The sequence below is a fragment of the Camellia sinensis genome, chromosome 9 (genome assembly GCF_055761805.1).
Source record: "Camellia sinensis isolate YWXY chromosome 9, ASM5576180v1, whole genome shotgun sequence".
Classification (NCBI taxonomy): Eukaryota; Viridiplantae; Streptophyta; class Magnoliopsida; order Ericales; family Theaceae; genus Camellia; species Camellia sinensis.
Window position 1 is genome coordinate 9,812,693 of NC_138969.1, and position 72,089 is coordinate 9,884,781.

A 72,089-nucleotide genomic window follows, 5' to 3' on the forward strand; every position below is an offset into this window, starting at 1 on the left:
TGGTTTCAGAAGTGGTGGCAACGGTTGGAGAGCTACGAAGGGTATAATGTTCAGCAGTTTGTTGTTTTCTTGCAGTTTTTCTTTGGAGTTCATTAGCAACAACAACTTCATCCTTAAGCATTTGCTATTGCCTCTTCTTCTCAGCCCTTTGGAATACAATAAGCTCTTTGGAATGTTCTGCTTGTACTGCTTTAGCAGATGCTTCGTGAGTGGGGTCTCCAGTGAAATCAGAAAGAGAGATAGTCATTTTCCTCATTCTTTTTAAGTGTGTCTCTTGCTCTTTTTCCGTCTTTTCTTTTTCTGCTTCCTTTTCTTCTACATGAACCTTAGGTACCTCCTCTTCAGGGTCAAGCAAGAACTTTCTTTTCCTTTGTTGTTGCTGTTTGCTCTTGAGAAGATTTAAAGCTTGAACCTTTTGGGAAGAATCTCCCTGTGAGGCACCCGCACCACCTATATCAAAGAAAGAACCATAAGTGAGGGCAAGAGCATCATAAATGAGGAGAAGAGAAAAGAACCAGGAGTACATACTTTTCTTCAATGCAGCTCGAGTAACTCTACAAGGAGGCGAGGCAGGAGGAACAGACTTTGTAGGGGCAGGCGCAAGAGCTGAAGTAACATGAGCAGTGGAGGAAATAACAGCTCCAGTCTCTTTGGACTTGGCTTGAGGTACATCCAGTACCATTAATAGGTCCTAAAGAGGAATGGCCAAGTGCACCTTCATATTGGTCATCCACCAGTTCTGGCACCTTTTCAGTATGTTGCTTTGAGGTATGAAAGGTAAATACTCAAAGTCAATTAAATCTTGGATTAATTTGGAAGTTGCTTCTTCCAATCTAGATCTTCAAATCTTCAAATCCCTGCTGGTAACGCTTAAATTGGTCTGATTGCAGAGAGGTATAGGAACCCCTTGTGAGAGTCCAAATTGCCTAGCAAATTGGGCAGGACAATAGGGCTTAGAGATGCACTTGCAAGCTCTGGGGTTCATAGTCCCAATGAATAATTCCCTGGGAATCAGAATAGAGGCCCACATGTTTTTGTGCTGGGGTGTAGAACAGGACCTATCACTCAAAAAGGTTTTCAACCAGGATGGACCAATATTGGTAGTTTCGAAGGGACGGAAGTTGTGAGAAGAAGGGGAAGCTGGGAGCTAGTGGAAGAAAGAAAAGTAAAAAACAAAGTTGGAAGGATAAAATGAAACATTGGCTAACTTCATACCATGAGTGGTAGGGTTTGGTTCCAAAAACCTTAGGCATTTAGACTGTAAATCGGTGAAGTATGCAAAAACCAAAGTTGAAGTATCCAAAATGGGCCTCCCTGATTGGCATCCAAGGGTTTTTCACAAAAAATGGAACAAGCTCTATAAACATAACCTAGAACGTATGGAGCTAAGGCTACATTTCTTTATAAAACAAGGGCTTTGGCAAGAGGGGCAAACTCAGGCATGATCCTCAAAGAAGAGGTGCAGAAGAGGAATTTGCAAAGCCAATACAATATAAAAGAGCAAAATTCTCTATCAGTCACAGGGCCCTCTTTTTTGTTCTCAACCTTGACAAAGTCACTATAGGATGAGTTCAGAGAGGAGAGGGAAAAAGGGGTTTTGAGATCAGGATAATCTGGACCAATGGGGGTACCAGTAGGGGATAATCCTAACAGATGGCAAATGTCAAGGACAATAGGAGCCATCATCCCACATCTGAATTAAAAGAAATTGAAAGCAGAATTCTAAAAACAAAGGGCAGCTATTAAAAAAGGGTCCTCTGAAGTGGTGAACCTAGATAATTGAAGGGCATCGAAGAGGCAGAGCTTTTGAAGATCCAGTGTCCTATCAGGGACGACCCGATCATACCATTCCTCCCACTCTGGTCTCACTGTGGGCCAGCAGCGATGGGGTTGGTTCATCCTCCAGCTTCCCCAATCAAGACCACCTTTATAAAGGAGACAATGATCTTCCAGACGTGGATATAGAGCTGGAAGCTCAGTGGGAATCTCCTTAAAAATGGGCCCAAGCACATATTCTTGTTGCTCATGGCGACAGGGAATGAAGATGCGTCCGTCGATGGCTCTTTTCTCATCAGTCTTGTATTTCTTACACTCTTTATCAATGATCATTTTCAAGGCTACGGATGGACTCGCACGCTCCACAACCAGTATTTTCAAGGAAGAAAAAGCCATTAAGAGGAGTTTTTTTTAGAAGACGAAGTTGGGAAAGAGAGTAAATGGAAAGGGAAAGGGAAAGCCAATAGAAGATGAAGGGTTTGTGTGTTAAGCGACCAAGTGAATTGGGAGCACAGAATAAGAGGGTTTTTAAATCTTTCTGTCTGAAAAACACCCAGTCGTTTTATGTGGGCAGAATTCATAAAGTAGTACTAAAGATACGGATGCGAAAAGTTTCCCTCGATGTTGATAATTATGGAGGGAAACGTATCTCAAATACTAATATTAGCTTCGAAATAAAATGTATGGCTTCGAAGCCAAGTTTTGGCACCAAAATCAAGTGACAAACAACTTCAAAAGCAGGAAGTTGACTTCAAAGCACATTCCACACCTAAGGGTGTAGGAATGCCCAGGCATTTGTTTACTTCAAAAGGATTAAAGACCTACTTTTAGGTTTCTTGATGAGAGTAAAGTCCTTCGAAGCAAAATTTGAAATACCTTACGGTTAGAGTTTGTTTGTTCTAGGTTTCAAACCAATAGTTGGTTTAGTAGTATACAGAAGGAAACCAATTGTTGGTTTAGTAGTATACAGAAGGAATCACTTTTTTAGAATAAAACAGTGCAGTCCTTAAAAGAGGTTTCCATATTTTGGAAAATATAGACTGTTTGTTTGAAGCAAAATTAGTTGATTTGAAACTGCTTGATTGTATTAACCATATGTTGGAGAATTGGGTATGATCAAATCAAGTTTCAAATGGCAAAATTGGTGAATTCGAAGCTCTGATTCTGAAAGGAGACCTAAGGCAAAGGTTGTCAATTATACTCCATATGTTAGAAAAGTTCAAATTGGGTTTCTAGTATTTCATTGGGTATGATTGAATTAAGTTTCGAAGGACAAAATTGGTGAATTTAAAGCCCTAATTTTGTTTGTTTTTGACAAATGGAGTAAAATCAGACCATGCCAAATAAAGAGAAAACATCTTAGTTTTATTAAGACAAAAGCAATTACATCAGAAGCCTTTCTTGGCTACATATTCAAGTTCATAAAAATAAGGAATAGAGTAAATGACAAGGTCATAGAATTTGTTCCAACTATGGTCAATAAACTTTTGTTCCTTTTTAATTCTATCTTCTATCTTCTATAGGCTAGGCTACTGAAGTTGATATGCTCTTATTTGATAAAAAAAAAATTTCGACCTTTATTTCAAACTCTGTTTTTTTCAACCCTTGTTCTATCTCATCCATGTCTAAGTCATCCGAGTATGCAAAATCTTTATTCTTGAAATCATTATATTCGTCGATAAGGTTCTCTGCTTCATACTGGGCATGAACTCGACGGGCTAAGATTTGGTCCAAAGATCGAGTAGTGGCCATAGAAATTTGATGCCAATGAAGAAACAGTGAGAGTAGGTCTAAAAACATCTGGAGCTCTTCTTAGGCGATGGAGTTGAGGACATGACCCCGGGTCATAATATCACAAGCCCATCGAAAGTTCTTAAGAGGAACATCATCCTTGAGAACATTGAAGGGCAAATGAAAAAAGGCCGCAAGCAGAAGTTGGGCTTGATATCACTGAAATATAGTAGAGGGAAATGAAGGGCTATAGGAGGGGAAAAACTGGTCCTCAAAGAGAGTAAGTCTCAGTTCCTCCATCCAGTGAGGGTTTTGTGGAAGAGGAGGTGCAAGAGCTTCCATTTCGAAAGAATGAGGGAATTGGGGGTTGCTAATGCAATCAAGCTAGTCAAAAGAGCAAAGTTTTGCCTTCTGAGCTAAGAACGACGAGCTATAGCCTTGTGTCTCTTCTGAACGACGAGTGGTTTGTACTATCTTCGTAGGCATGGAGGATGTGTACCATGCTACAAGTAAGTTGTCTTCCAAACGGCGTTAGCGGTCGATGGGTACATATGGGTAAACCACCGAACTCCGAGCAAAGGGAGATAAAGTTAGAGGATCAACAAATTCGACAAAATGATGATTGATTCGCTCTCTTAACTTGGACTCCTCAAGTTCTGGCCAACTTCTCCAACTAGAAGCCTCAGAAGAAGAAGAAGCTGCAGCCTCATCCTACGCAGAAGGTTTTGGGTCAGAAAAAGAGCTTCCAATATCCATGTTTACAAAATTTTAGGTTAAAGAATTGTGGACAATAGGTTCGTAATCCAAAGGTTGATAGTTTACAAAAGCTTCCATGACTTGAATATAGGAAGGTGGGTAAAGGTAGCTAATCAATGCATGAAGGTTCTTTCGAGGGCGAACAACATTATCAATCAACTCTTCATATACTTGATCGAGGTAAGAAAAGGTTTGTTTGGCCATGAAAGTTGTACCAGTCTTTTTGAATATTGAGATAGTGGGAATGTTCAAAAGATAGAAGAAAATTTAATGCAAATGTTTCATTGATGAATGATGGTTGCATTTCTGAAAAAATGCAAAGCCCATGCACGTTCTAAGACGTGGATAAAATACCTTGATCCACTAATATCACCAAGTATTTGGTATATTAGTGCGGGGGGTAATGTTGGCTACATATTTTGTATAGGCTAATCACAGTTTAACATGTGGCAGGATGAGGGCAATACGGGACGACAATTCAAATCTTCAATCGTAATCACACACGTGACAGTTAGTATTGGTTATTATGGATCTGCATAGTACTGGATCAGCAAAGAGATGCAAGATGACGTGGCTTTAACAGTTACTCATATATTTAAATTCAAAATCAGGGGGAAAGCCTAACTGTAAACATGGCGTAGTGGAGCTAACTGTGAGAAAACATGATCAGCGATCATGGAGGGATGATTCGACGGTTAGAAGCTCATTTCGACGGTTATCATTGAGAAATATAAATAGCAGAGAAGGCCCCAGAAAGGAGCCCCGGAATTCAGATCCAGAAACCAGTTTTATTTACTTTATTTTCCTTCCAGTTTTTATATTTCTTGTTCTTTACGTTTCTGTACTTCAAATTCCTGTACTGCACTTCATTCATAAAAGTAGTTTCAAGTAGCTTGTTGCTGTAAACTTCTACGAGGCTGAATTAAATCATTGTAAGTCTTTCATTTTTACTTAATGAAATGCTACAATTGTTCTTCATTTAATTATTGTTTGCTAAATTCTCCTAAACAAAGCCACTAGTAAAAGTCCTCTTCGTTGAAGCTGAAAGAACTGAAACACAATCGTCTGATAATTGGTTGGAAATTAATCTTCTGTAAGGACTAATTGATCCTTGCTGGCACGTTTAAAATTACAATACTAACCTTCGAAAGCCAAAAAAGCCAATATCTCCAGAATTTTACAAGGACAAGACTGCCTGTTACCTGGCAGAAGTTCGTGAGTTTTTTTAACTTGGAACTTTCGGTCAATTTAGTGTTCCTGAATTAAAAATTGGTAGGGAAAGAATACAGCAAAGGCGATTCAAGATATGCAGCAAGGGATTCTGGAGTTGTCGTTGTCGAAGGAATAACTGCTGTTTTAGAGAGCCTGGCTGGCTTCTAGCAGTATAAGTTATAACACATGCATAAGATTCATTCAGATAATGTGTGAATAGATTCTCATCCCCTCTATGGCACAATCTTACAGTGGCATGATTTGTTTATTCCTTGCAGGTAGGCTATTGCCACGAGAAAGTCATACAGCTATATTCTTCAAGTGGTTATTTCTCTTGGGCAACTCTATGGAACCGTTGTCCATTACATAACTTCTTACTTGGAAGGCGATAACTTTGCTGTAAGCTTATATTACTATTATGTCTATTTCATGATTGCAAATGCTTCCGGGGTTGTCATACCAACACTGATAGTTATAAGGTGCTGGAAGAAGATATGTGCAGCATTCCTGGTCCAAGATAAGACGAAGACCAAAATTCTCTGATGAGGAATTCTTTGACTGCTATTTCAAAATTTGGATTTTGTTGAGTAGAGGGAAGATTTTTGGATAATTTGAGATTTTGTTGATTTATGTTTTTTGTTTGATTTTTTCACAAGTGGGAAATCCAAAGACATCAACTTTTGTCTTAGAAACTATGTAGTATTTTTTGAGTTCGGATCCCCTCCTTAAGAAGCCTACTTCATCTCCTACTTCCAACGGCCGAGATCAGCCGTTGCACATCCAACGGCCATAAAAAATATATATATATATATATATATTAAAACAAATTCAATTTTTGTATTCCCGCCCAAACGTATATCTAGGTTTAGCTATCATTCTCACCCAGGTCCTTTCGAGCTCAGCCCCTTTTTCCTCCACCGAACCTCTCTTTCACCAGCGACCACCCTCACCGGCGACCCATCCCCGACGATGGCAAGAAGCTCGTCAAACCCAACCGGCCAATGCCTTTCATTGGTTCTTCTTACACAGGCAAGCTCTCTCTCTCTCTCTCTCTCTCTCTCTCTCTCTCTCTCTCTCTCTCTCTCTCTCACAGGAATGAGTTTTTGATATGCAATGCTTCATGATCTGAACCTGGTTCAACCTGTTTTTGATTTTCTCTGCCCTTTTTTCTTGTTTGAAATTTCAATGATAGATAGTTGAAACGGGGGATTGGAACAGTGGATTAGAAGCAAAAAAAGAACAGTGGCATTTTCAAAATATGTAACGGAAAGATTTAAGGTGAACAACCCTCATTGTCTGTTCTACAAGAAATGCCAGGAACATGTTTCAGCCAAACAGGAAATTCCATGTTTTCAAATAGAGCACAAAATAGAGATTCATTCATTCAATATATAATATAAATATAAAAGTACATTTAAAATAAAACAGATTACTAAATACATCCATACATATACATCATACAATAGAGGTTTTCTTCTCTCTTTTTTTTTTTTTTTTTAAATCAAACCCACTAATTTTTTATTTTGTTTTTTAAATGATGTAATAAGTTCAAAACAACATTCATTTGGCAATTAATTCTTAAAACAACTCGGGTTTAATTTTAAAAAAAATGCAACAAATATTAAATGAATATTGTAAGTAATACCCAAAATTCCATTCAGCACAAATATAGGGGCCAATCCTGAGATGAAAATAAAGGCCAGCTTGTTGCACCAGTTTGATGAACTTAACCAAAGCTTGGTTGGTTCAATTGAATATGATTGTCTATGATCTAAATCAAGTGTTTGATTCAATAATATTAATCCAAGTTAATAGTGTCTTTGTTCTTGGTGCCAAAATAATTAAACTGATTCATAAACATTTATTTTTCCTGCTTGTTTTTTAGGTGAAACGCACTACAAATTTTGGTCATAGCAGCTGATAAATTTCATTGTTGCTATTGCTGTCCATGTGTTGCTGATAAATTTCATGTGTGTTGCTGCCCATGTAATGCTGCTGTCCATGTGTTGCTGCCAGTGTTGCTGGCCCTGGCCATATTTTGCTGCTGTCCATTTTTTGCTTAAGTGCTGCTGCTGAAACAGTTTTTTATTGTTGCTTAAGTGCTGCTGTTGAATTTTTTTTTTATCTTGTTTTATTATGTTGCTTAAGTTCTTAGTTTTTGTGTGAACATGTATGAGGTTGGATAATATTTGTTCTTCTTTTTTATGTTGATTAATATTTGAACATGTATGAGGTTAGATAATATTTGTTCTTCTTTGTTATGTTGGTTGGTATGGAATCTAGTTAAAGCTGTGCAGAAGTTGCTGAAATTGGCCTGAAATTAGTGTGTTATGGAACTGTTGCTTACTATAGTTTTTGCTCTTGTTTTTATATGTTCTTTACGGATGGTTTTGAATAGTTTTTTGATATAACTAGTTTGATATAACTAGCTTAAACAATTTGTGTGTTGGAGCTTTGCATCATGTGATTGTTTGGATGATGGGTCTATATTAATGAGATAAGTTTTGTATTGACCAAGTCCATCAGATGAATTTCAGAGTGGTATAAGCTCATCAAATATATTGACAGTCTTGTTTCATAAAGTATATTAACCTTGCCATACCCATCTATTCAGTGTATATGCTACTGCCCATCTGCTCAAAATACTGCTGCCATCTAAAATCAAAACCATGCATATCATAGAAGCATAATATACACATAGAAGCATTCCATTCTGCTGTTACCATACTCATGCTGCTGCTGCCATCTACTGAAAATGCTGCTGCTAGACTCATAGAAGCATAATATACACTTAACCATGCATATCATACAATTCAAAACCATCATTTACCATCTAAAATCATGTAAACTCATAGAAGCATTCCATCACTACATTCATGAAAACCATCTACAATCAGGTAAACGCATTCCATCTATTCAATCAAACCCAAAATTCATGAACACCATTTAAAATTTATTCCATAAATATAAAGGCAAAATGCTACAAACGCCAACAATACATCCGTTCAGTTTCACAAAATCCATAATAACATTCGTAACATTTTTAAATTAGGGCTAGTAGTTGTTTAACCCAATGAGGAAGGAAATGTTGTAAAGAACTTGAACTTGAAGTAATTGCAATAGTTCCACTTATTCAACCCAATGAGAAAGGAAATCTTTACTTTACTTTGTATAACTTCCACTTGTCAAGGAAAAAAATATGACGTTTAATATTGAAAATGGAAGTCTCTCATAAGCATAAGTTCAAAATACAAATTCAACATACTAATGTAAAAACAAATAACATGATATCTAAGCTTTGTAACAAATTTAACTTAAAACTAAATCAATATAAATTAATAATCAAGGAATAACTAGAGGAGCCCAAGCTGTGGATTTTAATTGCAGGGCATTAATAGAAGCAAAATGAATGCTCATCAAGGTAAGGAAACTAATAAAGAAAATTGGGTATGGGCAATGAATGACTCATGTTTTGGCATTGTAATCTTACAGATAGTGGTTGCATTGTACATGATATTAGCAAAAATTAGATCCTTGAAAAACATGTTACTCTTCCTTTATATCTGCTGAAGCAAGTTAACCTTAAGCCATGGCTGGTTTTTTTACAACATAAACTAGATCCTTATATAGAGACATATACGCATACCAAAACCAATGTACATCAATCTAGAAGTCAATTATTAACAAAAACAAATAGGATTTCAAGTACCTACCTCACTGTCAGTTGCAACAACAATTTAGGGATTGTGTTTGCATCATGTTTTTCGTTTTCAGTTTTTATTTTTTGAGTTACGAAAGATACAATAAAAAGTTTGAAAACACAATTGCCACCAAAATTGAATCGATTTTCTTGTGATCCTGAGTTTCCAAAAACTGATAAAACATTTTAAAAATAGTTTCTTGAAAACAACTGTCTGAAGAAATTTTCTGAAAAACACTTCCACCAAATACATCATCCTTCACTTTCGTCTTGAGAGAAGAAAAGTCTTCAACAGCGATACCAAATAAGACCATGATACCACAGAAAAAGCCACCAGTTTGATATAATTTTTACCTGTTCGAATCCCAAATCAAAGCCCTAATTTTGAAATTTCAAATCTCTCTCTCTCTCTCTCTCTCTCTCTCTTTTTCTGTGTGCATTTGAATTTGTTCAAATGCACACAGAAAAAGAGAGAGAGAGAGAGAGAGAGCTTGCCCGTGTAAGGAGAACCAAGGAAAGGTGTTCGCCGGTTGGGTTTCAGGAGCTTCTCGCCGTCGTCAGCGGTGGGTCGCCGAAGAGGGTGGGTTCGGTGGAGGAGAAAGGAGCTGAGCCCAAAGGGGGCTAAGTGAGAATGATATTCAAAAAGCTATATAACATGTATATAAGTTTGGGCGGGAATACAAATATTGAATTTGTTTTAATTTTTAATTTTTTTTTTAACTGTTGGATTTGATCAACCGTTACAAGGAGGAAATGAAGGAGGATCCTCAAGGAAAGGATCTGAACTCGTAGGCTCTGTTTGGTTGTTAATTCAAATCAATTTTCAACACGTGAGCTCGTGCATGATGTTTGGATACGACGTTCAAAAGTTGATTCCGCGTGTTAATTCAAATTACATTTTGAAAATCTGTTTGGCAGCTTGTATCTCCCTTTCAACGTTTCTGCCTTCTTTATCGTCTCTGTAACTTTCACGTGAACCTCATCTACATCAGTCCTTCAGATTCATCACGAATGGCTTCTCTGTTTCAAACATCCGTACTTCAGATTCATCACAGCTGGGTTTCAGAAGTCAGACTCATTTTATAAATAATGAATCCACCCAACCCGCTCTATACTGGTATCATATTTCACAAATCGACTGAGTTACGATTTGTGCGTTACGGACGATTCTTATTACAGGCAACCAAACAACGACGACTGCGAGGTGAAATTACTCACAAATTTATTTACATATTTTGCTATAGGAAAATTATTTGAGAAATTCATCTTAATTTATTTTTAATTTTTTTCAGGTCAAATTTATCAAATTTATTGTCAAATCCAACGAGCAAATAGTGGCACATTCAATCAGTATACACATTCCATCACCGCCGATAACTATTCAACTCCCACTAATCTGGTAAATAAATCCTTCATCCGTCATCTGTTATCTGAAAATGATTTCAGACGAGTCGATAAATGATTTCATTCTTCATCCTTCATTCTGAATTGTTTCAACTTTTTTGTTCTTCAAGAATAGTCAATAAATCAATTTTCATCTGTTATGTATAAATGATTTCGGAGAAGTTGAAATCAGTTCCTAAATGGTTTATGAGAATTTGTAGAGGCGTATTTTCCATTTTAGATCGGTTGTTATTTTAAATTATGAACTGTTTGAACCTTTCATCGATCAGAACCTGAAACGACAGTGCGTGGGACACCCGGCCGGTCGTCCCCAGGGTCATCCGGCCGGTCAACCACCCGGTCCTTCCATCTCTTCCGGTTTTGTCTTCCGCTTTTCCATTTCTTCCTTAATGGTTTTAACCTATCGGTTCTCCCCTCAGCTGTTTGAACCTACCGGGCTTTTTTACTGATTTTTTTTCCTTAATTTTTCTTTTACTAATTTGTTTCCTACTATTTAAACACAATGTTAACTGATTTTTTTTTTATTATTTGTGGTTATATTTCTGCTATCTGAATGTTTTTTTTTTTGTGGTTATATTTCTGCTATTTAAATTCAATTAGTCTGCTACGTACTTTTTTCCTCGAAATAAAATCATCTATTCTTCTTCCTTTATCTGTGTTCTCCTTCAAATCATTTTGTGCTATTATTCTTGTATATCCATTGCAGACTACTTTAAAATACTCTGTTATGCTTGTATATCCATCCCAAACTAGTTTAAATATAATTTGTATGTTTATAGTTGGATGGAAATAATTTCGATGACAATAAGAACACCAAATGTGGACGCCCAGAATTAAAACGAAATTAATAAATATGTTGAGAGATGAGGTTAGAAACAATCAAACAACGGACCGTACTACTTCGTGGACAATTAAGCATTGGAATCATTATGCAAATCAGTTGCATTATATATATGGATTTCGGTATACGGGTGTCAAGGTGCGCCAAAAATATCAACGATTGAAAGCTGATTACCAGACATTTAAGCGACTGCAGGCACAGGCTGGTCTGGGATGGGATCTTATTATAGGCGCTGTTGTTGCACCCGATGAATTTTGGGATAAGGTTTTCCATTAATCTATACTATTTTCTAATTTTATTTTAAACATTTCATGATATATACAGTGCTTAATTCTTGTTTTGTAATTGTTGTAGGCTAACAGAAATGTGAAGAAGTTTAGGACAAAAGGGTTTGAATATTTTCAAGAAATGGCAGAAATTGTTGAAAATTCTTGTGCCACAGGGGCCCTGTCTCGTGCATCCACACAAGGACCCATTTACTCAGAAGAAGAAGATGACATGTTAAATAAATTTTGAAACGCTGATGCTGGTGGGAGTAACGCTGGTGGGAGTAATGCTGCTGAGGCCATTCCTGTTGACTTATTCCGGGATGAGTATATGGATCCAGTAAATGGCCAAAGTCACAAAAGGGGCCCTGCAACCAGCCGGACTGACAGTGGTCGTTCCAAAAAGTCACGGTCAAGTGAGTTTGATGACGTATGCGCAGCTTTCACATCCTATGTACAAGCCAAAATAGGACATTCACGTGCACGAGAAAATGAGACTGAGGCTGTAAGTGCAAGTGGTGATGATTATTCCCTTGATGCATGTCAAGATGCATTACTTGAGCTTGGGGACATACCACCATTGCAGTACGTTAGGGAACTGACACTGTTCAAGGATAAAGAATGGCGAAGGTTTTTTATGCGCACTCCTACCCATTTGCGCCTAGCCATGATCCTCGCTTTGCAGTGAACTGAGAAGTTCTGTTTTGCTTGTGTTAGCAAATCTTCTTGGCTGAACTGTTTGATGATTTCATTATTCCTGATTTGGTTTTTATTATTTTTTTTTCATTCCATCATATCCTCTTTCCTTTTCTATGTTCGTATTTTTTTTTTAAACTTTTAAGTGTTTTCTGTTATATTAAAACTATGTTCTGTTATTATAATATGACCATGTGTTAAATAAATTTTGTTCTCCTCTGAATTTTACTGTTTCACCAATAACACTAACTGTTACAGCATGAATAACATATTTTATAATTATGCTTTTACTGTGATGTAGACAAAGACATATGTCATCCGATAGAGAAAACAATACAATGGAGCTCTCATCAGAGGAGGATGAGATTGTTGATGATTTTATGGATTTTTTTATGATTGCTTTAATGCATGACCATATCAATGCGTCAAGTAGTTGCCGACCGCAGCGAACGTGTCCATTCAGAGGTGATGATTACATCTTCGGCCTATTAAATGGCCATCCAGAAACAATGATGAACGTTATGCGAATGGATGCACAAACATTCATTTTATTGAAAGACACTTTACTCCATAATGGCTTTATCGATACTGAACATATGCATATCAGTGTGGAGGAATCGCTTGGAGTTTTTTTATACACTTTTGCACAAAATGATCGCCATCGAATAATGGCAGATAGATTTCAACACTCTACGGAAACAATTTGTCGGCACATAAAAATTGTTATGCGGGCATTGTGCAAGCTTTCATCATCGGTTATCAAACCACGTAACCTAGAGAACATACTGGGAAAAATTTTAAATGACAGGAGGTTTTTTCCTTGGTTCAAGGTACGAACAGTATGACTGTCCTGTAAGTTTGTTCATATCAATAAGTGTTAATAAATATTATTTTTTTTAATTATGAAAGTAATATCAAAGTTTGTTTCGCTATTAATATCAAACAAATATCTGTCAATTAGGATTGTGTCGGTGCTATCGATGGCACATTGGTGGATGCATGGGTCCCTGCTTCAAGACAAAATACATTCCGCGGTCGGAAAGCAACGGTATCACAAAATGTACTCGCAGCTTGCGACTTCGATATGTTGTTCACATTTATTAATTCTGGATGGGAAGGTAGCGCTCACGTCAACGCTATTCTGGTTGACTCTATTACACGAGCTGATCTACAGTTCCCACACCCACCCAATGGTGACTGTCCCTGAATAACATACGGTACACTTTTTTCCTTGTCTGTTTTTATACATATCAATTGACAGAACTGTGTATTCATTATTTACATGTAGGCAAGTACTATTTAGTTGATGCTGGTTTCATGAACATGCCTGGATTTCTCGCCCCATTTCGGTCTCAACAGTATCACTTGCAAGAGTTTCGTGGCCATCGCTATGCAGGACCTAAGGAATTGTTTAACCATCGACATTCGTCATTACACAATGTCATAGAAAGAACATTTGGTGTTTTGAAGAAGCGCTTCCCAATATTACGGTCCATGCCAAATTACAAGTCTACACAACAAGGGCCTCTCGTGATTGCATGTTGTGTAGTGCACAATTGGATCCGTTTGCATGCAGCTATGGATCCATTCTTTATGGAAGCTGATTATGAAATGGCCGCAGAAGCAGACGGGCTTGTTGGAGACCAAGCTAACTACGTTGACATGTCACAACATGGGTTAACGTCCCAATCGAACGTTAGGGATGCAATTGCTACTGCTATGTGGCAAAATCATGTTCACCATGTAAAGAAAAGGGATGTGAACAAGGCAAGTGAATATTGTACTGACTACTGGTTGTAAATGCATAATTATTTTACTAATTTCAGTCATTATGACACCGTTACTACATAACTTCGCCCAACCATCATTTCTGTGATTTACTGACTTATGCAGGTGGGTGGTGGTGGGTGGTAGATGGGTGCTGGGTGGTGATGGGTGCTGGGTGGTGGTGGCAGATGGGTGGTGCTGGCTGGTGAGTGGTGCTGGCTGGTGAGTGGTTAGCGGTGGTAGGTGGTGGTGATGATAAGTTCACCATTTAAAAGTGTAACAAATAAATAATAATAATAATAATAATAATAATAATAAACAAAATAAAATAAAATAAAAAAGTAAATTATATTTTATTGTTTTATATCACCCGATTTTATAGCAAAATATTATTTTATATGAAGAATGTGTAAAAATTCGCCGGGTACATCTTCAAGTAAGGGTGTATAATTTGTGTAAACGCTGGGGTATTCTTTTTAATTTTCTGTACAGAAGTTTATATTAACTTTTTTTTTCCTTTTCATTAAAAAAACGAATGTTTATTATTAAATATTATTAAATTGTAACTTGTTTTATTTAATTTCAAAACATTAATTTAATTTTATAAATTAATTGATGCAGACAAATTATTTAATAATTGTGTAATTTTTATTCATTTGATTCAAATGAAGGATTTCGTAGACATTTATGAAGTACTATTTATTAATTTTTGTACAAATAATTTTTTCAATGCATAATCTTTTTGCACAGATTGTTATAACATTATAACTATGTAATTAAATGATTCCAAAAAGCACCCCTCGTTGTTATTCATTATGTGAATAGAAAAGTTTATAACAAAATAACAAAAGTAAAACAATCACAACAAAACTCACCAAATAAATAACCAAAACAAAAAAAAAAGGGGAAAAAAATATAACCACCATATCTGTAAACCATTTTACTTGATTTTTAAACAAGTTAAGCATCCTTGTCAGGTGGTGTTGGAGGTGGAGGGAAATGCTGATGGTACAGCTGAGTGACTCGATGGTCAATCAGATCAATGCGGTTCCTTGTCAGTTCAGCATGTCTCTCTGAGTCTACACGAAACTCACCAAATTGATGAATTAGTGAGTTCTGAGCGGTGGCAATTTCATCGAACCGAGTACCCAATGGATTGAGCTGATTAGCCATGTTGTTGTTCCCATTGTAAGCGCTGATTGTACCGTTCTTGTTCCAAGGCTAAATAATCAGTCCAGTAATGGAGTTGTTCATTTGGTGGCATGGCATTGTCATTGGGTTCTTCCTCATCAGGTATTGGTTCATTTTCAAGATTAATAGAGCCCATCAAGGTGTCAGCACCACCAGCTCGGGTAAGTGTATACTCAAAAATTGGTGAAGTGATTCTGAACCATCATTCACCTTCAAGGTTCACATCATGGGCTTTGAAAATTATGGTTAACAAAGCTCCAAAAGGTAGTGACCGGCCACTCAGAGTATCCAATTTTGCAAGCATCATTTCTTTTAGTAATATAAAGCACAAATCTAATTTTTGTCCAATTTCAAAACAATATAACAAGTAAACTTGAAAACATGAAACACTATTATAATGTCCTTTTTTGGGAGTGATATTTTCAACTATCCATCGATAGAGAATACGAATGTGAGGTTTTAAATGGCTGACTTGTAAATTAGTGCCGCTAAATCGGTTGTCACAAATTGTGGTATAAATCTGAGTGACATCATCAACAATTTTTTCTAATGCGGCCTCATTTTGAAAATAACATTGTAAATCTCCTGTTTTGACTCCAATAATTTGCGCAAAACGATGGAGAGAGAGTGTGATTCTTTTCCCCTTAACATAAGAGGTAAGACTGAACGGTTCATTTTGTTGGTCACCCAGTGTCAAGTGAATATAAAATAATCGTAGAAGACGGGGATATATCTTATTTGGTAAATTATTTAATGGTAACCATCTCATTGTATCTAATTTACCAAGTAAGAGTGAATCATATTGAGAATGTAATTTTACGTTTCTCCCCGTAACAATTGGTCGAGTAATGAAATGTTCATAGGCTTGTTCATGATGATATGTTGCAAAATCATTAGTTGGATAGCCATCATGTTGTTGCTGTGGTGGTGGTACAGGGTTTGAGAATTCACCAAGTTCGGGCCTGGTTCGTTTTGTTCTTGGCATGATTGTTCTTAGCATGATGACTGTAAAAGTGAAAGAAAATTGTATATTAAAACATATGAGAGGTAAGAAAAATATATCAACCATTAGTACATTTTTGTGCATACAAACTTATTTTTATGTAAAAATAAATATAAAAAAATTTGGTGACAAAATTTAATTAGGCAGATATCATAGAAACAGATTTTTATACCAAAAAAAATCATAGAGAATGATATTTCTCATTTATATTGGGTTTGTTTCATACAGTTTATTATAACTTAGAAATTGATAATTAGAAAAATAAATGATAGTGTGACAAAATTAGAACAAAAATCAGAAAATATAACAAATGAAAATGAAACAGATATGAAACAAAGCCAACAGATACGGAGGTGGAATGGTAACTAGGCCGGGATGACCGGCCGGTAGACCGGCGGGATGACCGCCCGGTTGTCCTCCTCTTCCCCTCCCTCACTCCCTCTGAAGCTAATGTCTGAAGCTAATATCTGAAGCTAATATGAAGATGAACTGGCATCAAAACTAACCTGTAAATTATGGAAGTGGAGAAGGAGGACCTAATGAGATGGTGGATATGCTCTATTTCTCTAATTTTTGTTTTCTGATGTAACTGGAGAATGTGTTTCTGAGATGGTGAAGTTGGTGTGGTAAACGGAATGAGATTCAGATTTAATAGAAAGGGTGAGGTTCAAAAGGTTCCTGTTGTATTTTTTTTTATTTACTTTTTATTTGTTAAATATTATTTGTTTTTAATATTATTAGTTTTTTAATGATATCACATCCATGTACTGAATACATAGCTGCAGTCTCTCCTTTTCTTTACCTCAGTGTTGAACACACAGCTATGAAACAATAGGGGGTAGGTAGTAAGTAAGTGAAATTACTATCTTATCCTTTATATTTTGTTCTATGTAAACACTTTCCATTTAAGTCAATAGGGGTATAATAGTTATTTCCTATGTCAATCCCCACAATTATATGAGCTCAACAGGTACAATAATGCATTGCATTTCTGTTACCACATCTGGACAAAATTTATAACATGTAATAAATGGAAAAGAAATTGAGAATGTTTTGTAAGATTTACGTTATGATTTGTATTTTAAAATATTAAATTTAGTGTATTTATTCCTTCTTTATTAATATGTATTTTCAAAAGTTGTTGACTTTAACAAAATGTTAGAAAAAAATTAAAAACGTGTTTTACAAATGAATTGATAGAAAAATTAATTTGCAGCAAATAATTGACATAGGTTTATTTTAAAATGAAAAAATTATTTCGAAAAAACAATTATTCAAACAAATTACAAAAAAAAAATAATTGACAAAAAAAATCAATTTTTAATTTCATTATTTTAAAAATAGTTTGGTTGTTATTGTTGATAAAAAATATGGATATCGATATATGAGTTGTGTGTTTGATCATAATTATTGGTTGAATTAAGTTTTGAAACTATTTTCAAAACACATCACCAAACAAATTTTCACCTTTCACATATCACATCAAACTTTCAAAACTTAATTCAAAATATATCTTCAAAACACAATTCAACACTCTATTTAAAAATCATAACCAAATAAATTTTCTACACTCAAATCATAATTTTACAACCCACAAATTCAAAATATAATTTATACTCTCAAATTATATTTATAAGACACAACCAAACGCGGGCGTATTTTTTCACCGGCAAGTTGGAAATCCAAAGGCATCAACTTTTGTCTTGGAAACTATGTAGTAATTTTTCACCTGAAATTTACTTTTTTTGAATTGGTGTATGATTAGCTTCATTCGGTGATGTTTCATCCTTCTTTGTGTTTTGGTGGGTCAAGCATTCTAATCTATGAGTGCAATAGAGGAGACTGAAGAAATTCTGTTTTCTACTATTACTTCACCCTTTTTATTAGGGTGTGGTTCACTTTTTTTGGGTTTGGTTTTCAAATACATTAAAATTAAATCATTATCTTTGGTTTCATAAAGCTTGAAATTAAATTGAATCATAAAATTTTATAATCAAACTAAATTGAATCATGAAAATATTAGGGATACCAAATTTTTTATCAAATAAATGACGTCACACATATATGAAACATTTAGTCATTTATTTGATAAAAAAATTATGACTTATAGCTTTTTCGATTTGATTTGGAATCACAAGTTTGTAAAACTTGTCATCATTTATAATATGATCATAAATGTTCAAAAATGTAAAAAAAAAAATTTAAAAAAAAAATATGCCATTATTTTAACAACAAAGTTTTATCATTATATAAAAGCACACTTGTAAGATAAGGGAATTAAAAATTTATAAATATAAATAAGATACTAATAAAATATTCCAGAGTCTATAATAAATAACAAATTATTATTAGTTTTTGGATCAAATTAATTTGTGATTTTTTTAATTTTTTTTTCTCACATGTACTCCAGCTAAACGAAACTAAAATAATGTTAAGAATTTTAAATAAATTATCAAAAAATCTACACAATTACATAGCATGCACATAATATGAATTATTATTTTTTTGAAAAAAATTACTAGAACTCTTGTTATATATTTTTACACATAAAAGAATTACTCCTCATAATTTTACAAATATTTTTAGTCATATAATCTGAATTGTATTTATTTATTATTTTTTGTGTGTGTGTGTGTGTGTGTGTGTGGGGGGGGGGGGGGGGGTGTGGGTGTGGAGTCTCCAAATATTTTTGACGAAGCTAAAATCTGATTAGGAAAATAGATGGAGGAATTACATTCCAGTGGAAGTGAATTTTTGTTTAACACAAACATGGTTGTACTCCATCGTAAAATTATGGAAAATATTTTGTAACTCGAAACATTTTTTCCCGAATGATCCGATTTTTGGAAACGACGTCGTTTTGATTTTGATTTTTTTTTTCTTCTTCTTTCCCTTCCACTTCTCGTTTCTCTCTCAAAGGTTGAACCAAACACAGAGAGAAAGAGAGAAGGAAGAAGAGAGGAAGATGAGGAGGAAGAGAAGAAAACGATGATGGTGATGGCGAAGGAGAAAGATGTTGATGGCAATGATGATGTGTTGATGGTGATGATGTTGCTGTTGATGAAGATGTTCGTCGATGATGATGTGTTGATGGTGGTGATATTGTTGATGAAGATGTTGCTGTTGATTATTATTATTTCAATTTTTTTTTTTTGAAAATCAACATAAAAAAAAAAAAAATAGATCTGATCTGTTCATCATCATCTTCTTAATGGACAGAGACCACAAGTTTAAAATTATGAAGAGTAAACAGGTTAGATCAGATCACATAAACAGATTAGATCTGTTTCATAATTTTAATTCATAATTTTTATTTTAACTTCATCTCACATAAAACAGATCAGATCTGTTTAACATAAATTTGTTCAACATAATTTTTTTTTTCCTAAATCAGATCTATTCATCATCTTGCTTCAATTTTGTGGTGAGTTTGGTAATTTTTAGAAAGAGAAAATAGAGGAAGAAGATGAAGAAGGTTTTGGTTCTGTTTGTTAGAGTGAGTTCTCAAATGTTGAGAGAAAAGAGAGGAATGGCGGAAGATGAAAAAAAAAAAAATGAAAACGTCATTTTTCATATTGGAGCCATTCGGAGTAGCTAAGTTTCGAGCTACCCAGCAGAACCGTTTATTTATACTTTATATTTTTTTGAATTTTTTTTTAATAAAAAAATTAATGTTCTTAACATTATCTTTTTTTTCTGTCCCAAATGTTGTAATTCTTCAAAAATAGATTGACGTGGTGCCATGTATGTACTCCACATAAGTCGGATTAGAGAGTCGGCCCACATGGTCGGATCGGATGGTACATCATTTCCTTTTCTACATCGGTCCTGTAACATTCACGTCTCCTCCCGTAATACTCTCTCTCTCTCTCTCTCTCTCTCTCTCTAAATTGCACGAGATCCGGTGAGAGATCCGGCAAACGTAACGAAGAGGGAGGTTCGTATTGACGGAATCTAAACACCATTCTTCTCACCAAATCGCAATTCAATTCGATCCAAATTGATCTGTTAAGTTTCTGATCTCTTTTCCTAATCCACTCGATTCGTTAACAGTTACTGTGTTTTTTGAATTCAAATTTCTCACTTTTGACTTCAATTGCTTGCAGGTTCTAAGCATACGTACATACATTCTTCTATGTTTGGAGGAGGTCTTGTGACAGTCCCTGTCAACAGTCCTCATCTTCGCAAGTCTGGAAGCAGACCTGTTGTCTCTGATCTTGGTACCAACAATTCTACTTTTTTTTGCATTTTTTATATCCATTTTTTGTGGGTTACCATTTTTTTTTTTTTTTTGGTGGGTATATATTTGTTTGTGCAAAGTAATGGCAAAGTTGTAAGTTTTGTAGTTTACAAAATGGTCTTGAAAGATTTGGGCAAGCATTTGAGCCTCCTTGATTTGGGTAAAAAATATGTAAAACCCAATTTGATATAAGCACCTAATTGTTGTGGTACATTTGATATTGGTACCAAAAGTCTAGTTTTTTGAAATTATTTGAATTAATTGTTTTAACGTTTTTTTTTTCCTTGGTGGGTATATATGTATGTGTTTATATGCTTTTATAAGCTTAAGCACCTAATTGTTGTGGAATATCTGTTAGGTACAAGTGAGCTGGGAAATAGTGCTGACGAAGGGTTCTCGCATTTATTAGACGCCAATGAAATGAAGGGTGTGAGCACTCCTTTGGGCACCGCTGCCACGATATTGCCGTCTCCTATTTTGCTATGGAGATTTAAGGTTCCATATACTTTTCTTTTACTATATTTTTATTTTTATTTTTTTCTTCGCGCGTGACATTTAATTCTGTTGAACTTACCTATCTAAAGTAGTCCTAAGCTGAAAGTGGATAATCTATAAGAAAAATATAGAAGTATCCTCCTCTTGCTTTAGGGCAATTAATCTTTTTTATTTTAGGAAAATGTTTCGTAGCTCGAAACATTTGCCCCGAATGGCTCGATTTCGAAGCAGAGGGGAAGAGAGAAGCAGAGGGAGAGGAAGAGAAAGAGAGAAGCAGAGGGGAAGAGAGAGAGAGAGAGAGAGAGAGAGAGAGAAGACGATCGTCGCCCAGCCACCGATCGTCGCCCCGCCCAGCCGCCGATCCGCCGATCGTCGCCCAACCCAGCCCCGCCGCAGCCTCCGACCGCCGTCGCCCCGCCTCCGCCTCCTCCTCTCCCGAATATTATGCCCCCTTCAGTCCTCCTCCTCCCTCCCTTCTTCCTCCCCCCTCCCGTCTTCGTTCTTCTTCTGCAAAAAAATAAAAATCGAGCCATTCGGGCTCCCCGTTTTCGAGCTACGTAACGCGATCGTTTATTTTAATGCTGATTTAAGCTATTTTATTGTTTAAGCTTTAAATAGAAACTACAAAAACCATTTGGCACGAAATCAAAAAATAAAAGTCCATAAGTAGCCCGTTTAAGTTGTAGGTCTTAATCTTGCATGGTTTCATGTTTTTGCTCTAATGCTTTTATAGTTCACGCCTCAAGTGTCTTGATAGTGGCATCAATTAGTTTTCTTGGATTTGCTTATAATAGATATAGGGATGGAATGTGATAGACAAAAACAATATGTGGTGGTGGGTAGAGGACTATCCCATGTCAGTTTAAGTTTTTCTTTCCCCTAACATTTTCATTTATGGTGATCATATCACTCTTCCTTACCAGTACACTTGCATCTACAAATCTTCATTGTATATGACCAAACCATTTTAGTTTAGTCTCTATTTAACTTATCTTTAATTGGTGCTACTCTTAACATTTCATTAACATATAATCATTTCAAATTCTATCTTTTCTAGTTTTACCACACATTCATCTATGCATCCTTATCTACACCCATTTTATGAACGTGTTTATTTGTTGCCTAACATTTTGTCTCATAAAACATCATTGGCCATATAACTATTCTATAAAATTTTGCTTTGATTCTATGGATCACATAATTTCCTACCTCTCCATTCTTATCAATAATTGAACTCAGGTAGTGAAAATGTTCTCTCTTTGTTAGCTCATAGTTTTCAATCTTCACTTCTCTATTATATGATATCTATTTCCTTTGGATCCGATGGCACTTTGACTGGTGCGCCTGGAAATTTGATTGTTAAATGGGCTTTTGAAACTCGATTTGTTGTAACTAGAGGTATTGTCTCGGCCGTACTAAAGTCACATTCCACATATTCAACTTTAGTTCTACTAATTTTCCTTGGTTCTACTAATTTTACATTCCATATATTCAGATATATTGACTTTTCTTTTGCTTTGATCATCTCTTGTGTTTGTTTTATATCCGAGCTTGCACCACATTGAAGTTGTTCTTATTTGGAGCTTTGCATGCTATGTGATATTTTGACTTATAATTATATGCAGGTACTGTTGTTTATCATCTGGGGTTTCTGCTGTTGCAAGGTCAGTTACATTTTTTAATTTTTTTTCATTTCCTATCACGACTTCAGTTTTACAATTTATGAGGATTTTGGTTTTTGGTTTTGCTTCCTTTATTATTATTTTTATTTCATGTCTGTTCCGTTATTCATAAGTTTCAGATTGGATGGGATTCTGTAATGAGAATGAGTGTGGACTTGCGGGATTTATTTCTATATGAGGCATTTTTGTATTATAATCCTCTTCTTCTTGTGGTTAGTGGATTTTATCTAATTTTTTTTATTTTCTTGTTGAATAGGTTTTTGATTTATTTTTTCTTTCCTTGTATCAACACATTTTCTTTTTGCTATGGTGATGCAGACTATGATGGTTTGGTTTTGGGGAGTAAATTTATGGGTCTTTTCCCTATCCAATGTCAATTATCCTAAAATTTTTGACCTTGATCAAAATCATCTTACTCACAGAGAAATATGGAAGGTACTTATATTTACAGCTAGTGGATTGACTTGCCAGTCGTGCAATACTTGTATTATATGAAGTTCTACTCTCTCTCTCTCTGATAGATGTATATATATATCCTTTTTTTTGTGGCTTTCTGTCAATTTAGCTGTTAAACCAATTGTGAGGTCAATTTTGGTAGTTCTCCGCTATTTTGAACTTTTTTTTTTTTTCCATCTCTTGCCACTTAGTTCAGATTGTAAAAATATTGTGCCTGGAATTTTGTTAAACCTCGGACTTTCTGCCTGATTTTCTCCTTAAAAACTTCCTATTTCATCTCTGGAAATTGTCTTGAACTGTAGTTTCCAACATCTAGACTCATCTTCCTTCTAATTTGCATCAAGGTTTGCTATCATATTGGCTCTCCATGTATTTTGATTATCCCTTTTTTTCATAGTAGTGTTGTGTCACTGCATATTAAGTCTGACAAACTGTTGACAAGTAAAGTAGTTGGACTTTTCTTCTAATTAGCAAGATACTGTTTTTGAAACAACGGATGCTAGTCTTTTTTTCCTTTCTTCTTTTTGTTTTTAACCTTCTCTCTGGACTTTTGCTTTGCAGGGTTGGTCATATATGATAGTTTTATCAAGGATTCAAATTTGTGACCTCCTTTCTGTGCTGAACCTTTAACTCCTTTAATGGCTTTTGGTTCTTTTCTTTTCATTGTGAAATACATTTTTTTTTCTTATGGGGGTAAAAAGGAAGAAACATTATATCTATGTATATATTGTTTTTTCTTTTTCCCCATCAACAGACAAGGTCAATTTCAGGAAAATTATAATATTTTGTTTCTAGAAAGTGCATATTATGTATATATATTGCTTAAAAGTTCTTTCTGTGATATGTATATGCTGCCAGGCTTCTTCATAGATTACATTTAATATTGCAGTGTGCCACCTGGATGACAATCGTTGTCCCAACTAGCATGACAGCATATCTGTATCTTTATTCTCACGGAGAAGTTTCATTGGCTGCATTCCAACCAGTGTAATAGATGCCTCCTCTTCTCATTAATTGCTGTGAATGCTTATGCTCATTAAAACTCAATATTTAAACCTTGTTATGTGTTTTCTTTAACTGTAACTTCCCATTAATTGCAGTACATTTTTTTTATTTGCATTATGAGATTGTTCAAGTTTTATTTCTAATAGTAACCAGATTTGCTTACATGCTTTGGTCAGCACAACAGACAAAAATCATGCTAAAGCTCAATTACCTAATCAACATGACATCCATGTTCATCAATCGACCAACTTTCTTTTTGCTACTCTTGTTCCTCGCCTATATAATCCATGGTGATTTATCTTGCTTCTTATAATGTTATGTTTGTTTGTGAACATGGTGAATATCTCATAGGAATGGCAACGGGGCGGGGCGGGGCCGGGGATCACACTCCCCGTCCCCGATCCCCAATGGTGGAAATACCCCCGTCCCCGGCCCCGATCCCCGACGGGGAACCCATAACCACCCCCGTCCCCGTCCCCGTCCCCTAACAGGGATTGGGTTTCCCCGACCCCGTAATTCCCCGACCAATTGATCACATGTTCATCAACAAACAGAGAGAGAGAGAGAGATTTTTTCAACAACAGATCAACAAACAAAATTTTTTTTAACAACACATATTACAAACACAAGAACAAAAAAAAAAAAAAAAAATCTGTATGTATACATTACAGATCTGTTCAACACACTGTGTTACACACACACACACAACAGATATATTGTTCATCAACAGATATAATATAAATAACTTGGAAAAAAAAAAATTTGTGCATCAATGAACAACAGATATGTATATATATAGAGAGAGAGAGGGAGCTTCATCACGATCTGTCCTGGTCATGGTCGTGGCTGCAGATCGGTGGTGGTGGTGGCGGCTTCAGATCGGTGGTGACGGAGGAGCAGGAACGTCGTTCGTTGTGTGATAGAGAGAGCGGCAGTGAGGGAGGATGATCAGCGGCGAGGTACGAGCAGCGGCGATGGACGATCGGCGGTTACGGACGAGAACTGAGCTATGTACGGCGATGGACGATCGGCGGTGGCGGTGGCGGTGGCAGTGGCGGTGGCGGTGACGATCGGCGGTACGAGCAGCGGCGAAACCCTAGCTCTTGGCAACGGCATAGAGAGAGAGAGAGAGAGAAGCGTATTTTGTTTTGTGTTGTGTGTGAGAGAACTGAGCAGTGTTTCAACACAAAACCCTACACGCGCATATATATACGGAAGGGCAAATTAGTAATTTTACATCGGGGATTATTCGGGGCGGGGATCGGGGTCGGGCCGGGTCCAGGACTGAAACACGTATCCCGTCCCCGGCCCGAAAATCACCAGGGATACATTTTTTAATACCGTCCCCGGCCCGTCGGGGATATTTTTCGGGGAATCACCACTTAATTCGGGGCCGGGGGGTCGGGTCCCTGTCGGGCCGGGTTCCGATTGCCATCTCTAATATCTCAGTGTATAAAAGTAGGAACCTCGGTGAGGAATTTGGTTGCATTGTACATTTGGAAAGGATGTGAATGTGTACTGTTGTTGTTTTGGTCAACTAGATGGATTAAATCATCCTAGGAGTTCCCAGCATCAATTTTGGTATTCTTACCGGTACTTGGCAGGATAGCAGTGTTTGAATCATGCCCACCCGTATCTCCTCCAAACAAAAAAAAAAAAAAAAGAAGAAGAAGAAGAAGAAGAAAGAAAAAAGATGAACTTTATTGGTTTTTACCTATAAAGTGTGTCAATGGAAATTTTATTGGTTTTTGGTGTTTCTGAACAATTTCAAAACCCATTATATTTTTATATTTCAGTAAAAGTTACTGTTGGTTAGGTGTTGTTTTTAGTAATAATGGGTATGAATCCCACTGGAAATTGAATTAATTTAGCATGATGATGAGTTTGCACCATGATAATTTTTTGTTGACAAAAGCTTGGGCTAAGCAAGCCCTTCGTGTAAATTATGCCCCGAAGTCTAGGTCTAAAATTTGATGACTGCACCCAGCAGCCTGCATTGGTTGGACTAATTCTGTGCAATTGGCCTTTTATAAATAATAGTGAGGATATTATAATGTCTACCATTTTCAACAGTTCTATATCATCTTGTTCTGAATTTTCTTTAGGTATGAAATATATGACATTAAACATGGCACAAATATTATTTTATTGGCAAATTTTAGCCAGTATTATTAATTATCCAACTATTGTAGGAGGTGATAAATCTATTGATCATTTATTCTTGCATTGTCCTATGCCATTATGGAATAAGTTGTTTTAGCTAGTGGAGATGGACTGGGTGGCTCTTAGATCATGTCTTCCAATGTTCTTAATTGACTATAGGGGCTTTGGGTCTAATAAAAAGATTTGTGTTCTTTGGAGATGTATATATTGTGTTTTGCTTTGGGTTCTTTGGTTAGAAAGGAACACAAGGGCTTTTGAGGATAAGTGTGCAGATTTTGGAGGGATATTGGACAAAATTGTCTATTTGGCTTCTTTGGGGGGATTTCTTTTTTATCTTATTTCTAGAGATTGGTGTTGTGAGGACCCATCCCACATCATTTGGAGAAGGGTTTGTGAAGTGCTATATATGTGGGATCTTGAACCTTCATAGTACAAGGCCTTTTCCTAAAGAAATTTGGGAAGAACAAAACTGTGAGCTGACCACTTGGACGTATTGTATGGGTGCATGGTTTTAAATATTAGCCGTTACGTGTCGTCTTAGTATTTTGGACCTCAGATCCCATTATTCACTGATATATCAGCCAATATCGTATTGCCAATACAATACTAATACTTTTCGCAATACCATTATTTAGAACCACCGTGTATGTTGCGCGTGGCAGGCAAGGTGGACAGTGTTGTGCTAGGTGGGGTCATTGCAGGTGTACTATATGTGACATTTAAATTATTTTTCTCTTTTGGATGGACTTCTTGTCCTCCTTTTTCTTTTATTAATAAATTGTTATGTTGATATTCCAAGAAAAAAAGTTATTTGGGTCCATTGGCAAGAGTGGTTTTACATTGGAACTGACACTGACAAAGTGGAATCCAGCCAACAATGGGGGGGAGGAGAGGAGACACTTATGAAGTGGCAAGGTGGTTTCCTTTTGTATATTAGCACATACGATTGCATGCAATGAGTGATGAAATAATATATTAGCGTTATATTCTATTCCCTAATATTATTAGGTTGAATAGTGTTTGTGTTTTTTTGCATCCCGTAAGACCATCTTTTACATATTGGTAATGATCAGCAGACTTGCCTGTTGAGAAGTGTGACCCATTCTTTGTGATATCTCACTAGTATATGAGATTTGTTCTAAGTGTTACTTTTCATCTACTGTAGGTGCTCCTGTATGCTGCTGTTACAATGCTTCTAATATTTCCATTTGATATTTTTTATTTGTCATCTCGGTACTTCTTATTGAGGACTCTCTGGCGGATAGTGTTCCCATTACAGGTTGGTTTATAGTTTTCAGTTCTTTTAAAGGCACTGTGCTTGATGATTCTCAAATTAATTTTATTATGTTCTGATGATGTTTATTGTGTATCTTGGAAAATTGAAAGAAATTGATGTTTGGGCTGTAAAATTCACCAGTCGATTAATGTGATCAATATGCTTTGATTCTTAAATTACTTTAAAGTTGATACTTTGTCATCGCATTAGCTTGGATATTTTATTCCGGTGGTATTTCTTTTCGATTCATTCCTGATGATTATTTCTTAAACTACTTATTGACCTGGTAGATAACATGCGCCCACAGTTGAAGGTGCTAGCTAGTTTAGCTGGTAAAGTCTCTTGGAAGTGGTATCAAAGACCTAGAATCAGATCCTGCGTCATAATGGTTAGGTTGCTGGTGTTATGGGCAGGGGGAGGGCTTCTCCACATTGTGTAGTCTGTCGCTGTTGGACCAAAACGCTGTCACTCCTGATAGCATGTACATGCTTGCACACACAAACTTGCAAACAAGGTGTCATTTGTCAACTACGATTGGCAGCACCCTTGTGAGACTTGATTATAAACTTCTATTAGCATGTTTTGCAATTAGGTTGTCTTATATTGACTAGGCTAAAAGAGTCTGGCAGTTGTTAATCCAAAAAAGCTTTCATGTCATGTTAAGGATCCTATTGTGGCCTTGGTGAAATAAAGTTCTTGTTTGTTATCAGTTATTTGAACTTTGGAAATAGTTTGGCTATTATCACTTTTTATCTGAGCTTGATGTTACTTTGTTGGTTACAGGCAATATCATTTGCTGATTTTTTCGTGGCTGATATTTTAACCTCTATGGCAAAGGTATGCATTCCGTGGTCTGTGTAATTGCAATCTAAGTCTCAACTAGTTGTTTATAGTGACATCATCCTCACAATTTTTAGAATTATGGAAATGGATGGCAATGTTGTATGAACATTTTGTCACATTCACATGGTGAATGAGATTATTCCAGTACCTAAGAACCAGAGGAACTGATTGATGAAGCCAGTGTTCCTCTCCTAAGAGCCGAGGTCTTAAGACTGAAAATCTTGATCGGTTCATGGCTCATGCAGTTAAATCATTATGGTTTTGTACTGTTTTCCTAGGAATGAGACTCTAAAACATATCTGATATCAGAGTCTGGTACACAGCACCTTCTGGGACTATTGAAAGATCGTAAATATCTCTGATTGTTATGCTTTCTGTGGCTTACAATAGATCCAAACTCTTTGGTGATGCCATCAAAGGCTTGCATGGTTTTGGATTTTCCACTATCTTATTTTGTCCAATTTGTCATTTTCCATCTGGATGGACCTCAATGGTCTATTCCTTCACCTTTCTCGATACCCCACAGAGTTGCCCGCACTTCCCCTTGTAGAAGTCCAAGTCTCCACAATTAAGGTCTGGGAAATAGTAATAAAATGATGCTGTGTGATTTTAGTATTCATTTCAAAAGGCAAATTATTATTTTCCACACATTTCCTTGGCATGCTTGTAACTTTCAGTTTAAATGCAGGTATTTTCAGATTTGGAGCGTTCAGTCTGTAGAATGGTCCATCGACAGGTTGGTATATCTTTGTTGATCCTAGGCCTTGTTAAAAATTTGTGATTTACTCTAATTGGGATTAACATTTGGATTGTGTCAAGTTCTCCTTTTGTGCTAGCCACATCCAACTGATGATTGTTTGTTTCTGCATTTGTGTTCTAGTTTAATTTATCTCCCCATCTCAAAAAGTTATGAACCGTAGTAGCTTTCTAGTGGTTGCATCGATTTCAGATGTTTTGGAGTTGAGAGTTCTTTGATTGGCCATATTTCCTCACACCCATGAAAATATGCAGTCTGGTGGATTCCTCAACCTGTATATTCCAAACAGTGGATGCAGTCTTGCGATCTGGAGACTATGGGATCTCAGGGAATTTGAAGTTTGGACACACTTTTGTCTTTGCCAAGTAGTTAGGGTGTGGTAATACCATGAGAAGGACAGAACCTTGGTCCTCTAGAGTCTGGAGACTATGGGATCTCAGGGAATTTGAAGTTTGAACACACTTGTGTCTATGCTATGTGGTTAGGGACTGGTAATACAATGAGAAGTACAGAAACTTGGTGCTCTAGAGTCTTGGTCTTTTGGTGTCTTTTGAGGTACCAAAAGTAGAATATTTGTAGGATCCATTTTGGAACCCGTGAGGCGACTCAGCCATTGTGCTCCTCTAATGGTGGTGAATTATCTTGGAGTCTATCTTCTTCTCACTTCGAAAATTTTTAAATTGGATTTACACTTGGTCTTTTAATGGTTACAGGGTATGGAAATTAGTAATGGATATTTTGGCAGAGGCAATGATAGAACTATCTATGGTAGCTCGTGCCTCTGCATCATTGGTCTTCGTTAATGCTAATGAATCTAGGCATATTTTTTCTCAAAATTGCCGATATTACAAAATGCTAGCGTGTACAAATGGATTGACCCAATGTGCTGCTTTCTGTCATTAAGAGATTGTTGTTAAACATGTGCAGGTTGCCACTGTTGCTTGGTTGGAAGCTGATTCTGTTTGTGGCCACCACTCTGTTGCAATCCCTGCAGTTCTTGTTTTGCCTTATCTCTTCCGTTTTTTCCAGTGTCTTCGACAATACAAGGATACTGGGGAGAAAACCACCCTTTTGAATGGTAAGATCTATTCATCACTTCTACTTTTGTTTCTCTAGTTGCTGCTTCTTCTTTTTTTCTTTTTTTTCCACTTTGATTTTTTTTCTTTTTATTTTGTGGCGAACTTCTGTAACATTGTTTTCGCCGACTGATTTTTGCAAAACCTGATTGAACCACTCAACATGTAAATATTGAGTGGAATGTGCTTTGTATTCAGATTTTGCAAATTTCATCCTTGATCTGATCATCCATCCCTTTTTCATGTATAGTAAAAGTTATTAAGAGTAATAGTTTTCAGATTATGTACCAGGCTACATCACATGCCTCTAAATGTTTGGTTTTTCAAACTTGTTTTATGATCTTGGACATGTGTTGAAGATGGGTTTTACATGTTTTGGATATGATTGCTCGTTTTCTTTTGCAATTGCTTCTCCTCCTCTTAGTTTCCCTGGATTCTGAGTTGTGTTCGTATTTGTGCTTGATAGAAAATAGGTTTCTTGGCTGTTTTGTCAGTGGTTTATGTTCTTTTCCCACCCCCAACAAACCGAAATACATTTTCTAATTTGTTACAACTTGTGTCTACTAGTTTAAGACATAATACTAAAAGGTTTTTGTGTCAGCCATGGATACAGCGTGTTTAACATGGCAACTACATATAGTAAACCATAGAAAATATAACATGTTGTGTTAAAACCTAATGCAAGATCCTTGCAACTTCATTTACTCTCATACCTGTGAGTATTGAACAGCCCCAACAAAACCCCTCCTAGAGAAGCAGGAATTGTTGTTTGAAAACTTTATGCAAAGCTAACATGCCAACATGTTCAAAATGGTGATTGAGAATTGGATGGTATTATTGTGGCTTTTACCTGGTATAACTTGCACTCAAGTTGTCATTCGCTGGTTTTATATTAATCTAACGATGAAGGAGTTGGTATGATAAATCTCATAGATGACTAGATGACTGTGATGTGGGAGTTCATTTGTATTTGTTATGCCAATTAATGATAGTATAATAGTATTATTGGCTTTGACCCCTTCTTGTTGGAGTTGCCATTGTGTTTGAAACATATGGAGGTATCATGTGGTTTACGTGCAGAAGATTGAGTTTCAATGCTTCATAATACCCAAAAAGCTGCTAACCTTTGAGAGGCCATTGTCAATTGATTACAGGCTTGTTTGGCAATATTGTTCATTAGTTTCCGCTTTAGTTTTGCTCAACAGTATAAGCACAACTCTAGTGTAGTATTTAGATGTAGCAGTGCTAAAATAGCATGGCACAACTAAAACACTCCAGCAGTGCAGTATATTCTGTGCTAAAATAGCGCTCTAAAATTGTATCCTAGGTGGCAATCTGACTGGTCGTCTGCTCGTTATGCCAATTTTTTTGCTGCCGTTATTTCCTTTTATTTTGCTTGTTTATTTTATCAATCAACATGTTTTCTTACTGTCCTTATTACCTTTTGTTAGTATGCTCTGTTGCCTTTTCTCTGTACTATAGTAACTTTATTTCCTTATGGTTTCAGCTTTAAAATATTCAACCGCGATACCGGTGATTTTTGTTTCGGCCCTTAAATATCACACCGAGCATGATAGGTGGATGAACTTTTATCGGCCTTTGTGGCTTCTTTCGAGTGTTTTGAACTCTCTGTACTCTTTCTACTGGGATGTGACCCGAGATTGGGACTTGAGGTATGTTGGAATGTCCTTTTACCCACTTATTAATGCCAAATAAATGACAAAGTCATCACCTTAATGCATTCCACTATTTCTGGAGGCACCTCTGCCAGACACTATTGAGATGAAACCTGGTTACATCTGCTTTTCCGTTGGTTCATGTATTGGCGCTAATTAACTCGTCTTTTTTTTTTTGTAGTGTTTCAAAACAGATAAATTAGTAGTGCATTCTGATATCATTAAATGTGATCATAATGATAATGGGGAAGAAAAAAAAAAAAGGAAAAAAGAAATAAAGTAAAAGAAAAAAGAGTTTAAAATTAGTCATCATAATTGATTAGTTTAGAGTTATTGGGTTATTTTAGAGTTGCTGAAAAATGTCAATAAAGACATTTATTTATTCATATTCTTCTGAATATCTGATGCTTGCATGGCATCAGCTCTAAAATGTGTATGTTCTATTTTAAGCTCTGGCACAGATTTCTCACTCATCGAACATCACACTTATGCCTAATTTTTCTCCTCTTATGCCAGTGTCTTCACTAGGATTTTCAAGTTCAGCAAACCACATATCTGCTCGCACTTGTTACATGGACGGAAATGGGTAAGGATTTACTGAAATATGTTTTGCATATGGAGACTATCCACGAAGGTAATAAACCTTTCTCTACGCTTGGCTTGGTTGTGCAGGTTTATTTTTGGGTAATAGCAAGCAATTTGGTCCTGCGATGCACATGGACATACAAGCTCTCTGCCCATCTCCGCCATAATTACCTTACTGTATTTGCCATCACTGCCTTGGAGATGTTCCGTCGCTTTCAGTGGGTTTTCTTTCGTGTAGAAAATGAGTGGAATAAAATGAACACCAAATCAAACGTTCAGCTCTCCATGAGTGATTTGTCGAATGAGGAAGAGAAATTACTAAAATCCAACGACCACAATGTATAGACAAGACCAAAAGAGAGTATCGCAGTGCCTCAGTTGCAACAGCAACATTTTGTGGTTAAATATTTTTGTGATATTGTTCTCCATTTGTTGGTAGAATGGTTATGTAATACCCATTTTGTTGCAATCATTCATTTATAAGAATGTTACTTTTTAACTTTGCCGCCTTCATAATAGAGTATAGGTCAATTGATGATTAATACAATATTCAAAGATGTCATCGTAAGACCATTTTAATTGTTCTGATGCTACTTTGAAAGTGTCTTCTACACGGGTTACTCATCTAATATTTGTGGAGGGAAAGGAAAATGTTACAATAATTTAGCTTCTGTAGTGTTGTTTGGTATAGTTTATTATAAGTTAAAAGTTGGATAATGCAAAAACAAATGTCAAAACAACACTGCTACAGGGTCCGAAATTTTTAAGCTCGAATTTGCTCCGAATCCAAAACGATGTCGTTTTGGATTATCTTACCGGTAAGAGAATTGTAATATATCTTACCGGTAAGAGAGTTTTATTACATGTTACCGGTAAGAGAACTCAAAACGACGTCGTTTTGAGTTTCGAGCCAATTTCGAGCCAAACGATTTCGGGTCCTCAAACATTTTTCATGTCAAAAACATCCCTTCGTCAACTTCCTGATAATCACCTGGGATGAGCTTGAAATCAGCCATAGGGAAACTGGCGGTGGTGAGGAATGGGACAAGGTGGGTTGTGGATTTTTTGTCAGTGTTGGAGTTTTTTCGTCAGTGTTGGTGCTTTCGAACCAGATAAATCATGCCCAATACTCATTTTGTTTCTCTCCAGGGCTTGTAGATTTTCCAGCACATAGATTGACCAATATTTCAAGCAATGTGGTAGTTGTGAAGAGCGATATAAGGCAGTCAATGGGGTGGCTTTAATGGTGGTTGATCAATATAACATGGAGAGAAGCTTTTTCATAGTATATAGAAATTGTAAAATTCCATGATTTTGGTTTCAAAGCGACTGAATTGTTTTCAAGATTGCAGTGTATTCAAACCCATAAGTTAGTGGCAATAATATACAGGGTAATTCACATTGACTTCTCTTTACGTTTAAAAAAAATATAGTAAGTCTTACCGTTTTGACATAATTATTCTGAGTTTCTCAATAATTTGTTAGTTATATGGATAAAAAAAATAATATTATTGTCTCTTTTACACGAAAATATATACTTTACGTTATTTGTTTGTGTTTTCACACCATCTAGGTTAGTTTCAATCTATTTAATCTTACTAAAAGGAAGATTGATGTAATTATGTTAAAATTGTATACTTTATTATATATATTTTCAAATCTTAAGAGGTCAGTGTAATTTACTCTAATATATATGTTATATATTTTTTTTATAGTATTTTGACTGTAGTGTTGATTTGACCAATTTCTCCAATTTGGTTGGATTCTTCATAGATAATAACATATTAGTACTTAATTTAGTAGTTATTGAGGTTGATGAAAGCACATAGAAGACCAAAACCATGTAAATAATTCATGATTTATAAAATTGAACATGAACCAAGAAAGTTTTCTTTAAGTAATTTGGAATAGAAGTTTCGAAGTTAGTATGTTTTAATTTTACCCCACTGCACAAAAACATCAAAGTTGCATTGTATGTGATATGAGTTTTAATTTAATTTTGTAGATTTAATCCTAATTAATTATGGAAAATTTAGCTATAAACCCCCTTTGCCTTCCTTTCATTGTTAAAAGGACTAAGAAAAAAATTATACTTTCTAAACCCCCTTATAATTTTAAAGTCTTGCATAAAGGACAAAATTTATTATTTAAATATTTTATATGACTATTATACCCTCAGCTTCTGCATATATAATCAGCTTTGTCATCAACTGTATCATAATCAACATAGTCGTGTCTTCGAAGCTTCAGCAGAAGGTCGGCGGCACCATAGTCGCGTCTTCCAAGCTTCAGCAGATCAAATTCATTGAAACAATAACACTAACAGATCATGAGAATCAATCAGACAAAGAATATAACAGTTTCGATTACCAGAAATAGTTCGACATTGAAGGACCTAATCCTCATCTTCCAAGCAATTGTGAGGCAACAGATCACAAGAAGTATCGCGTTTTCTTCTTCATTTGACGAGATAACTTCCTAGATCTCTTTTGGCTTCGCTACTTGATACAAATGAAATTCATAAAAAACGTAAGAGAGGTGAGCCATAAGTTTTCGTTGTAATGTTATATAATATTTTCCTCTATTTTCTCAGCACACAAACGGAATCGATCTATAAATATTTGTGTGTATAAGTGTTGTAATGTTATATATATATATATATATATATATATATATATATTTGTGTGTATGAGTGTTGTTGAACACATATATTCTTTTCATTGCGATTTATGATTGTTGATTGAGTTTTAAAAGTTTTTCTTCTCAATTAAATATGCTGATTTGTTGATTAATTTACTTTTTTTTGTTTGTTTGTTTGTTTTTTTTTTTATTTATTTTTGTTATTTTTGATCTAATTTCATTTGATAGAACCAGAGTAAAATTTTACTCTGGTTCTATTGCTCTGTTTTTTGTTTCAAATAATGAGTAAAATTTTACTTTGGTTCTATTGCTCTGTTTTTTGTTTGAGAGAATTAGAGTAAAATTTTACTCTGGTGTTAGAATGACAGTAAAATTTTACTGTCAAGAGGTGGTCATTGCCAAACACTTCAGCCGCCACAAATACTGCCTTCGCTTTTTTATTTTTGTACAGAGTAACATTTTACTTTTAGTTTCAGAGTCTCACAGTTTACTGGTTTTTCAAAGTAAAATTTTATTTTTATACAGAGTAAAATTTTACTTTTGTGTAGAGTCTAACATTTTACTAGTTTCTAAGAGTAAAATTTTACTTTTATACAGAGTAAAATTTTACTTTTGTGTAGAGTCTAACATTTTACTAGTTTTTCAGAGTAAAATTTTACTTTTATACAGAGTAAAATTTTACTTTTAGCTTCAAAGTCTCACAGTTTACTCGTTTTTCAGAGTAAAATTTTACTTTTATACAGAGTAAAATTTTACTTTTATGTAGAGTCTAACATTTTACTAGTTTTTCAGAGTAAAATTTTACTTTTAGTTTCAGAGTGTAACATTTTACTCTTATTCTAAAATTTTACTTTTATACAGAGTAAAATTTTACTCTGAAATACATAGTGAAGGTGGCTTAATAGGAGAGCTGATAGATATGAGGGTAATATAGTAAAAGAAACAAGTTTTAAAATATTAGGGGATTTTGAAAGTACTTATATAATTCTTGTCCTTTTGAAAGACAAATTAGATAGTGAAGGGGCTATCACCAAATCCCCCATTAATTATTACCATCACATTAGAGCATTTCTAACGTTTACTCTTTTTTCCATTAAATTTGAGTAAAACATTAGTTCAAAATTTCATCTGATACCGAGTGTTCTAACGAAAAAGTTATATTTTTCATCAAACCACCAGTTGAGCAGGAGGAAGATTGGGCGAATATCCGACTGATCGATCAGTTTGTGTAAATTAACTAGAACCTGAAGGACAATTTTGTAAGGAACATGACGAAAGGCATCATCAATTTGATGAAAAACTGAAGGCATTCTCAATTTCATGAAAAACTGAAGACATCCTCAATTTGATATGGGTTTGATGTCATGGTTGGTGCAACAAACCTGGACTTATTTCATCAAATTTAAATTTGATGGAAAAAAAAAGAGTAAACGTTAGAAATTGTCTCAGTGCATAAACCTCTTTTATTTATATTATATCTCTAGCATAATATTACCATACTAGTAATCTCATCACTCAATCTTATTATTCGTAATCATACCCAACCCAATTTGACAAACAAACATGGCCTATAAATCAAGTTTGGTTGGATTAGATAGACAGTATTGGATAAATCCTTAACACTATCGAGGCTAGTACTATGTCCAAAAGACCACCTAATACCCAACTCCGATAACAAAAAACTTTGAGCCAATTATACTGTCACGACCCAAACCTGCCACTATGGATTTAGCATCGTAACCGGCCAATAATCCTTGGATTACCAAAGGCCTCTTAACAAATTAACATATAGTTAGGGGTTGTAGAAGCAAATATACAAAACATATGAGGTCCAATGAGCTGTGATGACATACATGGAACAGAATAATCAAAAATCTTTATAAACATACGAGTGATAACCAAAGGATATAATATTTACATACCACACTTAGGCATATATGTCAAAAATCTCGCCCATAACTTAACAAACAAACATAGTCTAATATGATTACAAAAACAATCACAAAACTTGACTTCATCAGGAACCTCCTTGGGAGGCGCAAAGGTTGGCTGACAAAAACTAAAACATAGGTCGTCAACTCTGGGCCTGGTCACGTCCTTGCTCACCTACATACATAATATGAATAGTGAGCGGAAGCCCAGTGAATAATAATGGAGTAAAGAGTTTTGATGAATGAAGTCCATATAGATTCAAAAATCATAATTCAGATTCATATTTGTATTCTTGTTCAGATGATATACAAAAATCGTAATTCATGCTTAATCATACATGGTACATCCATTAGCGCTAACAAAACAGATATAGAACAGATGCAGAACATATGGCGGTTATGAATAACCAGTTCTATAAAAGAACCTCCGGATCTGGGTAACAGAGAATAAACATGCTGAGCCCCATGATGGAGCCTCCGGTATGGGTAACAGAGTATAGACATATTAAGTTCCATAATAGAACCTCTGATACCGAGTAACAGCTAACAGATATCACATGATGCTAATGATGTCACGAATACATTATTAGAAATTGGACAATCATTCATTGTATAAAACATATCATTTCAGAAAACAGATTTTATTTCATCATACAGAAAATAAATAAAGTTGAACATAGCTTTACCAAGTTATTACTCACAGTTGGCTTCGAGTGCAGACAGACAAAGCAGACTAATCAGACGGTCTACGGCACGTGACCTACATGAACACATAACAAACACACACCTGAAACACACGTTCGAATTGTACATAACTTACTTTATTTGTTCTGAACGTGTTTCTAGCCTTTAACCTCATTATGGAGTCTTAATCATGGCCTAGGAATGCTTAGGATGAAATGAGGATGCAAAAATACATTTGAAAACATTTTCCAAAACTTGCTGAAAATAGGGTCCACGCTCAAGCGTGGCTTTCCTCACTCGAGCGGGCATGCAATAAGTAAAGGTTCACTCGAGTGTGACTTCCCTCGCTCGAGTGGACTGTAAACTTTGGAAAAAGTACTGGTTACTTACTTTTTACGCTCGACGGACGCTCGATCCATGCTCGAGCGTGCTGCAAAACATATGAACCTCTAGATACATGCATTTCACGCTTGAACGAGCTTCTAGTCGCTCGAGCGGAAGTACACGCACTTAGAGTGCTCGCTCGAGCATGAATGCAAAATCTAGAATTTTCAGATTTAATCTCCAAGTTTCAAACTCAAACCAAATACTTCAAAACTCAACATTTTGGGGCCAAAACTTTAGGAAACTCATAGAAACTCATAAAACAACATGTTTTAAGGATCATTTCAAGAAATCATGGCCCAATGACATGCCAATTGTACAAAATTTCAACTTAAACTTTATGAATATTCAAGAACATAACATACATGAATTCTCTTGTACTCAATCACTTCAAAACATGATCAAATTTGGCAAATTGATAGAAAACATGATGAATTCTCAAAATATAAGTGAGATGAACACATGCATGAAAGAATTCTTTGAAATCATGCTCAATTTAGGAAGAAATGGACATGCATGCATAGTATAGCTCAATCCTCTTCAATTCTACCTCAAATCCTACATGAACTCATTTAATTTCCTTGAAGTCTTGTAAAATCTAGCTCAATTACACAATTGTGAGTTTGATTCCTTACCTAGAGAATTGAATTCACAAGAGTTGAAGTTGAAACTCTCAAATTTTCTTCAAATGGCAACAATTCCTAGCAATCCCTTGGTTAGAGCTCAATTTTCTTCCCTCTTACTCTTCCTCACGTTTTCTTCCTTCAAGAGGCTCAAAATGTATTCCAATGAAAGAAAAAGATGAGTGGGGGCTCAATTGGTGCCAAATATAGGCTTGATTAAAGTGTAATTAATTGAGGTTGAAATAAGTGGCATTAATTTAATTTAATTTAATCGTTCCGAATTGAATTTTAATTAAACTTACCATAAAATTCTAAAAATCCTAATTAACATATAAATCAAGTCAATTTCTGTATCGGATGCCGATAGAGCCTTCAATTCGCATACCGAAACTAAAACATGAACAAATCTTTCTACGTTATACAGATATAAACACAAAATGATGCAATGCACATATAATTAACTGAGGATCACTTCTTAATTACTTATTTGGCATACTTAATCATGAATTAGCGTTAATCATGGGTCGGGGTTGTTACATATACTAACCTCCCTTAATCTTTGAAAAAATATATTGAGCATGCAATTTGAACATGTGTTTTTTGAGTGTAAATGGGCACAAAGGGTATGGATGGGATATATTTTGGGTTTGAATTTTAGCATTGGAGTGTCTGTGTTTATTTTTTCAATGGTTTATAGACTAGATTGGACAAGTCAAAGACACTCAAATTGTAGTCCATTCGGTTGCCATTATTTGGACCATATGGTTACAAAGGAATCAAGTGGTCTTCCATCAGAATTTTTCAAATATTAAGAGTACATTAAAGGAAGCCATGAAACTCTTTGCTATGACTTCAAATCTTAATAAAAATGGAAATGGAAAATGCTCTACTTAGGAAATTAATATAGACAGTAACACATCTAACCTATGCATTGTGCAGAATGTTATGGACAACAGCAATGCAATAGATTCTTGAAATTTTATCATAGATGGATCATGGAAATCATCAACAGATAATGCTAGAATTGCATGGACTTGTTTGGACAACAAGAAGCAGCAGATCACAAGGCAGACTGTGGTGAACACATCATTACAACATCCATTACTAGCTGAAGCACATGCATGCTTGGATGCAATCTGATGGGTTGTATAACATGGTTTGAAAAACATAACTGTGCACACAGATTTCCAAGTAATGATGCTTTAGCAGAAAGAAAGTCAGGAGGATTGGCAAATTACTACTGTTAAATTGGTAATGAGAGAGAGACTGGAATGAAATGTGAAGTTACTATCTGTTATTGTATATCTGTATGTTTCTTACAAGAGAATGAGTTCTCTCTTTTTATAGAGAGGAGAGGGAGACAATGCACATGGGTTAGCACATGGGTTGGCTCTCTTTACAGCTGGTTAGCTCTCTTTACAGCTGAAGGTAGTGTGGTAGTGGTGCTCTTTACAGAAGTGGGTCTCTTTACAGCTACAACTATAGTATTTTATATGATATGTTAACAGCCCCCCGCAAACTCAAGGAGGGTAGGCATCGACCAAGTTGAGTTTGGAAACAAGATCACGGAAGCGCCCAGGAGGATGAGCCTTGGTGAAGATATCAGCAGGTTGATCGGCAGAAGTAATGGGGAGAAGATGAACAGTACCACGTGTAACATGCTGTCGAATGAAATGGCAATCAATCTCAATATGCTTGGTGCGATCATGAAAAACATCATTGTGAGCAATCTGAATGGCACTCTGATTGTCACAATAAAGAGGGGTAGCGCCAGAAGAGGAAACACCCATATCAGTGAGGAGCCAGCGAAGCCAGAGAAGTTCTTGAGTAGTATCAGCAAGGGCTCGGTATTCAGCTTCGGTGCTGGAACGGGCAGTGAGGGATTGTTTTTTGCTACGCCAAGTAAGAAGAGAATCCCCTAAGAAGAAACAAAATCCCGTGGTGGAGCGTCGATCCGTAGGATCCCCAGCCCAATCAGCATCAGAGAAGGCACGCAGTTCAAGGGATGAGGAAGCAGAGTAGTGAAGGCCATGGAACAGGGTGCCTTTGATGTATCGAAGGATGTGGAGTAGAGCAGTATAGTGGGGAGTGCGAGGAGTCGACATGTACTGACTAACAATGTGAACAGCATAGGCAATGTCAGGACGAGTCACTGTGAGATAGACAAGACTGCCGACGAGCTGACGATAAAGAGTAGCATCAGGGAGGAGAGCCCCATCGAGAGGAGTGAGGCGAATCTGAGGATCAACTGGAGTAGATGTAGTTTTGCAATCAGTAAGACCAGCACGAGCCAGAAGATCGGATGCATATTTGGCCTGAGATAAATAAGAGCCAGTAGAATCATGAGAAACCTCAAGGCCTAAAAAGTAGTTGAGAGTACCAAGGTCCTTCATCTCAAACTGATGGTGGAGAAACCGTTTGAGGTGGAGAATACCAGCGGCATCATTACCAGTGATAATCATATCATCCACATACAGAAGGAGAAGAGTGGTACCATGAGGAGTAGTCCGTATAAAAAGAGCAGAGTCATAGGAGCTAGAGGTGAACCCGAAGTCATGAATGGTAGAACTGAACTTGGCAAACCAGGCGCGGGGTGCTTGCTTGAGGCCATAGAGGGCACGCTGTAGTTTGCAAACCTTATGAGGGGGAAAAGTAGACCCAGGTGGAGGTTGCATGTAGACCTCCTCAAGAAGATTACCATTGAGGAAGGCATTTTTGACATCCATCTGAAAAAGGTCCCAGTGGCGAGCAGCAGCAACAGCCAGTAAACTGCGAACAGAGGTAAGCCGAGCAACAGGGGAGAAGGTTTCCTCATAATCAATCCCATATTCCTGGTTGAAACCCTTGGCAACAAGACGAGCTTTGTAGCGTTCAATAGAGCCATCAGAATGAGTCTTGATTTTGTAAACCCATTTGCAGCCAATCGCAGTTTTGCCAGGAGGAAGGTCAACAAGATCCCAAGTATGAGTTTTGTCCAAAGCCTGAAGTTCATCAGTCATAGCTTGCTGCCAAAGAGGATTAGTACAAGCCTCACGATAGGAGGTAGGTTCATAAGTAGAAAAGGCAGCAGACCCAACAATATAATCACGAAGGTGAACAGGAGGTTGAGTTACCCGGCGTGGTCGACCCGGAGGAGGATCGGTGGGGGGAAGAACCGGTGGAGAAGAAGGTGGTGCAGGAAGAGGTGGACCTTCAGGGAGAGCAGTCTGGTCGGGAGCAGGAGTGAGCAAAGGCGTCTCAATGACGGAGGGACCTGTATCAAAGTCATCAGAGAAGAGATCGATGGAAGGATTAGTAAACAGTACATTAGTGGAAAGTGCAGGTAAGTGAAAGGAGGATAGAGAGGAAAACATTTGGTGCTCCCAAAAAACGACATGGCGGGAGATACGAAGACGTTTAGAGAGAGGGTCCCAACAGCGAAAACCTTTATGTTCAATTCCATACCCAAGAAAGCAACAAAGACGGGAACGTGGTTCAAGCTTGGTGCGTTCATGGGGTTGAAGGAGAACAAAGCAGGCAGAGCCAAAAACCCGAAGATTTGCATAGGGAGGGGGGGTGCCATGTAGACGTTCAAAGGGAGTGTGATTATGGATGACAGGGGAAGGAGCACAATTGATAGTGTAGACAGCAGTGAGGGCAGCTTCCCCCCAAAAGTTTTCAGGGCATGAAGAAGAGAGAAGGAGAGCGCGAGTAGTGTCAAGAATATGCCTATGTTTCCGTTCAGCACGACCATTTTGCTGGGACGTGCCAGCACAGGAACGATGAGGCAGTGTACCATGACTCTGAAAAAAAGAAAGGAAATCGGAATCCCGATATTCCATAGCATTGTCGGAGCGAAAAAGTTTGATGGTTTTAGAAAATTGAGTGCGGATCATTTGGGCAAATCGATAATAAATGGTTTTGAGGTCAGACCGAGTTTTCATGAGAAAAATCCAAGTAAACCGTGAAAAATCATCAATGAAAACAACAAAATAACGAGATCCCCCCATAGTAGTGGTAGGGGAAGGGCCCCAAATATCCGAATGTATAAGATCAAAAGGTGCACAAGAAATAGAAGTACTTTTATTGAATGATAAAGCAGGTTGTTTGGCAAGTTGACAGGGTATACAATCGAAAGTATCTGGAATTACATGACCCAATTGTCCACTAGAAACCAAAGACTGTAAGCGAGTACTAGAAATGTGTCCTAAGCGACAATGCCAAAGATAAAAAGGAGATAATGAGGAAGCAGAGGCAGGAGCAGCGATCTGAGGAGAGGCAGGAACATGAAGGTGAATGAGCTCATAGAGACGTCCGTGCTTACGGCCGATCCCAATAGTCTGCCTCGTCTGAGGGTCCTGCACCAAACAATGAGTAGCAGAAAAGGTGACAGTTAGACCAAGTTCACATAATTGACCAATAGAGATAAGGTTTAAAGTGAGAGCAGGGATATGATAAACTTGAGGTAAAGTTAAGGAAGAGGTGGAGACAGTACCAAGATGACGGACAGTCATGAGAGAACCATCAGCAGTTTGAATTGAGGGAATATGAGGAGAAGAAGAGATGGAAGAAAATATAGTTGAACTGGAGGTCATATGATTACAACAGGCAGAATCAAAATACCAAGAAGAGTTACCTGGAATTACAGACAAAGCAGTAGGAGGAGGTGTACCAGAAGGGGAGAGAAGGTGTTTGAACATGGCCTCGACATCTGTTGGAGAAAAGAGAGGGGTAGACGGAGCCGGAGACTCAGAAAAACCCTCAACGGCAGCAGCAGCAGTGGCGGTGTGAGGAGACGGATTCCCAGAATGAGATTGATTCCTGGAACGATGAAAGCTCCCCCGAGAAGAACCACCGCGAGAAGAGTGGCTGTTGGAGGATGAGCGGGATGGATGGCGAAAACAATCCTGTTGCAGATGACCAGGACTAAGTTTGTTGCAATATCGGCAGGTTCTGACCGGGCAATTGACCAGGAGATGTGTGGAAGGAAGGCCCCGATTCTGACAGTAGAGGCAGACAGTGGTCTGCTGGGTGAAGGATGGCCGGTACGGGGGAGTGGCAAGAACAGAGTCCACATGATGAGTTTGGAGAGTACCAAGACGAGTCTCTTCGGATAGCAACTCAGAAATAGCTTGTTCCAGAGTGGGCAAGGGATGGCGATGAAGAAGAGAGGCACGTACGGGCTCAAAAGATGAAGTGAGAGCCATGAGAAAGTGTACCAACCGTTGCTGATTACGATAAGCAGTAAATAAAACAGCATCTTCTGGGTGAGGCCAAGTTGGTTCGGAAAGAGCAAGCTGGTCCCAAACGGAGTACATTTGAGAAAGGAAGTCATTGATGGACTGACTAGATTCTTGGCGCATCCGATGAAGTTGGCTCTGAAGTTAATATTGATGAGCAAGACCAGTAGTCTGGTATCGGTCTTTCAAAAAATCCCAGATATCTTTTGCAGGGGTAGTGACAGAGTCAAGCTGAAAGCGACCAAACTGAAGACTGATAGAGGTAACAGAAGTATTTCGAAACCAGGTAATGATCTGGTAATTCTTACTGTCCCAGTCCTCAAGGCGATCTTCATATGTAGAAGTAGCAGGAGAAACAGTGGTTTCAGCAGTGTCTTTGACCGGTGGGGTCATGTCCCCGGTGATAATTCGCCAGAGTTTCTTTCCTTTAAGGAAGGAAGACATGGCTTGGGCCCATAGAACATAGTTGGAACCATCCAAAATAACAGAAATGGGATGGGAGGCATCAGAACGATCCATAATAATAGCGGAGTAGGGCTAAATAGAGAAGGAGAGACCTGTAGGAGTAAAATTAGGTAAAACAGAGTGTACCAGTGAGTCCGGAAGGTCGAAAATAGCTAGGAAAGGTGGGCTGGGTAGAGATGATGTCAGCAGGATGGAAAATGATGTCAGCGGCGCACGTTAGCAGGGAAGGCGTGCGGCGCACGGTAGCAGAGGAGGCTGGCGGCGTAAGGTAGCAGAATGGTGCACGCGGGTGCACAATAGCTGAACGGCGCACGCGCGGCTCACGGTAGACGAACGGCGCACGCGGGTGCACGGTAGCAGGCCCGGCGCACGACAGGGCAGGGTGGAAGGCGCGTGGCAGCGCGTGTGAGAGTGGCAACGGAAGCAGAGACGCGCCGAGCAAATAATCGGCGCGTGAGAGCGCGTGAAAGCTTTTCTGGGGATGATCTTGGTGCCGTTGGAACCGTAAGGAGATTCCGAGTTGTTTGATGTAGTCCACTGTGTACGGGACTAAGCACCAAAATTGAAGAATGCCAGAAATGTATTACTGGGCTCTGATACCATGTTAAATTGGTAATGAGAGAGAGACTGGAATGAAATGTGAAGTTACTATCTGTTATTGTATATCTGTATGTTTCTTACAAGAGAATGAGTTCTCTCTTTTTATAGAGAGGAGAGGGAGACAATGCACATGGGTTAGCACATGGGTTGGCTCTCTTTACAGCTGGTTAGCTCTCTTTACAGCTGAAGGTAGTGTGGTAGTGTTGCTCTTTACAGAAGTGGGTCTCTTTACAGCTACAACTATAGTATTTTATATGATATGTTAACAACTACTATTATTAATGATATTCTAGCTTATGCTAAGTGTTTGAACTATGTTTGTATTAGTAAGGTAGCAAGAAATGTAATTCAGCCAGCGCATAATTTGGCTAAAAATGTAACTACTAATACTTAAAGTTTTGATATATGATATTTGTTTCGTTCTAAAAAAAAAAAAAAAAGAGGGTAGACTCACATTTCTTCCAATAATATTACTCTTTTACCTTTCTTATTTTTATTTGTCAATTACTTCTTTATATCAACTTGAACTAAATTAATTAAATAATCTCTCAAAATAGCTGTCAAGGTGAAATATATTTCTGAAGATATCCAACTTAAAATCAATTAAAATTAGGCAGTTGTCTCTAGATTATAAGTTTGAATGTTTTAGAAAAAGAATAAGAAACAATTTTAAGTAAAGCATCAACAAAATTGGATTTTTACTTTATTTAACTTTTTATTTATTGTAATAGACAGACATTATCTCTTTTCAAATTACCACCACCAATATACAAAATAATAATAATACTTTAAAACAATAATTTATCTCTCAAACTCTTACTATGTATGACTTATCTGCCTCAACATCATGGCCATGTCCCCATCCACCCCTCTGTGTCCGCCATTGAATCATGCCACACAAAGATATTATCTACAATCATTTTACATGAACTTGTTTGTATAGATTTGCAAGCATTTTCACTTTGTTGTTGTCAATTGTTCGTTCAGTAGAATTCCCACTCAAGCAACTCTAATTCAAGTAATATTCACTTTACTGGTGTGATTTGAACTATCTGCACTTTACTTTTCGGTGTTTGAGATGAGTTAAAATAATTCATTTTATGTTAAAATAATTAATAAAATAAAATATTTCATCACATCACATCATTCGGTCTATTTTTTTATACGTCTTTTAGTAAAAAATTAAATAACCAACTAAAATATACTTTAATAATAGGTCTAGAGTTCGATTGTTTAACACTTTATCCCATTCAGTTAAGAAATCCATCCAAACTAATAGAAAGTGGTCAACATGTGCCATCCAACTGAATCAAAAGTCAAATTTTAAAACAAAAAAAAAAAAAAAAAAATTGCCCTTTCTCCATCTTTTTGATCCAAAACCCTAAATCTAATTCTAAACATTATTATAAAAATTAAATTACAAATTATTTTAGTATTTAACTTAAATTTAAATTTAATTGAGTTAATATTTGATTAACAAAGAAAGAATATTAACAGTATAAATAAGAGTAAAAAAAATTAAAGGGTAGTATGGTTATTTAATAATTGTCATTAACAATGTCAATAGTATTACATTTTAGTGCAAAAGTAGGAGGGTCGCTTTGCCTTTCATTGAAGCGAATATGGTGAAGTGTAAATGCCCAAATCACGCCAAAAAAACAAGATAGTAAATTTTGCCCAAAAAAACAAATACAACACTATTCACACCTAAATTTACTTAGAATTTCACTCATAAAAATTAATTTATGGTTCAAATTTATTTTATATGTGGAGCCTATATTCTACAAATTCAATTTCTACTACACAATCTTGAAAAAAAATTGAAATAATTTTTTGAATTAATAGAATTACTCAAATAATTAATATAAAATGGAGAAAGGATGCACTAATTACTTAGATTTTCCTTTTTTTAACATTTTTTGTAGCGTGATGATCTGATGAATCTATTGAAAATCCATGTCACAACAGGTATTCATAAAAGTGACTTGACTGCAGAGCTTTTTCTCCAGAGAGAGAGAGAGAGAGAGAGAGAGATTCCTTTCTCTTTCTTTTGGGAGCACAAAGAAAAGAGAGGACAGTGGATTATCAAATAAGCATTATCCTAAGGCCACCATTTTCCCACCAAGTTGTCCACCATCCTTCATTTTGGACTATTTTAGAAAAATAGTTATAATTAATTTTTTAGTAAAAATTAATTAAAAATTAATTATAATCAACATTTTATAAGAGAAAAAAATGAATTATAATTTAAAAAGTAAATTATAAACCACTTCCTAAAAGACGCCTTGAGTCTTGCCTTGCTCATGTCCCTCCAGCTGGTACCATGTGTGCTTTCCTTCTCTCCACTTTGCAAAAATGAGAAATAAATAAATAAATAAATAAAGTGTTCATAATATAAAGCCTATCATATAGATTCAGACATTAAAGTAATTATTAATTCAATTCAATATGTTAATATAGTATTATCGAATTAATAAAAATAGCTTTAGTAATTTAGCAACTAAAGTTGATCTCAATCACTTTAATTGGTCGGGATAAAAGATAAGATATCCTGTCCATCTTTTTTATACGATCTTATATTAGTTAAAAATATCATACATATACGCATACCACAATGATACTCTGAGAATATTCTATTGAATAACTTTTCCAGACATCATATAGTACTTATCACATTCAAAAACTAAATTTAGTTTATACAATTTTTTTTTTTTTTGGAGACTATTAACTACTTTTTCTTATTCGGTAGCAATAGTGCTCCACGTGTCTAATGTCTATACAAATCCCATTATTTAACCATTCAATATAGTTTTTTTTTGGATAAAAAATCCGTGTGTAGCATTTTCCATTCATAAAAAAATGATAAACGGTATACTTAAATTTAAATCTTATATGATACAAGTCACACTTAAAATATTAATATAGTTCATACATTTCATTCTATATATTAAAAAAATATATATATATCTATTTTTTTTTTTTTTTTTGAACATATAGCATTATTACACAGTCTTTTCTCCTCACTTACTTTTCCATTCTTCTCGCCCCATCTTCACTCTCCCCATCCATGGCTGAACCACCCCTACCTCCTCCTCCCACATACACTCCCATCCTCACCACACCATCATGTCTTGACCAATCACCTCTTGATCCAAAAACCCTTGAATTCAACAACATTGCAGTGATCATTGCAGCCATGCTTTGTGCCTTCCTCTGTGCCTTAGGCCTCAACTCCACCCTCCACTGCATCTTCCAGTGCACGCAACGCGCGCTAACCGAGCCTGTCGAGTGGGCTGCCTCACGCCGGCTGAACTCAGGCCTCAAGAAGAAAGACATGGTGGCTCTTCCAACTTCAACCTATGCCAAATCAAGCTCATCTCCACCAACATCAACCTCAGTTTCTTCAAGTTGTGCCATTTGTTTGGGAGACTTTTGTGAGGGAGATGAGATAAGAGTGTTGCCAAAATGTGAGCATAGGTTCCATGTGGGTTGCATTGATGAATGGCTTCTCTCTCACTCCTCTTGCCCTACTTGCAGGCACCAACTCAAGTCCAACAAGTGTGTGCCATGTTTGGAGATTGTCACAGCTTCATGAACCGCTCGTGGGATCATCGCTGTAGCTCTCTCTGTTCCATCTTCTGTTCTATATTCTTTGAGCCTTTGATTTTAGTGATGGGACAATATGAGATGAATATGAGACAGAGAATGGAACAGAGTAGCACAAATGATTCTTGCTCTCGTGAACCTGTATTTATCGCAATAGTTTAGTTTTGGGAATGGCTTCTCCCAAAAGACTATCCAACTAGAGAAGTGCTGTTTGGGCTTGGTGGGTTGTTATCAGGTTAATTTTAATGGTTTAAACTATTCATCTTTATAGGATTTGTCATTCATGCAAAAAAAAATAAAGTTAGTAAATCAGATATTGATAACTATATAATTGGATTATGTTTGTTTTACAAAGTTAGATATCAAGTATGATTTTGATATTCTATTTATTTTTATAATATAAATGCGATCTAATCAATTTAACTTTTGCATAGATGATATTCTTGATAGATCTCATAAGATGAATACTTCTGATCACCAAGGTAAGCCCATGTAAGCCACCAAGTCCCCATAACCCCTCAGTTGAATCACCAACTAGAGAGAAGCATAACTCCTCGGTTTTGTAAGTTGCAAGTTGGTGCATTTGATTTCAATTTTCTGAATTCATTTTTTAAAAATTATATTTTTTATTTTTAGTGAATATTTTTAAAATTTTAAGTATTTTTTTTAACTTTTTTTAGATGCACCTTACTTAGATGTATCTAAAAAGTAAAATATTTGTAAAAAAATACTTTAAAAAATTAATAAATACACAAAAAAATATATTGAATTTTCGCATTTTTTTATATTTTTGGTATTTAGTAAATTTTTGAAAAAATTTTTTATGAAAATTATACTTTTTAAGTACATTTATATTAGGTGTATCTAAAAATTAAAAAATTACTTAAAATATTAAAAAAATTCAGTAAAAACAAAAAAAAAATAAAAAAAAATAAGAAAGTAGAATTTTTTAAAAAATATTTTAAAAAACTGAAAACAAGATTTTAAATTTTTCTCAAGTCTTGCACTAAATTTTATGAGCTTCTATTTCTACACATCTTCTCAAAGTACAGGCATTGAATTTCAAATTTGTTATTTTGCTCAATACACAACTCACCTTGTCAAAAATATCCCCATCTTCAACCTTCGAACTCTAAAATATTACTTTTTTGCCGATCCAAAAAACAAAAAAAAAAACCTATTAACTACCGTCAATCAACCATCATTGACCTCCCCCTACCAACCACTTCCCCACCCTCTGTCCTATCATATCCTCACCCTCACATTTCCCCAACCACCACAACCAACCCAACCCCTTCCCCGCCATGGTTGGCCTGCGGTGCTTAGAGAGAGAGGGGAAAGAAGTTTGTTGAGGGTGGTGAGGATGTTTGTAAAGGAAGGATTGTGGTGATGGGGGGCTTTGAGAGGGGAAGGGGATTTGAGGCAGTGTTAAGGTTCACCGGGGTTCGCAATGCGGGGTGGTTAGCAAAGGTGGATGGTGTACGTATAGAGAAATTGCATTTTTTTTAAATTGTCCAAAAGGATAATTTGATCAAGGAATAAAATCTTAATTTTAAAAAAATAAAATAAAAATGAACAAGCGTGTAAACCGAGCATTTGTTTTACATCTAGATTTTTTTAGATTTGGACATTAACTTCATATATATGAACAAGTTGGACATTCAAAAATCAAGATTCCGATAGCCAATAAATAAATCAAGATTCCGATATTTGACTGTAAATAAAGAAGGCTATGGATTGTTGTACTCAAAATTCATATTCTCTTGTACTCAATACATTCCCAAGTATATGATGTAGTGAGAATTAAAATAAAAGTATCTTGAAAAACAATCATAATTCAATCAATTCTATGCAGGCTAAAAATTAGAGAAATGCAAATCACCTACTTCCAAAAGAAATCAAAGAACTAAGTGGAAATACTACAAGGGCCATTAGTTCTTTTTTCTCTGACAAATGAACAAAATTTCATTTGAGTTGAAATCCTATTGAAAGGTCCACTAGAGATAAAAAATTGTTGAAGAAGCAACAAGATCTTTCTTCTGTCCCCTACAGACAGTCGAATAAATACAAGAGAACATTAATTTCACAACAAAGTTAAAACCTTAAATTCACAAAAATATTAATCACATTCATAATTTAAATTAATCATATGTAACCTACTTACATGTATCCTCCAAAGCTCAAAACTATGAGAGTTCCAAGTCACCTAGGGTTACATAAGTAACCATTTCTTGGCCCTATATTGAGGTTGACATCCAACAAGAAATGTTGGAATCATAGCACAGTATATGAGTTGAATTTGGAGAAACTCAAGGGGAACAATATTGGGCAAGTGGGCAATCTTTAATGGTAAAGATCAGCCAAGCAATGGGCCAACCTAATGGAATAATCTTTTCTTAGTAAACAAAAGAACAAACTTTGATTGGATTAGATCAATTTCATGGAACAAAATCAAAATTCAATGGTCCAAAAGATTTCTATTGGTCACTCGTGATCTTGAATGAGTATGTCTTTTACAATTTAAGCATGCCTCTACCACCCAACTTGGGCAACTAGTGTTGTTAGTGGAAAGGGTTTACACTCCTCGTCGAGGTCAAAAATGAGTATAATCATCATTATGTCTAATATTTATATTTTTGGATAAAAATTTGATGACCAAATGATAAGGATGACCCAATGGCAATACTAATACAGACGAATAGTAACAAGAGGCAAACTAGATAAATTTACAAGATTCGACACAGACCAGACACAAATAAATAAACAAAAATACAAAAACTCAACAGAAATACCCAAAACATGAAAAAGTCCTCGTTTCCCTACTCGAGCATAACAAAACCTTAAAATAAACACCTATGTGGTAACTAAGCCCTGAAACAACCACCCACCTACTAGCTCACTATTGGTGTCTTTGAGCCCTGAAGCCACACCGGTTCCCCTCTAACTTGAATTCTTCTATTTCGTCTATATCTTTATAAATCCTCTCAATCTTGCCGAGAATTCCCATAAGCTTCCTATTTTCAGGCAAATCCCAAAAGTTCTAGTACTCAGGATAACCTCACAAATCAAAATCCCTAATAAGTTTTAGACAATCTAACCCGACCCGACCCATTCTAAATATATGTAAAAATCTAAAAATATGAGTCCTGCAGAATACAAGACACTCAATAACAATATCGATGCAACAAAGTGAAATCCTTGCAAAAGCTCCTCAATCACATGATTTCATAAACCTCTGGAATTCAAATTGGTATGAGCATCGGTGTCCCACTTTGGAAAACTAATAAATCCAGTAATCTTAGCATGTAATTTCACATCGGCAATCTTGCCTCTACTCTAGTGAGCTCTAACTGCCAAGTGCTTTGTAACTATATGATGCCAAGCGGCTATTAAGAAATTTGTTCACTATTCAATTGATCCATAAACTAGAACATATGGGGAATTGCTTCAAAAGAGAAGAACAACAGTTTCAAGAAGAAGATAGAGAGTACAAAGAAAAGAACAAGGGTCGCAATCTTAACACAAACAGCCACAGCTTTAAACACAACATTGTTATTCCAAAGCTAAACAAATAGATTACAAAAGGACTTGTTTATAGGCATCCAAAAACCCTAATTATAAAGTTACAAAAAATAAAATATATCTCAAATAAAAAATAAAACTAAAATTAATTATTATAGCCCTAACCCTATTTCATCAACCAATTCCTTTCCATTCCTCATCACTATCCCTCCAAGTATTTAGTTCGCCTAGTAACTGAACTTCCTCCACAATGATAAGTAAAGTCAGAAGAAAATCTCAAGACTAGTAGAACACACCAAGATATTAACAAAAACACTTCATATCAAAAGAGTTCTCTCATCAAGTTGCATAATTATAGTGAAGTGGAAAACAGAAGTATAAAAACCACATATTTAACAAAGGGGCAAATTCCTGCATTTTAATCTTGTAGATTCAAGTAAATTTGTTTTTTCAGTACTGATGACATAAGTTACCGTGAACAACTTCCATTCTTACACCAAAAACAAACAAGAACGCAAAAAAATTCCAACTCTGACAACAATCTATGTTTTGCAAACTCGCACACCTGCAAAGTTGTCTACACTGGAAAGCATACTTATAACCTTAAAGTGAACAACCAGAAGAATACCCACCCAATCATGGATGAACATAATGAAGAAGCTCATTCTTCATCTTCCTCATCATAATACTCTTCTTCACTGCTGTCAACATAATAGTACTCATCATCATCCTCATCACCTTCCTCATATACGAGTCCTTTTATATTTGCCTTTGTCAATAGTCGCTCTTGTATTTGGTCTCTGATGGCTGTTCCCTGATAAAAACCCAAAATGTATGATCAAAATTAAAAATGTAATCACCTCAACTATGCTAACTGTGTATATTGGTCTGTCACCAATTCGCTGAAGTCTGAATCCTCCACTTTGTGCATGTGTGCATCCCTTTTTTGGTGGTTTGGGGTACAGGGTGCTCACCATTTTATGGCAACCTTCTTCAAACATTTCAAGGAAACCAGCAACCATGCGATCAGCATTCTCCACCCATATATTACGATGCTTTGCTACTACCTGTATCTGCAATATTGAAGTTGAGAAACACATTCATTGAATTCTCCAAAAGCCATCAATTGTAACTTACTCTGTTAAAATTCAATGTATAAAGATAATTGTATTATTGATTGATGTATGTTATATTGATTATGTTTACAATGAGTCCTATATATAGAAGATTAGAGGAGGTAGGTATGTAGTAGGTGGAGTAGGTGAAGTGGGTGGAGTAGGTGTAGTGGTAGGTTTTAACAGCCCCGCAAACTCAAGGGGGATAGGAACTAACCAACTTGAGTTTGGAGAGAGTAACAAAACAAGAAAATAGACGAATACATAAAAGAAAAGAGGATAGGAGACACTGTATGGTCGTGTCAGACCGATGGTGAAGACACTGTATGGTGGTGTCATAACGTTGTAGAGGACACTGTATGGTTGTGTCATAACGTTGTAGAGGACACTGGATGGTTGTGTCAGACCGATGTAGAAGACAGTTTATGGGGTCATGTCGGACCGTTGTAGCAGACAATGTTGTGACAGTTGTTATGACAGTTTACGGAGTCTTGCTGGACCCTTGTAGAAACTAACCGGAATCAATGTCGGGACAGTTTACAGAGTCTTGTCGGACCCCTTAAAAAGTCGCACCCTCAAAAGGTGCGCCCAATTTTTCAAAAGGCGTGCCATCAAAAGGCGTGCCCAATCCATAAAAAGGCGTGCCATCAAAAGGCGCGCCCATGTTGTCGTCGAGCGCCGAGCGGCGCATGATGCGCGTGTCTGCCTTGGCTATTTAACCAAGGTTGAGGCAGAGGCTGTGCAAACCAGTCTGAAACCGCCGAACATTTGCATTCTGAAATACTCTGTAAACACTCTGTAACCAATCCTTCTCTGAAAGTACCAGTCGGAAATCGCTGCTTCGCTGAAACACTCAGCAACCCAAAAACATGGCCTCTTCTTCCCGTTCAGCTACCCAGAACATGGCCTCTTCTTCCCGTGGTCTGCTCACTCTCTTTCCCGACCTCAACGAGTCAACAAGAGAGATAACTGGTGCGGTGGCCCGTGAACCTCAACCAAACACCTCTGGTTTTGCTCCGTTGAACTTTCCTATGCGGTCGGTGGAGCAAAAAATGGCGGTGCAAACTGATATTGAGGCCAATCAGTATACTTTGAAGTCATGTGTGGAGACCATGACGGCGGTCACAAATTTGTCGCACCGGCTGCAGAGTAGGACAAATGAGGTGCAGCAGTTAAACGCCCAATTGGCTCTGCTCCAACGCATGTATAAGGATGCGCGAGCAGAGATAAGTGTGCTAAAGGCGGAAAATAAGGAGCTGAAGCGGAAGGCCACCGTGATGTTCCGATTTGGAGGTCCGCCATATGCTGCAGTAGAGGAGCAGGGGGGAGTGAATGTGCTCGGTGGTGTGGGAAACACGGAGGCAACACCGGCAAGGGCCGTCCAGGACGGAGGCAAGAAGAAGAGACCAGCGGCAGAGTAGAGAAAAAATCCCGCCTGGGGATGTGGTTGTTTTGTTTTTGTGTGTTTGTGTGTTTGGTTTTTTTTTTTTTTTTTTTTTGTAAAATTGTGATCAGGGCGAAGTCCCGATATGAATAAAATGAGTGTATTGTGCAAATCCGAATGGCTTGAAGGGACAAGACTAAGCAGAAAAAATAATGGAAAAAAGATTAAAAATAAAGGGAAAGAAAAATAAAAAAAAGAAAGAAATAATAAGAATATATGTGACATCAAAACGAGAGATTGAGGGAAAAAAGAGAGTGGTGCACGTGGGTTTCTTGGCCCACGGTTTTGGTAAAACCTGCAATGGGTTTGGTATTTTTTTTTATTTTTTTATTTTTTTTTATGTATTTATTTATTTATTTATTTTTTTTTTTTGGAATAAAAGATAAAAAGTTGGGCGGTGGAAAATGTGATGATGGTGTTGGGTGGTGGAGAAAAGTTTAGAATAGAAAAGTTTATATAAAATTGGGGGTAGTGCTTTATAATAATGAAAATAAAGGTGAGGTAGTGGATGTGTTTGGGAACTGCGTGTGAAAGATATATTGAATATGTTAAAGAGAGTGCAGATTGGGGCTTGTGTAGTCCAGATTCCTTCAAATCCACTGATTGTACCTCAAGGTCCATATTCCCACAATCATGATATGATACTAGCTTCACTGCATCACTGGCTGATTTTAGTAACGGTATACTCACATTTGGTATAGACATTCTCGTCAGGGAAGATACCCCAATTCCCACTTTCGGTACTGTTGGAAATTGAGCTGCCTTATCAGTGAGATCCATGCTTCTAGTTAAAGCATTGGAAGTCACCTTCCCACCAGTTCTGCTTGGCCATCTATGCTGATCTACTAGTCGAGCATGTAAACCATCAACTGGTTTAGAATTCTCAGATTGATCAGTGGCATTCATTCCTTTAAGAGGACTCCTCTTTCTCTCTGGCGTAGGCTTTCTTGAAACAGCCGGTGTTTCGAGGGTGCGAAGGAGGATCTCGCTCAAGACGTCGTCATTGCCGGCGATTGCGTGGGCTAATGATGGCAGCGACCCTAGTCGGCTTTCGCGGGGTGTTCGAACCTTGGTAGATCGGCTATGGCAACACTTGCCGTGAGCGACGGAGGAGGAAGAGGTGTATGGAAGGAGAGAACCAGCCCGAGAGAGGAGAGAAGAGGTTGGTATTGGTACTCCGAGGGTGTGGCTATCAAGATCCTCATTGGGTTCATCCTATAGAGGATGAGTTGTATGCTTTACAAAAAACTAGTACTTGGAAGTTGGTTCCTTTGCCTGCTGATAAGAATCTAGTTGGTTGCAAATGGGTCTACAAAGTCGAGACTTATTCTGATAGTTCTCTTGAGTGCTACAAACCTTGTCTGGTTGCCAAAGGTTTCTCATAGGAATATGGTATTAATTATGAGGAAACCTTTGCTCCTGTTGCCAAGATGACTATTGTCCGTACTTTGATCTCTGTCGTTGTTGTTTGATCTTGGCCTCTTTATCAAATGGATGTTAAGAATGCTTTTCTTAATGACCATCTCACTGAGGAGGTTCACATGCGTCCTCCTCCTGGCCTTCACTATTCCTCTGGACAAGTTTGTCGCCTTCGGCGTGCTCTATACAGTCTGAAGCAGTCTTCTCGTGCTTGGTATGATCGCTTTCAGACTGCTGTTACTGAGCTTGGGTTTCGTCATTGTGCCCAAGACTCTATTTTATTTATTCTCCACACATTTGCTGGATTTGTTGCGTTATTACTGTATGTGGATGATATGATCATCACTGATTCTGACTCTTCTACTATATCTGAGGTCAAGCAGCATATTGTCCGCAACTTTGAAATGAAAGATCTGGGCCCATTACAGTATTTTTTTGGTATTGAGGTCGCTTATTCTCCCAAGGGCTACTTTCTCTCTCAGGCCAAGTATGCCAATGAGGTTATTCATCGTGCCGGTCTTACTGACACTAAGATTTATGATACCCCCATTGAGCTTAATGTAAAGCTCAACACTATTGATGGTGTTCTTCTGGATGATCCTACTCTATATTGAGAGCTCGTGGGTTGCTTAGTCTATTTGACGATTACCCGTCCTGATCTTACCTATGCTGTTCATGTGGTTAGCAAGTTTGTCTCTGCTCCTCGCTTCACACATTGGGCTTGCCTTGGTTCGGATTCTTCGCTATCTCCGAGATACTATCTTCCAGGGTTTATTATTGTCCTCTACTTCCTCTCTGGATTTGGTGGCCTATGTTGATTCTGATTGGGGTGGTGATGTTACTGATTGCAAACCCACGTTTGGTGTCTGTATGTTTCATGGTGATTCCTTGATCTCTTGGAAAAGCTCGAAACAAACTGTTGTTGCTCATTCTACTACCGAAGCTAAGTATCGTGCTATGGCTCATGCTACTACTGAAGTTGTCTGGCTTGTCTTCTCTCTGACTTGGGCGTCCCTCAATCTTCTCCGACCTCCCTCTATTTCAGATTGCACATAACACTATCTTCCATGAGCAGACCAAGCCCATTGAGATTGATTATCACTTTGTTCGTCAACATCTGCAGTCTGCCTCTATCTTGCTTCCTTTCGTCTCTTCGACTCTGCAGCTTGCTAACTTCTTTACCAAGACTTACACAACTGCTCGGTTTCAGTTTCTTCTTGGCAAACTCTCAGTGTTTTCTGCCAAACACCTTGAGTTTGAATGGGGGTGTGAGAATAATATTAGTTTAGGTTTCTTCTGTGAATATTGTTTCCTATTTAGGATTAGATCTATTGTTTCCTATTTAGGATTAGATCTAAAATTGCTATATATATCAGATGTACACATTGTATTGAAACACAATTGAATATACAAAAAAGCTTTCAGAAATCTTACAGTATTTTCGTTGGAAAATTGCAAAAGAAATAATAAATCATCAATTCCATGCATAAGCATTGTGATAAGGTGGGTAAAAAACTGCTTGTAGTCTAATTGACACAACTGAATACTTCATCTGACAACACTAACTTCATACCAAATGATACGATTCAGAAAACGAGACCAAATCTCTATTTAAATCCACAGTGGTGTATCATGTGTAAGAAGGATCAGGAAAGAATTGATCACTTATTCTTGCCTTGTCTGGTAGCATTGGCCCCTTACGGTGAAGGATTTTATACGGCAGAGGTGGATTGGTCCATGCCTATTCACCATTGTGTAAATTTTGGTGCATACATTACTGATAACCATCTATTACGGTGCCCAGGTTTTCCAACTTTTGAATGTTAAATTGAATTTTCTACTAAACATTTCCAAAAGAAAAAATCACTCTACCTTTTTCTATATGTTATGTAACACCTACCAAAAGAAAGGAATGAAGGGTATAAAATCCGCACCTACTGGAATGAGAAAACAAACAGAAGAATTCAAAGAATATACTCCTTGCCCTAAGGTCAACAGCTCTTTCATATTTTGTTGAATCCATAACCAACAATGTGTATACATTATAACATGCATGCTTATAATTAGATTAGCAGGACAACATAAATACCTTTTCTTCCACTTTTTCTTGCTGTTTTTTCACTTTCTCATGCAACTTTTTCAGTCCCATGTTCACTCTCAGCCGCTTTTCCTGATACGATGATAGTGGATAAAATCAGTTCTCTGACTAGAAGAAAGATATATGTTAAGGAGTCAGCTGAATAATAAAACATGTAAAAAAAAACATGTATTGATTTAAAGGAATAAATGATTGTTATGTAATGACAAGACATGCCTTCACATAGCTAACACCAAGTTCCTTTCTTGAGTATCCCCGGTCTAAGTTGCGCAACACATACTGGTTATAATCTTTGACAATCCTCATTATTATATCTGATGTAGAGATCCCGTCAGTCCGTTTTGTCTCCTTAAATTTTCCAACAGCCTTGACCTGAAAAAAATAAAAATAAAATAATAATAATAATAAATAATAATGAATTAAACAGACCAAATAAGCCCTATAGCTCTTAGTTGCCTTGTTTCTTATCAAAGAATACCAAATGGGGCCATTTGGTATATCTAGTTAACCTGCCAACAGGTAGTTTTTCAAAACAACCAGATTTTGGCCAGCCCAACTTCCTAAATGGGTTGGCCCAGCTAGTTGACAAAGTTTTTCTAAAATCCATTGGGTCAGCATATAGCCATGTTTGGCTGGGCCTCAGTAGATGCAAGGAATCCACTTTCTGGATGTCATCTTGATTGGCCAGCCCAAATTGTGAGTATGACAACTTGATTTGGACCTACTCTAGGCGACCAACCTATGTGATTGATCACCAGTTATTCTACTGCTTAGTCGACCAACCTCCAACGATGGTCAACCAAGCTGACCAAATGCACCTAAAAGTCCATTCTTCATGATCTTCTTGAACTCAATCTTGTTAAGAATCATCTTCATGTCGGTGAAGCTCTTCCTAACTTCTCTCATGAGTCTAGCTTTCCGAGGCTTCCAGTCTTGCCCATGTTCTTCCAACGTAGTCATTTAGGTTCCTACCTCAGGTTGCACATACACAATCATGAAATTGTCAACCTATGCTAGTCCTAGCACTAACAAATAAAAAACCCTTGAAACTGAGACAGAAAAACCAAATAAACAATAATTTTTATTTTTTTAGTATTAACTTAACGGATAAAGAATAGTAAAGCCATATAAAAATGAACAAGTATAATTGAACTATAAAAACAGATAAAAATTGAACTATAATTTGAACTTACAAACTCGTAAACATCTTTGCCAGCCCCACTTGCATCAGAATAGCTGAAATTTAGGGTAAACAAAAAACAATTAACACAATCAAGTACAAGCCAACTTTTATAACAGCAATGGACGTGCATATACCGCAATAAAGAACACTAGGTTTCTGGGAACCATAGAGGAAAATGACCATATTATTCAACTCGGACTGAGGACAGCAAGAAAAATTACGAGAGTTAGACCATCAAGACTCAAAAATAACAGACTCCTCTAAAATGCTAATAGAGAGAGAGAGAGAGAGAGAGATCCATTTTAGAGCTATGAACAGTAGAAATGACACTATGGGCAACTTTTTTTTACAATCCATACAAAAATAACCCACCATATTAGACTTTCCACTTTAAAAACTCTTGGCTTACCAAGAATGAACATCCATAAACAAAATCTTTTCCAACGTTTGCACGTTCTTTTTGTTTTGAGGGCTTGGGTACCAAGTGTCAGGAAAAAAAAAATCCAGGGAGAATTTTTTCTCAAGGAAAAAAATAAAATTAAAATGTGAGATACTTTTGCAGATATATTTGAATAGAGGAACTAGGCCCCAAACCTCATGACATAATATCAAACAAATTAAATTGGAATGAATTATAGCTTGTTGGATCAACGGCCCTAATGGAAGGAAATTGAAATTAAAAACCAAAAAATGCGTAGTTTTGGGTCGGTTAACCTTACGGAAGAGAATCATGTGCCACATAGTCAATTTGATGTTTGTCAAGAAACTCTTGGTTGATCACCCATGGTGCATCAGGAACAACTTCATCAACCCACCTGCATCAAATGAACAATAAGGCACCGTTAATGACAATGGCTAATTTATTGGTTCAGCTAACATGTGACATGTAGAAGTTCTACATAGTCAACGAAATATAGAAATATTAAACATACAAAATCTTGAACTCAAAGGCTTACCTGACAACATGGCTGGTGACTACCTTAAATTACAAAAAAATAATCAGTTCATTACAATTAGCCCATGAATTTCAGTAGTGTTCTTCTTCCAACAGTCAAAGTGAGCTATCAGTTTATAGGAACTGCTTTTTCGTAGAGAAGTAACTTCTAAAGGAAAATTTAAATTTTTAGGCATTTACATGAAACCAACCTGCAGTGGCGGAGAGATTCATAGCGCTCCTTGTCAGTCATGACAGTTTTGCCCTTGTACTTATGTGTCACTTCGTCATTGCAGCATCCAACAAGCAGGTAAGTGTCTGGAAACCTATAAATTACACAATGATAATAACCTAATATAAATGCATTAATTTCAATTAAATGCATTCCCAGAAGCATAAAACCAAGACAAAATAATAATTGACTGCATCTCTTGCATTACAAAAGTCAAATCCTAAAAACACTAAGCCTGCGTTTGGTTATGTTTTGTAAATATGATTTGAGAGTATGAGTTGTATTTTGAGTTTGTGTGTAGTGGAATTATGATTTGAGTGTAGAAAATTTGTTTGGTAAAGAGTTTTGAAAATAGTTTTGAAAAGAGTTTTGATTTGAGTGGGGAATTGTTGATGTGACATTTGATATGTGATACAGAAATTTACAACTCATAACTAAACATACAACTCAAAATTATTTTAAAGAACATAAAAATTTTAAAAATTTCAGAAAATATTTTTTTCGATTATATAAATCAATTGCAAAAAAAAAAAAAAAAAAAAAAAAAAAAAAAAAAATAATTACTGTTCTGGACAGCCGGACGTCCCGCCAAGCAAGATTTTCCCCAACAAAAGGAAAAATGCGTCTGTCAAAAACAGAACAACGCAGGTGTTCTATGCAGAGTTCTCAAAACATCATTTGAGAATCACAACCAAACACCATGCTTGAATTAAGGTGTGGAATTGTGATTTGAAATCACAACCAAACACAGCCTAAAATATTGATTTAATTTCACTCGTATGCATACCCAAAGCATAAAACCAAAAGAAATGAAGGACAAAATACATCTATGATCCTTATTATGCGCTTCATGTCACTTTGGTCATCCAACTTTCAATTTTATCAATTTTGTTCTAAAGTTTCCAATTTGAGTCAAATTACTTCCATTTTTTATGGACCTTCTAAATCATTTAACATAATGGTAATAAAATACACTTTGCTCCCTGAAGCATGTGTTTCATGTCATTTTGATCCCCCAACGTTTCAGTTTTGTCTAATCTTTTTTTGGTTTGTAAGCACAAATGGTGTTCTCATCATATGCTCTGTGTAGTCTCCTTTGGGCCATTATCCTATTAGGTGGGTTCTGATAATTTGCCCGTTGAGGGGGATAGGTATTCATTTTAGTTATGGCTCACCTAATATACTATATTTAACTTAATCCTTTCTTATTTTTGGGTAAATTACACTGACCTCCCCTAAGCTTTAGAAAAAATACAGCTAACCCACAGTTTTAGTATGATTACAGAGGCATCCCCTTTGTTAATAAAGGCACAAACGGAGTTAAATAGTGGTGGTGAAATTACTATGAAGCACTCACAATCTCTCCTCATTTCTTCTCCATGTTTCTTCTCCTCCTCTTTGCTCTTCTCTCTCCTCAACACCCTAAAAATACACCACGGCCAGTGACCACCACTCCACCAAATTGGGTGCACCACTAGCCATCACCTCCACTACCACCACCGACGGCCACCATAGCCATCCCACTTCCACCGCCTCCTCCTTTTCCCTCCGTTGCTACCTCCCTCCACCACACATCCCTCTCATGCCACATGCTGCAGTAAAAGTCTAGCAAGTCTCTGCCACTAACCCCTCACTGCTCTCTCTCCCTCCTCCATCTTCTCCCTCTCATTGAAATACTTTCCCTTTCTCTCCATCTTGATTGATTCATGAGCAAGGACCTTCATTTGATTGATTCGCACTTCTCAGCCAATCAACAATCAGCAATGACTTGTATCAATTAGTTTCCTCTAGATTAACTGCCATACTACCATGCAATTCACTACTCAGAGCACCATTAGTTTCCTCATCTTTCCCCACACAAGATTCAACGATGACAAAATAGTTTTGCCCAAGATTTAGATGGTTCAGGTGATTCAAGAATTGAGAATTTGATGTGAATTACGAGAATCTATCACACACAACTTTAAGGGATAATGCCACATCAAATAGGGTACTTTCACACCCAATGCCCATCCTGCTGGGTTGTATGCGCACTTCACTTATTTTTTGGGATTGCAATTGCTTAAAAGTTATAAGAACCACAAACAAACCCCAGTGCCCCATACCAAACCATATAGAACCAAACGCTTACTCTTCACTTCACACTATTTGATATTTATTGGCATTTTGAAAGTACTCATCTTACTTTTTCAAGGTAAAATTGGAGCAAATTTTGCATTCAAGCCACCAAAAAAGAAAAAAAAAAAAAAAAAAAACCCTATTATGCATCAAACTAAGAAATCAATAAACAACTTTCAAATCCAGTAAATTGGGTTTTTAAAAAAAGAATCAAATAACGAAAATCTTAAATCAAATGGAAACCAAATACAACTAACAAACAAATCAACATATATATTCATGTACAAGGATCAGAAAATTTGTTGGGTGTGTGAGAGCAAGCGATATAGAACTCAAAATGAAAAACCGAATTCAAATTGAACAACTAAAGCAAAAAAGAAACGATAAAACTGAGGTAAAGATTACGATTTTTTGGCTTGTTCGAGAGAACGAGCGTGGCCGAAATGGAAAAGATCGTAAATCCCATCTGCGTAGACACGAACAGGGCGTCCCGTAGGAGGATCACGCATCTTAATGACGGAATTGGTCTGCTTTTCTTGATCTTCCATTGTTGTTGTTCTTCTTGTTGGTCTCTTTTGCTCTGTAAAATTTGGCGACAGAGAGAGAAACCCGCAAAGCCCTCTCTCCCTCTCTCTCTCTCTCTCTCGAGACTTTCCGTACCTTTTTTTAATTTTTTTAAAATTTTTTGGGTTAATACACATTACCCAAAGTTTAAAAATATACACATAAACCTGTTTGGAATAGGGTAAAACTAACCGAAACTGTCGGCATATTTTATTTCCACGTACAAATTCCTCTCACTCCACATATTTAATATAAACAAATTAATTATACTTTTATCCTAAAATAAAAATATCAAAATACTCTTTATCTTTCACATTTAAAATCTTGATTTTCAAACCATCCAAAAAAACATTTAACCCTAACTAGTCATGATTTCCACCATCATGATTGCACCTTTCATCACCGACATCATCATCAATCTCACCCCGACATACTCTTCATCATCATCATCATCATCATCGTAGAGTTTGCAGGAGTCGAATCATGCAAACCAGAAAACACCATCATCAATCACCAATTCGAAGCTTCAATCGTCTTCAGGCCGCCACAGTTGCCTTTGACGAGAAGCTCTTGATCCTTGAAATTGTTGCCTCGCCCATCGGTGGCCACTCTAATAGGTTGAGGAAGGAAATAAGAAAAAAAAGAAGAATGAGATAGGATGGAAGGTTTAGGCGACCATGGTGGAGAGGTGGTGGCGTCAATGGTGAAAGGAAAAAGCGAATGGAAAAGGGTTTGAAAGTGTAAAATTGGCTGTGGCTGCCCGAAAAGCTGCCCACGGCCCGTGGGCGGCCCGAGGCGGGCCCGGCCCAACCTGTTAATAATGTGAATATTCACATTGACATGTTAACATTCACATTGATAAGAGTATAAAATTGGCCAGCGGCCTAGGGCTGGCCCGACCCGGCCCGTTGACAATGTGAATATTCACATTAACATGTTAACATTCATATTGATAAGAGTGTAAAATTGGCTCGCAGCCCGACCCGTGACATTGTGAATATTCACATTGACATGTTAACATTAACATTGATAGGAGTGTAAAATTTGCCCGCTGCCCGAAGCTTGCCCGCAGCCCGGGGTAGGCCCGGCCCGGCCCGTTGACAATGTGAATATTCACATTGACATGTTAACATGCACATTGATAGGAATGTAGAATTGGCCCGTGGCCCGTGGGCTACTCGAAGCCTGCCCACGGCCCGGGGCAGGCTCGTTTGGCTCCGGGCCCGAGCCGGTGGGTCAAGCCTCGGGTCGAGCCGATGGGCCTGGGCCTAGCCTCAGGCTTGGGTCGGGCTTGGGCGGGCCTGGCCATTCTTTTTAATTTTTTTTAATTTTTTCTACCAAAATTTTATTATTTTCTACAAAAAAAAGACACTAGGCATCGGCGCAGGCCGAGCCTCGGACCGAGCCTTGAATAGGCCTTAACCGGGCCGGGCTTCAAAGTGATGGCCCAGACACTAGCCTAGGGTCTCGGACTAGGCTCAAGCCCAGGCCCAAACAAGCCTTTCCCGAGCAGTGGACGGGCTTCGGGCAGTCTACGTTCTTTTTGACTATTCCATTAAGTCCTATTTGAGGTAAGAAGACCAAAATACCATTTTCATCTACTTATATTCTATTTAGTCCATATTATTTTCTTATGTTTCAATAAGTCTTATGGGAGACATAATTACCAAAATACCCATAATGTGAATGTTCACATCGTCAATGTGAATGTTCATATCATTAATGCGTAGAGGCTCGGGCCGGCCCATATCGAGCCTCATGGGTGTCCGAAAAAATCCGGGCCGGCCCACGGGCCAAAAAATTAGGCCCAGGCCCTAGCCTTGGCACAAGGGTATTCGGGCTTTGGACAGGCTGATGGATCGAGCCTCGGGTCGGGCCGGTGGGCCTGGGCCTAGCCTCGAGCTTAGGTCAGGCTTAGGCGGGCCTGGCCATTTTTTTTTAATTTTTTCTACCAAAATGTTATTATTTTCCACCAAAAAAGACATTGCGTCTCGGGCGGACTGGGCCTCGGACCAAGCCTTGTGTCACGACCCAAACCCGGCCCTATGGGTTTAGCACCGTAACCGGCCAGTAATCCGAGATTACCAAAGGTCTGCTTAACAGTAATACAGTAAAACAGAGTACAGGGCCTGGTGGAAGCCAAAACAGTAAATAAATAATATCCACTGAGCTGTGACAGTCTATATGAAAAAGACTTTTCATACATTCATACATAAACGGTACAGAACAGTATGCACAATATTTACAATCATTCAGACTAGGGACTCAACCCTATAAAGCAGTACAGTAAACAGTCAGTCTATACAGAACAGTAAGACGGTGCAGAAGGGGAATTGTAAAACACCCCTAAGCCTTAACATGATAGGCTCGGAACCTCGCAGTGAGGCACATAGGCTGGCTTGACAAAACTGGAGTTACCCTGACGCCTCTAGCCGTGGTCTGGTGCCTGCACACCAACATATATATATATGAGCAGTGAGCTAAAGCCCAGTGAATAACATAATGCGTAAAGAGGTTAAGAATGAATGCCCTTACAGTATGAAAACAATTCATTTAAACAGTATTCAGTCATTCAGTCAGTACAGTCATATGTGGTACATCCATTAGCATAACAGTACAGTAAACAGTAGGTCTTAAAAGACCGAACAGTAATGATGGCCATCAGTCAGTAAACAGTAGTGGTTCCAACGAGGGAACCGACAGAGATCTCTGTAACAGTAAACAGTAGGTGCTAAGGATGCCACAATACAGTTCAGAATATAGGACATACATTCATTCAGTTAACAGTAATCAGTTCAGAAAACAGTACAGTTCAGAAAATAATCATTTGTGAACATATCTTTACACAATCATTACTCACAGAGTTTGGGTTACAGTATGCTAGAGCGTGTCTCCCCAGTCGCCAACCCTACACAGTTAACAGATTGAACACACTCTAAGTTTCACAGCTGGGAAAGATAATAACTTAATCCCTAATGCCTCGGTGTGTTCTACATCTATCCTCAACAAGATGTCTTAAACTAGGCCTAAGAATGCCTAGAATGGAATGAGGATGCAAAGATGTAATCAGAAGACTGTTTCAGGATTTCAGAAAAACAGAATCCCGCTTGAGCGCAGGTTTCCCCGCTTGAGCGGTCATGCAACAAAGGCACACGCTCGAGCATCAACTTTCCCGCTCGAGCGTACTGTAAAAGTACTGGATGGGTGAAATCTCCGCTCGACGGCCGCTCGAGCTTGAGACATGACTCCACTCGAGCGCCCAATCCTCCGCTCAAGCGTACTGTAAAACAGTGCAGAGATACAGGATGCTCGGATTCCATGCTCGAGCGGCACTTCCCCCGCTCGAGCGGAAGTGCAGAATCTGGGAAGTCCAGATTGCACCCCCAAGCTCCAACTCACCTTCAAATGCATCAAAACCAATCCTCTTGGGCCCATTTTTCTGGAAAACATTTATAAACACATAGAATATCATAGTTCAAAACTCAATTTTGAGAAATCAAAGCCCAAGGGTGTTTAATCGAAACCCAATTTCAAACCGTTTTTCAAGAACAATATGAACATGCAAACATGCATGAATTCAAATCACTTTGAAGTTCCAAATTGATGCTCTAAGAAGCCAATTGATCCAAAAACAAGTTGAAAACATGGATCATTACAAAATCATGAACATGCATGCACCATTTCACCATGAATTCAACTCAAAAACTCATTAATTCAAGCATGCAAGCATGGAATAAGCTCTATATCAACATGTATGAACTAAAACAAGGCTTAGCTCTACAATTTAACATGGACCATGCATGAATCAACTTAAAGACAAACCAAAAGGATGAAATTCATACCTAGGTTCCTTGAATGCAAGTCTAGAGGTTCAATTAAGCAATCTACTCTTTAATTAGCAAGCAATTCTCCAAGTTCCAAGCAATTCAAGATGAAAACCAAATTCTCTCACTCTCTCCCTCTCATGGTCGGTTGAACAAGAAGAAGGGGCTAATGAAATGTTGTTCAAGTGTGTACAAGGCTCACATGTGTGTGAGATAGTGGCCACTAAGTGTGGCAAAATGGTAATTACGGCAACTGGTGCAATTTAACTCATTTTAATCTAATTTAATCATACCTAATCAGTTTCAGATAAATATACTATAAAATCACATAAATTATGACGAGCATAAAACATCAATCAATTCCCGGTTCGGCCGCCGATAAGGCCTTCAATTAGCAGTTTAAACGTAAAACACGAACAGATCAAATAATCTTACCAAACAGATAGATGCACAATTAAACAGATAGACTCAGTCAATTAATTCCAGTCAGTCAGTTCAGTACTTTAATTAGTCCAATTATCAGTCATAATCAATTCAATTTAACGGTAATCGATGGTTATCGGTAATCAATCAGTCATTAATCGGTGAGCAGTATGAGGGTTGTTACAGTCTCCCCTCCTTATAAAGAGTTTAGTCCTCTAAACTCGAGTTACCTTCGTTCTGGAAGAAAATAGGGTTCAGTGGAAACAGTTCAGGATATCTTTTAGCCATGTCATCTTCCCTTTCCCAAGTGGCATACACACCACCATGGTTCTGCCAGTCAACTTTCACTAGCGGGATCTCCTTGTTTCTCAGTTTCTTGATCCGTCTGTTTACAATCTGTATAGGCCGTTCCTGATAAATCTAGTCATCACTTAGCACTACATGAGTAAGCTCTATTACATGGAAAGGATCCCGGAGGTAGTCTCTCAACATGGAAATGTGGAAGACGTTATGCATATGTTCCATTTCAAGAGGAAGCGTAACTTGATACGCCACCGGATTGATTTTCTCAATAATCTCATATGGTCCGACGTATCTCGGTGCTAATTTGCCTTTGACTCCAAAACGAGTCTGTCCTTTCATCGGTGTCGCTTTCACAAATACGTGATCACCCACTTCATACTCTCTGTCTCGTCTTCTGACGTCAGCATAACTCTTCTGTCTGCTCTGTGCAGTTTTCAATCTCTGTTGTATTAGTTTCACTTTTTCAGTTGTTTCATATACAATCTCGGGCCCAAGCAAAGGCTCATCTCTAACTTCTGCCCAGCAAATCGGAGATCTACATTTTCTGCCATACAATGCCTCGAAAGGCGCCATACCAATACTCGAATGGTAGCTGTTGTTGTAGGCGAATTCAGCCAATGGTAAATGGCTTTCCCAGTTTCCCTGAAAATCAAGGACACACATTCTCAGTACATCCTCCAGAGTCTGGATGGTCCTTTCTGACTGGCCATCTGTCTAAGGATGGTAGGCACTACTCAGTCTCAGTTCAGTACCCAATGCAGTCTGTAGGCTTTGCCAAAATCTCGATGTAAACTTCGAATCCCTGTCAGAAACAATGGACACAGGCACTCCATGCAGTCTAACAATTTCGTCAATATAGAGTATAGCCAATTTGTCCGCATTATAAATTGTCTTAACAGGTAAGAAGTGAGCAGATTTAGTCAGTCTATTAACAATAACCCAAATCGAGTCCATACCTTTACTGGAGCGAGGCAATCCCACAATAAATCCCATAGTGATATGTTCTCATTTCCACTCCGGTATCGGTAAGGACTGCAATAAGCCTGCGGGTCGTTGATGTTCGGCTTTAACTTGTTGGCAATGAAGACATTTCGATACAAATTCTGCGATTTCTTTCTTCATTCCCGGCCACCAGAAATTCAATTTCAGGTCTTGGTACATTTTCGTGTTCCCTGGATGGATAGACAGTTTTGAATTGTGGCCCTCTAGCAGAACTCTTCTTCTCAATTCAGTATCGTTCGATACACACAGTCTTTCGTGAAATTTCAGTACATTATTCTCAAATTTGAATCCCGATCTCGGTTTAGATTCTCTTTCTTCGATGATCTTTTTCAAGAAGTCATCCAGTTGCTGTTTCTCTTTAATTTCTTCTATCAAGGCTGGTTGAGCAGAAATAGCAACTATGGTTCCGCCTTGTTCTCGCAAAACAATTTCAATTTCTGATTTTTCAAGGTCACAAAGCAGCTCTTTCTGTCCAGTGAGTAAACAGGCTAAGTTTCCAATTGATTTCCGACTCAATGCATCGGCAACGGTATTGGCTTTTCCCGGATGGTACAAAATCTGCAGGTCATAGTCTTTAATCAGTTCTAGCCATCTCTGCTATCTCATGTTCAGTTCTTTCTGTGTGAAGAAATATTTCAAACTCTTGTGGTCGGTATATACTTCACATGTCACCCCGTACAGATAGTGACGCCAGATTTTCAGTGCAAATACTACTGCAGCAAGTTCCAGGTCATGGGTCAGGTAGTTCCTTTCATGTGGTTTCAACTGTCGGGAAGCATAAGCAATAACTCTCCCATTCTGCATTAAAACACACCCCAAACCCTTATGAGAAGCATCACTAAATACAGTATAACCATCCGTACCTGAAGGTAAGGTCAAAACCGGTGCAGTCACAAGTCGAGTTTTCAACTCCTGGAAAACAGATTCTCTTTGGTCAGTCCAGTCAAATGATGTCCCCTTCTGAGTTAACTGAGTCAATGGTAGGGCAATTTTGGAGAAGTCTTTGACAAATCTTCTGTAATATCCAGCCAGTCCCAAAAAGCTTCGGACTTCGGTCACATTTGTTGGTCTAGGCCAGTTCACTACAGCTTCAATTTTCTGCGGATCAACGGAAATTCCATCTTTGCTAACAACATGCCCCAAAAACATAACATGGTCAAGCCAAAATTCACATTTAGACAGTTTAGCATACAGTTTCTGTTCTCTTAAGGTTTGTAGGGCAAGTCTCAGATGATGTTCGTGTTGTTCTATACTTTTGGAGTAAATCAATATGTCATCAATAAATACTACAATGAATTCATCAAGGTATGGTTTAAAAATTCTGTTCATGAGGTCCATAAATGCAGCTGGTGCATTCGTGACTCCGAAAGGCATAACTAAAAATTCATAATGGCCATACCTCGTTCTAAAAGCAGTTTTATCAATGTCTTCCGGTTTAACCTTCAGTTGATGATACCCCGATCTGAGATCAATCTTAGAAAACACTTGTGCACCCTGTAACTGATCAAATAAATCATCAATGCGCGGTAATGGGTATTTATTTTTGACAGTTACCTTGTTCAATTCACGGTAATCAATGCACAGTCTCAGTGAGCCATCTTTCTTCTTTACAAACAAAACCGGTGCACCCCACGGTGAGGTACTAGGTCTAATAAACTTTTTGTCTAACAGTTCTTGCAATTGCACTTTCAGTTCTTTCAGTTCAGTTGGAGCCATTCGGTAAGGAGCTTTAGATACCGGCTGCGTTCCGGGAACCACATCAACAGTAAACTCATCAGTAGAGTAACCAGTTCAGAAAACAGTAACCAGTTCAGAAAATAATCATTTGTGAACATATCTTTACACAATCGTTACTCACAGAGTTTGGGTTACAGTATGCTAGAGCGTGTCTCCCCAGTCGCCAACCCTACACAGTTAATAGATTGAACACACTCTAAGTTTCACAGCTGGGAAAGATAATAACTTAATCCCTAATGCCTCGGTGTGTTCTACATCTATCCTCAACAAGATGTCTTAAACAAGGCCTAAGAATGCCTAGAATGGAATGAGGATGCAAAGATGTAATCAGAAGACTGTTTCAGGATTTCAGAAAAACAGAATCCCGCTCGAGCGCAGGTTTCCCCGCTCAAGCGGTCATGCAACAAAGGCACACGCTCGAGCGTCAACTTTCCCGCTCGAGCGTACTGTAAAAGTACTGAATGGGTGAAATCTCCGCTCGACGCCCGCTCGAGCTTGAGACATGACTCCGCTCGAGCGCCCAATCCTCCGCTCGAGCGTACTGTAAAACAGTGCAGAGATACAGGATGCTCGGATTCCACGCTCGAGCGGCACTTCCTCCGCTCGAGCGGAAGTGCAGAATCTGGGAAGTCCAGATTGCACCTCCAAGCTCAAACTCACCTTCAAATGCATCAAAACCAATCCTCTTGGGCCCATTTTTCTGGAAAACATTTATAAACACATAGAATATCATAGTTCAAAACTCAATTTTGAGAAATCAAAGCCCAAGGGTGTTTAATCGAAACCCAATTTCAAACCGTTTTTCAAGAACAATATGAACATGCAAACATGCATGAATTCAAATCACTTTGAAGTTCCAAATTGATGCTCTAAGAAGCCAATTGATCCAAAAACAAGTTGAAAACATGGACCATTACAAAATCATGAACATGCATGCACCATTTCACCATGAATTCAACTCAAAAACTCATTAATTCAAGCATGCAAGCATGGAATGAGCTCTATATCAACATATATGAACTAAAACAAGGCTTAGCTCTACAATTTAACATGGACCATGCATGAATCAACTTAAAGACAAACCAAAAGGATGAAATTCATACCTAGGTTCCTTGAATGCAAGTCTAGAGGTTTAATTAAGCAATCTACTCTTTAATTAGCAAGCAATTCTCCAAGTTCCAAGCAATTCAAGATGAAAACCAAATTCTCTCACTCTCTCCCTCTCATGGTCGGTTGAACAAGAAGAAGGGGCTAATGAAATGTTGTTCAAGTGTGTACAAGGCTCACATGTGTGTGAGATAGTGGCCACTAAGTGTGGCAAAATGGTAATTACGGCAACTGGTGCAATTTAACTCATTTTAATCTAATTTAATCATACCTAATCAGTTTCAGATAAATATACTATAAAATCACATAAATTAT

The 72,089-nt window shown here is 37.3% G+C and overlaps 4 protein-coding genes and 1 long non-coding RNA gene across 5 annotated transcripts; 3 read left to right on the forward strand and 2 right to left on the reverse strand.

The window, feature by feature from the left end:
- Positions 1-11,432: 11,432 nt before the first annotated feature.
- LOC114312867 (uncharacterized) lies at positions 11,433-15,226 on the forward strand. The gene is made up of 9 exons (XM_082888770.1): positions 11,433-11,684; positions 11,775-11,869; positions 11,957-12,316; positions 12,684-12,811; positions 13,191-13,234; positions 13,344-13,575; positions 13,671-14,175; positions 14,276-14,371; positions 15,127-15,226. Exons 1-9 carry the CDS (start codon positions 11,433-11,435, stop codon positions 15,224-15,226), a joined length of 1,812 nt encoding a protein of 603 aa, XP_082744896.1.
- Positions 15,227-20,127: 4,901 nt separating this feature from the next.
- LOC114312839 (uncharacterized) lies at positions 20,128-33,096 on the forward strand. Its single transcript, XM_028259124.2, has 14 exons — positions 20,128-20,350; positions 20,450-20,563; positions 20,942-21,078; positions 22,704-22,742; positions 22,880-22,972; positions 23,079-23,195; positions 24,106-24,201; positions 27,550-27,663; positions 28,444-28,497; positions 29,192-29,239; positions 30,188-30,338; positions 31,844-32,009; positions 32,529-32,598; positions 32,685-33,096. The coding sequence occupies exons 2-14, from the start codon at positions 20,479-20,481 to the stop codon at positions 32,940-32,942; spliced, it is 1,428 nt and encodes a 475-aa protein (XP_028114925.1). The 5' UTR covers positions 20,128-20,350; positions 20,450-20,478; the 3' UTR covers positions 32,943-33,096.
- A 15,047-nt stretch (positions 33,097-48,143) lies between these two features.
- Positions 48,144-49,103, forward strand: LOC145798479 (putative E3 ubiquitin-protein ligase ATL44). Its single transcript, XM_082886080.1, has one exon. The coding sequence runs from the start codon at positions 48,211-48,213 to the stop codon at positions 48,736-48,738; it is 528 nt and encodes a 175-aa protein (XP_082742206.1). The 5' UTR covers positions 48,144-48,210; the 3' UTR covers positions 48,739-49,103.
- Positions 49,104-50,471: 1,368 nt separating this feature from the next.
- On the reverse strand, positions 50,472-51,050 carry LOC145798480 (uncharacterized). Its single transcript, XR_014339366.1, has 2 exons — positions 50,914-51,050; positions 50,472-50,795 (listed from the first exon to the last, which is right to left on the reverse strand). It is a non-coding gene; the product is annotated as an uncharacterized LOC145798480 (long non-coding RNA).
- A 1,612-nt stretch (positions 51,051-52,662) lies between these two features.
- Positions 52,663-63,556, reverse strand: LOC114312837 (choline-phosphate cytidylyltransferase 2). The gene is made up of 8 exons (XM_028259121.2): positions 63,220-63,556; positions 60,677-60,790; positions 60,250-60,345; positions 59,541-59,583; positions 58,564-58,719; positions 58,339-58,419; positions 53,246-53,344; positions 52,663-53,085 (listed from the first exon to the last, which is right to left on the reverse strand). The coding sequence occupies exons 1-8, from the start codon at positions 63,513-63,515 to the stop codon at positions 52,933-52,935; spliced, it is 1,038 nt and encodes a 345-aa protein (XP_028114922.2). The 5' UTR covers positions 63,516-63,556; the 3' UTR covers positions 52,663-52,932.
- Between the last annotated feature and the right edge of the window lie 8,533 nt (positions 63,557-72,089).

What these genes read in the sequence shown, in the direction of transcription:
- LOC114312837 (XM_028259121.2), bottom strand. Translation starts at nt 63,515, where the DNA reads ATGTGTATTAACCCAAAAAATTTTAAAAAAATTAAAAAAAGGTACGGA. An exon ending in GCAAAGATGTTTACGAGTTT is followed by an intron (nt 58,720 to 59,540) that starts GTAAGTTCAAAT and finishes TATTTTTTTCAG; the next exon opens with GTCAAGGCTGTTGGAAAATT. An exon ending in AAGAAGGTTGCCATAAAATG is followed by an intron (nt 53,086 to 53,245) that starts GTGAGCACCCTG and finishes GGTTTTTATCAG; the next exon opens with GGAACAGCCATCAGAGACCA.
- LOC114312867 (XM_082888770.1), top strand. Translation starts at nt 11,433, where the DNA reads ATGTTGAGAGATGAGGTTAGAAACAATCAAACAACGGACCGTACTACT. An exon ending in CCGATGAATTTTGGGATAAG is followed by an intron (nt 11,685 to 11,774) that starts GTTTTCCATTAA and finishes TAATTGTTGTAG; the next exon opens with GCTAACAGAAATGTGAAGAA. An exon ending in ACGAACAGTATGACTGTCCT is followed by an intron (nt 13,235 to 13,343) that starts GTAAGTTTGTTC and finishes TCTGTCAATTAG; the next exon opens with GATTGTGTCGGTGCTATCGA.
- LOC145798479 (XM_082886080.1), top strand. Translation starts at nt 48,211, where the DNA reads ATGGCTGAACCACCCCTACCTCCTCCTCCCACATACACTCCCATCCTC.
- LOC114312839 (XM_028259124.2), top strand. Translation starts at nt 20,479, where the DNA reads ATGTTTGGAGGAGGTCTTGTGACAGTCCCTGTCAACAGTCCTCATCTT. An exon ending in GGGGTTTCTGCTGTTGCAAG is followed by an intron (nt 22,743 to 22,879) that starts GTCAGTTACATT and finishes CATAAGTTTCAG; the next exon opens with ATTGGATGGGATTCTGTAAT. An exon ending in GAAAACCACCCTTTTGAATG is followed by an intron (nt 30,339 to 31,843) that starts GTAAGATCTATT and finishes TTATGGTTTCAG; the next exon opens with CTTTAAAATATTCAACCGCG.